This window comes from Eurytemora carolleeae, unplaced genomic scaffold (assembly GCF_000591075.1).
Source record: "Eurytemora carolleeae unplaced genomic scaffold, Eaff_2.0 scaffold363, whole genome shotgun sequence".
Taxonomy (NCBI): Eukaryota; Metazoa; Arthropoda; class Copepoda; order Calanoida; family Temoridae; genus Eurytemora; species Eurytemora carolleeae.
Window position 1 is genome coordinate 19,430 of NW_019397289.1, and position 72,089 is coordinate 91,518.

The following is a 72,089-nucleotide window of genomic DNA, read 5'->3' on the forward strand; positions in this document are numbered from 1 at the left end:
GATCAACAAATTGGATTATAAGAACACCAGATTACATAAGAATCTTAAACGCATTATTTAATATATTTCTTCACCAACTAATTTACAAAATGGCTGACAACATATTCTTTATTTGTTAGAAATTGCGGATTTCTTATGGGATAGAATTTATTTTTAAGACTGTCATTGGTCAATACAATTATGAACTATATTCCTGCACTCCATTGGGGAAAATAATGTGCGAATATCCAAAGAGAGAGAAAAAGATTGGATTAAGGACTAAAATTTAAAGTTTCCACAGTGGATATTTGGATTAAGTAGTTGGGATTAAAGGTTATCCATTCCAAAGTTCCCAGCTCTGGGGGTTTATAATTCCACTGGAGGGATTCTGATATCCTTCATTTGGGTTTTTAATTCCACTGGAAGGATTCAGATATCCTTCCTAGGAGTTTATAATTCCACTGCACTGGAGGGATTCAGATATCCTTCCTAGGGGTTTATAATTCCACTAGAGGGTTCAGATATCTATCCAGGGGGTTATTAATTCCACTGGAAAGTCAGATATTATTCCTAGGGGTTTATAATTCCACTGGAGGGATTTGGACATCTTTCCAGGGGGTTTATAATTCCACTGGAGGGTTACAGAAATCCTTCCTAGGGTTAATAATTCCACTAAAGGAATTCTGATATTCTTTCTATGGGTTTATAATTCCACTTGAGGGATTTAGATATCCTTTCCTTACATCTGAATCCTTCCAGTGGAATTACCGAGTGGACCATCCGGGACTAAAAAGGAGACTAGGACAGTCCTTGCGACTAACGTAGGCACTCTTTTGTTTAATGCAACAAATTTCAGAGAGCGGATATGATCCCCAGCGGGGGGTCATTCAGAAAACAAGCTAGAATGAGACTAAAAATATGCCTATTTGAGATATTTTTTTCCCCCACAGTTTTAAGTTTGGGTTTATGGGGGGAGTGTCCTAAGAAAGAGAGGTAAAAAATGTGTTACTATCTTCCTGTCTATTTTCTTATCTTTCTATCTATGTTGTGAATCTATAATCTTAACCAGATGTGAAAATTATCAGAGAACTTCCCTTTCTGTCTTCTCCCCCTCTCCTCCCTCCATGTCATATAAGCTGTTAGAGGCGGATCTTGTTTAGGCAGGTTTTTAGTAAAAATTAGCCTGATGTAGTTTAAGCTGTTTTGATTGCGACTTATTTTGACTAAATGCAGCTTAAAATTATTTTTTGTTGTTAAACAAAATTTTATAAAAATTCATCAAAAAATTTAATGTAACAAAAATACTTTTTAATTTTTTAAAATCACATTATATTTTTTCAAGTCTTATAAAATACGAAAAAATAAAAAGTTTAAAATTTTTGTCAAAAACATTGTATAATCCCGTTTTTTTTGGTTGGGGAGGGGGGGGGTGGTAGAAGTTTAAGTATATGGCGGGATATCACATAATAGTTAGAACTGGTTTTGGAATACATGGGTTGACCCAGCACCAAGAGGCGGAGTGGGGGGGGGCGTACCTGTATTGTTAATATTGGATTCTTACTTGCTGCTGAGAACCCTTATTATCTAATTAAAATTTATACAAGTCAAAGATGACCAAATCTAATAATTATAAAATATACGGGGCATGTCGAGACCGCGTTAATTTGAATATCCCGGTCCGGTTTCCAAGATGCCATATACCGGTTTTCTAGTATTCTACCTTCCACAGCCAGGCTGCCAGACCCTGACCTGAGAGAGCTTATAAACAATATTTTAGGCACATATTTAGTCCTATTTTTAGTTGCCTAATTAGGCGGGCAATCCTATTTTTAGTTGCCTAATTAGGCGGGTAATCCTATTTTTTGTTGCCTAATTAGGCGGGTAATCCTATTTTTAGTTGCCTAATTAGGCAGGAAATCCTATTTTTAGTTGCCTAATTAGGCGGGCCTAGTTGCTTAGATTAGGCAGGGTTGGATGTATTGCCAGCTGCGCCAGCTGCCTTCCATGGTAGCTGTAAATGCCACAGCTGGGCACACAGACACACACATACGGACAAATTAAGCGAGACCCCCTGTTGGGATATTGAACTTGTAACCCCACACCTTTTCCGTTCTGAGCACTGACTAAAAATGGGCTTTTCAGTTGTATTTAGTCATGATCCTCTTGATGAATGATAAGTGTCTCAAGGCGCTTAAATAATACTGACTAATAGTCACAAATAGTCTCTAAAATTTGCGGCCTTGGTCTACCCGGGATATATAAACCCATAGGAAGGATATCTGAATTCCTCCATTGGAATTATAAACCCCCTGGATATACATCAGAATCACTCCATTGGATTTATAAACCCCATGGAAGGATATCTGTATCTTTCCAGTGGAATTATAAACCCCTTGGAAAGATATCTGAATGTAAATCACCCTGCAAAAAGTTAAAAAATTGCATTTAAAAATCATTTTTTCAAACCTCTCCAGTGAAAATTAATTCCCTCCAGTGGTCTCCAGTGGATTCAAAATCTTACTACAAACTTCCGTGACTCAAATATTTGTAAATTAAGTTAGACATTGCTAATATATTACTTCAAAGCAAAATGTGGTCTAGATTTAGTAGGTCTATGTTTTAAAAGAAAGAACATCTGTTCATTGTTGCATGTATCTATAAAGCTAGAAGTTACTGGTCTGACTACTTCTTGTTATCTCCAAATCCAGATCAAGTCAAGCTGATGGAAACTGCTGTCTTTATCAATGATACGGTAATATTTAAACAAATTCGATCTTAATTAACTCACATTCATTGAATACAAACAGACAGACAAGCAAAGTATAAGTAAAATTTAATTAAAATAAATTAATAAAGTTAAAAAGATTGGAGATATTTATAAAGGCTCTTTAACAAAATCTTTCAGAGTCTTATCAGTGTATATAAAGCATAATAAATTATTTTCCAGATTGAGGCACTAAAACAGACTTATTATGATAAAGATGCTGTTCTCATGAATGCTAAGGTATAAACTAATAAAAGATAAATTGTTAAATATTTTTTTTTTGAGAAAAATTAAGAATTTATATCTTTATTTTACCATGGACCAAAGAAGTTGGCAGATTGAATTTGTACCCCTTTGTTTTAAAAAATTACTGTTGGCGCATGAAAATTGAAACATACTTTTTATCTTTTTTTTTGTGCGAAGTGAATATGTACACATTGAAATAGTCCAGTAAACTTTTTCAACAGCAACCTGGATAAAAAAAACATACAGAGTGAGTAAAAAAACGGGTTTATCTATGTTTTGGACTAAATTTTCAAATTTTGTTTGAATTTTAGGCATAAAAAATACATTTGTCAAAATAAATTCAAAAATCTTTTTTGAAGGCTGAAAAAATCCGAATAAATATAATCTAACCAGCTCTAAGGTTGTAATTTGAAAACATTTACTGCAGATTTCCACTCTAATGTTTTGCGGATTTTTTGTTATATCTCATTCAATTTTTAATGAATGAAAATTTTTTAAAAACGCTTAAATTGAAATTTTCCTAAAATTTCAAAATGAGTTTTGAAAAAAAGTCCCCTTCGAACTAGTCGTGAAGTTGAAAATGAATTAAACATTTGCACATTTTTTTACATCTTTTTTAATGCCCAAATTTTAAAGTCTTTAAAGCAGTCTTTTTGGTTTTCACAAAATGACCATCTTTGAGCAAATTTATTTTGTAAACTTACATGCATCTTTTGCCGAAAATACACAATAAATGAATCATGCATTGACATTTTGCATGAAGGGTCACTTGAAATTATGCTTGTCCCTTTAATCATTGATTATAAGAAGCAACACTTTATGTTTTCAAAGGTAATTAAAATTTTTCAATTGTTTATCATTTACAATAATTGACATTTCAATTTTTCAATTAATCAGTTTGGAAAAAAAAATTAGGAAAATTTTTAACGTTTTTTTCCCCCTTCCCTTCTTTTTGCGTTTACTTTAAAAATTCTTTACTATGACCTTTTTTACTAATCAAAAAAAATCGAAATTGCAAAAAAACACAGTTGAAAAAATAGGAATAGTGCAATTTTGATCGCAATTACATTTGATAATGATAAAACAAAAGAAATATTTTGAGTTTTGTTTGGCAAAAAATGCAAATGGAAACCCTAATTTTAGGGCAGAGTAGAAGCAGCTTTGAGGGAGGACCCAGAGTTTTTCGAGTTTCTGTTGAAAACTCAAGAACCGCCTTTTTATTATGGAGAGGTAGGTTGTTTATTAAACATTAACTTGCCAGTAAGTGGTTAGAATGACATGATCTTTGGGGAATCTAGACGGTTTAAGGTATAATAATTATTTACAATTACTTTACAGAGAAGTATGAGAATTTTACTTTACCAAAGGTTCCCAAGACCAATTTTGCCTACCAAACTTCCAAAGCACAGCAAGGGATGTTTTGTAGGCGAAATTGGTGGTATAACTTTTAAAACTGCACACTGCACACTGCCAACTATAAACTTTACACTACACACTGCACACTATACACTACACTGCACACTGCACACTGACAACTATAAACAACACACTGCACACTGCACACTGCAAACTGCTAACTTTAAAGTGTACACAGTACAATATACAACATACAATCTACACACTTCACTCTGTATACACTACAAACTACATACTCCAAACTACAAACTGCACACCATACATTGCACACTGTACACTGAACACTGAGCACTGTAAACTACATAGTGTATGCTGAACACTGCAGACTGTATGCTACATACTACACAGAGTACACACTGTACACTGTATGCTACACATTTGACACTGCAAACTTCACACTGTACACTGTACAATTTTCACTACAAACTGCATATTTGCAACTGCACACTGACCAATGTACACTGTTCACTGCACACTTTCACAACTGTACATACGATAGTGTATTGTACACTGTGCAATGTACACTGCAATGTGTCAAAAATAGACACCTTAAATATAATTTTTTATAATCAAATAATTTCTGATTTTTAGAGTGATTTAAGTCTGAATTTTTAAGCTAAAATCTCAAACAATAAAAGTATTGTATCCTTACAATATAGACTCAAAAAAAGATTTTTGCATTTTAGCAAAAAAAGTTTGGAAACATAAATTTATTAAAGACCTCTAAGGAAGCTGTCCTTGAAATTTCATGAAATTCTGTTCACAGGGGAGCTGGTTGGTATTAATGGGTCAGGCATGCAAGTGAACACAGGATGCCTCTAGCCCCCCCCCCCCATCCAATAATCATGCACAAATATGCATCCTCAGAGTCCCCATAATTAAGTGATCTGTCTTACTGGGTTTCAGGTAATTGTCCAAATTGATCGTACCAGTCAGTCAAGCTACAAGTGAAAATGTATCAGTCTCTAGGCTGTCCTCTCTAGTTAGTGCAGTGAGAGCATCTTCAGGAGACTCAGAACAGCCAGCATATCCGGTCCAACCTCTAACTCCTGGAGAAGAAAAGATTGTGAGGATCTATGAGGATGGAACTGATCTTCCTCTGGACATGAGCATGAAACCTGGAGGTTATTAAGTAGGGAGATTAGAATGGAGATACCAAATATCTTATATATGGGCTCAACATAACATATATTCAGATCAAGAGATTGAAGCATCATTATGAAGCAGAGGATGATCTTCCGTTCAATCTTCCAATTCCAGAAGGCTGTTGACACCCAGAGCAGCTAAGATTACAGATGAGCCAACATTGAACATCAAAGATGCTGCTGAGAATCTCCTGCATGAACTACAGTTAATCTAAACTACTGAAACCATTATGATCTCAATAGCTCGGAAGAGGGATAGTTGATGTAACCTCTTCAGTTCTCATATGGACATGGAGCTAAGCTCAGATTAGATAGTTTGATTGATGTAACACCTTCAGTTCTCATACAAACTGAGAGCTAAGCTTAGATTGGATAGTTCCATTGATATAACCCCTTCAGTTTATTCATTCATATTTGAGTTTAACTACAAAGCATGGATATTACAAATATGCAATCACAATCAACCATGCAGTTTGGACCTGCTAACCAGGGTAGGTCATTTTGAGTGGTTGGCCAGAAGTTAATTAACGATACTGAATATAATTGGTTACACATATCAAGTTATGTTTTGGATAGGTAAGGAGTTGTTTGGAAGGAATGAGATTTTCAGGTGATCTGTGGCAGGGTAAGATCAAAGGGTTTAATGAAGAGATAAATTAAAATACAGGGGTTAAGGATGGTGGATACAGAAACACAAATAAGCTAATAATGTTTCATTTTTTTTAGTTTTTTTATATAAAATTTATTCACACAATATACAACTAGGTTTTTCGCATTTAAACCTCCCATAATTCTCAAGATAAATATTGATTACTCTTTGTTTAAATATTTTTGCAGATTTAGTTTCTTTAAGGTCAATTTCAATTGTATTCCACAAATTAGGAAACATTGCAGACAGAAAGCTTTCTAGATTATTCTAATTTTATATAATTTTGTTCTCTTCAGTTCAGCTAGAGACTTAAACATGTTTTGGAAGGAAGAGGGAAGGTTATCATTTAAGTATCCATGCATAAATGTCAGAACACTAAATTTGTATATATCATCAAGATTAAGAACTTTCAGATTATAAAATAATGGATTTGAATGTGCCTTGAAAGTACTATTATGAATGGCTCTGATTGCTTTTTTTTTTTTGCAAGTTTAGAGTTTTAAACCCCTCCCCAAGTAACAATTCCATATTCAATATGAGGCCTTACAAGTTATACACAAGTAGTCAAATGTTTAATGGTAAGATATTCTTGATTTGAGACAAAGCAAAGAATGAGCTAGTTTTTATTAGATTTTGAAAATCCCAGTTTAAAAATTTGTCAGGTTTTAGTCCAACAAATTTGAAATATTTGTTCACACAGTCATTGCCAATTCTTTCAAGTACCTCATTTCCTATTGATATATTACAACTGTTGTGGTCAAAGTGCATATTTTTATTTCCTTATACTATATACTTAGGGATGTTAAAGTTTTCATTTTTCAGAAAAACGATCGTTTCGTTATGAAAACGACGATGAAAAATCTAAAACGAAACGATCGTTTTTAAAAACGATCGTTTTTTTAAAAAGTTCGTTTTTTAAAAATGGTCGTTTTTAAAACGATCGTTTTTCAAATGCTTGTTTCTAAAAAGGATCGTTTTTTCAAAAGGATCGTTTTTATAAAATTCGTCGTTTCGTTAACGATCGTTAACGATGACCCTTTGTTAACGATCGTTAAAGACGGACATTCGTTAACGATCGTTAACGACGACCCTTCGTTAACGATCGTTAACGACAACCCTTTTTTAACGATCGTTAACGACGACCCCTACGTTAACGATTGTTAACGAAGAGAGGAAATCGACCTGAAGGGCATCTGTACATATCATTGAGTAGTTTTTAAGAAAATATCAAGGAGTTTTAACTCCCACAACTGTTAAACTTCATGTAAGACGACATTCAATAAAGTTATAGGTGTGTTACACTTATTAACTTTAATCTGCTAATTAATAATATAAATATTACACAAGGGACATTGAGTAACTTAATTTCACTCTGTTTCGGAAATTTTATGTTGGTAATAATGGTCAAAAGGTGGTAAGATATCTATACAAAAATTCTTTTATCAATGATCTGTATTATTAATATTGTCATTAGCTACTTCATACTATCTTAGGAAAAACTATGGCCCTTAATTATTATTATTATTATTATATTATCAGTTTTCTTCCTCTTTCTTTCTTTTAAATATCATTTTTAATTAAGGTGCTATCAAGAGAAGAAAAAGAGCTGTCTGAACTACACTCAAGGAGCTTCAATACTACGCCTGATTGATTTAATGTAAGAATAATTTGTGCATGACAGAAGCAAGACAACTTTTAAAATTTGGTGATGGTGATGGAACCAAACCTCTATAGAGTAAAAAATAACCAATCCCTTTTAACCATTTTATATTAGTATCATTATTATTATTATCATTATTATCATTTTTATTATTATTATTATTATTATTATTATTATTATTATTATTATTATTATTANATCATTATTATCATTATTATCATTATTATCATTATTATCATTATTATCATTATTATGATTATTATGATTATTATGATTATTATCATTATTATCATTATTATCATTATTATCATTATTATCATTATTATCATTATCAATACAATTTTTCTTTTTTTTAGAACGTCCAGTGGAAGATAGACCCATCACTCAAACTGCACAAGACATCTATGGCCTGTCTGGAACAATCTCCGTATATGTCCATGCAATATAACATATATTCAAATATATAAAAAGATGTATATTTTGATCCATAAAGAATTTAATTTTAAATTTTCATAAATAAATTTTTTTAAATTTAAAAATGTTATAATGAGAATTTAATCTGAGCATAGACAGGATTTTTTATGGGGGGGGGCGTTACACTGACCCTGTGTACGCCCCTGACCTGAGAGAGCTTATAAACAATATTTTAGGCACATATTTAGTCCTATTTTTAGTTGCCTAATTAGGCGGGCAATCCTATTTTTAGTTGCCTAATTAGGCGGGCAATCCTATTTTTAGTTGCCTAATTAGGCGGGTAATCCTATTTTTAGTTGCCTAATTAGGCGAGTAATCCTATTTTTAGTTGCCTAATTAGGCGGGCAATCCTATTTTCTGTTGCTTTATTAGGCGGGTAATCCTATTTAAATATTTTAATATTTAAATATTTAAATATTTAAATATTGCCAGCTGCCTTCCATGGTAGCTGTAAATGCCACAGCTGGGCACACAGACACACACATACGGACAAATATAGCGAGACCCCCTGTCAGGATATTGAACTTGTAACCCCACACCTTTTCCGTTCTGAGCACTGACTAAAAATGAGCTTTTCAGTTGTATTTAGTCGTGATCCTCTTGATGAATGATAAGTGTCTCAAGGCGCTGAAATAATACTGACTAACAGTCATAAATAGTCTCTAAAATTTGCGGCCTTGGTCTACCCAGGAGTTTTCTTATTTCTTGCTTATCTTGTTTTATGCCCCCATCTCTACTGTCAAGAGATTTCCCTTCCACTATTTTTCTGTTCAATTTCTTTTTTCTTGCTTCTTGTTTCTTGTTTTTTCACTTTAAAGCCTTTCCAAATAGTTCTTTTGACATCGAGTTGAGGAGCAGGTATGAGAGAGATACGGATGTTTGTAGGAAGAAGGGTATAGGGGAATGCTCCCTGTGTTACTTCATTTTATACTATTTCCTAGTTTAAAGAAAACCCATAACTGCACCCCTCATACAAAATGAGGAGTTGTGATCCTTGAAAGCTCTCTCGAGAGGAATCTTCCATAGCAGTCCAGTCCTTACATCTGTTTGAGTAAAAAACTGGTATTGTTGTGCATGGCTTGTATTCCCAGGAGGGGATAAACTCCTCTTTCAGTGCACCAAGCTGAAGTTGAAGTTTTCTTTTATTCCATGTACAATTCTTGCTTTCCCTGTAGGATACAAGATGCATAACAAAACTCAGAGCTTCTCCAGCTTTAATTCTGGGAACCATAGGATAGGTCCGCTCTGCTTGGGAGCAGGCAGGCAACTGGCAATGTAATGTATAGTATATGCACTATGTAAGTTTGTGCTTGGGCATATTAGTGAATTCCCGGTCATATCATTCCACTTAAAGAGAACCATTAAAAATCTAGTATACTATTTTAGGAACTAATTGCTTAAAGGTGCTACCCCATAGAGGGAAAGTGCTTCAAGTCTACTCTACTCCAAACGAAAAGAAGGCAAGGCTTAATTTCAGATTGTAATTTCTAATATTCATTTAAAGCTTTTCCAAAATAACAGTAGTAAAAATGAATCCTAATCAAAATAAAATCTTTGTATTGCTTTGAACAGTTTAAAATTTTCATTTGTAGCTAGTCTATCTGTTTATAGATTTAGATTTAATATCAAATAATATTTAAATATTTTTACCTTCCTGAAATTAAGAGTGTTTGAATAATAGATTACATTTCTGACTGGGGAACCAAGCTGGAGATGTCATAGATCACCAACATACAACCTTAAATGCAATATTGTTGGCTTTAATTGGTAATTTACATTATTTATAACTCTTTTTCCCCATGGAAATGGAAATTTAAGAAGTACAGTTATAAGTTTTCCAAAAGTTTGAAAATCAACTTATACAATAAAATGTGTCTGTTTGTAAACACTGTACAGTTTGAGTGATTAATGTTCTTTGCATACAATCATCTTCCTGTTCCACAATCCACAGTTTTATGTTTCTCACTATAAATATTCTAAATTTTAGGCATACAACAAAAATGATAGAAACAACACTCCCAACAACCTCAGTGTGTCCAAATGAGAATGGAAATATTCAAATTGCAGCGCAATGTGTTAGAGTAGATTCCATTAAGAGATCCTATGCAGAAGCAGTCAAAACTTGCGGAGAACTGCTAGGGCTGGTAGCAGGGCCTATTGATGAAATTCAAACCACAATCTTAGGGTAATTTAACAATAAAGTGAATTGAAACTTTGCCACAATTATTTTGAACTACATGATAAATGCTTAAGCAGATGCTGTATCCTGGCACATTATTATAATTGGACAGAAAGAATACACTAAAAACTTTGTAATCTTTCTTCAGGGTTTATGCTCACAACTCTAGTATTGGTTCTTTTTGGATTGGAGTGAAGCAAACCAATGGAGTCTGGCTGAAGGCTAATGGTGAAATCCTTTCAAATTATGAGGTTCAAATTTTGAATGAAGGGGAATCTGGCGACTGTATGATAGCTGATGAATCTGCTGATTTTAAACACAGAATTGTAGATTGCAACCTGAAGTTCTCAGTAAGTTCTACTCATTTTTGTAAGAGATAAGAAGTAAAAGTTTGGACGTTTGTCAAAAAGTTAAAAAGAAACATATACTTTTAAAGATAATATAATCATCTTAACATTTGAAAGGTAATATATTTTTCAGCATTTTTGTTCTGTCAGTCCTAATTGTCCATTTAACTACACCTGGGTACCAGAACTAGGCCGAACATGTTTGAGAATAGGAGAATCTCCAGGAACTGTCAACTCTCGTGTTGATTATTTTTCAGGTAATTCTAAAATCAATAAGTCGATATTAAAATAGCTTTTTTAAATGAAACAAACAAGAAAGCCTCAGAATTTTAATTCTTAAGATTTTATATGATTCTCTACTTTAATATATTTCGTTTGGAAAAGTTAGTTTTAAACAAAACAAAAACAAATTTGTTTTAAAAGGTGAAAAATATTGTGCCCGAAGTGGAGCAAGACTGTTTACTCCTCATACAGCTCATGAACTGGATGCACTTAAGAAATGGCTTCCTTCCAGGAGAGCAGAGTATGATACAGATTTTGATGTACTACTAGGTAACTTATTCTCAAATGATGGAAAATTTTAGTGTTTTTTTCAGTATTGAATAAGGGAAGATGAAGGAGGTTATAATTATGAGCAAAAACTTTACAGGGAGAGCTAAAAAGTAATTGTTCACCCATTAATTGTCTTTTAATATCAAAATGCATAAATTTTTTCAAAAATACAATGCAAAGAGGAATGTAATTTAATGAAAGAATATCTTAGGTTGGAGAGGAAGAAGAATAGGAAATTACTCAACATTTCGCTCACCATTCTCGATGAAAAAATATTCTCAGAACACTCTTGAACTCATTTTTACAGATATTGAAGACATTACAGATGAATGCTTCAGAATTGGTCCAGCCTCTGATAGCACTCCAATAGCCAAAAGCAATACATGCATAGACTTTACTATTGTGAGATATAAAGCAACTAAGGATCTACCTGAGCGCTGGGATCCTGATATAAGAGCATTGTGCCAATTCACTGAATGCTTGACAAATAATAACAAAGTGTGCAGATTTCCTTTCCGTTACAAAGGTAGACTTCATGACACTTGTATAACTATTGATTCTGATGTCCCATGGTGTAGTCTTGCTACAGATTATAAAGGAAATCATATAGATAATGAGGAGAACAGGGGAACTTGTCAACCTTCTTGTTTTGTTCAAAACTGTCCAGTTGGATACTTTTTTCATGATAATACTTGCATTCATATATCAGCAAGAACTTACCCAGATATAACAAGAAATCTTAATCAAGCAGAAACACAATGTAAACAAAAAGGTGCAAGACTGTACCAACCAAGAGATTACTCTAATTTAGACAGTTTGATAAACTTTGAAGATGACTTTTTGAAGCCAGACTTTCCTTTGTTTTACTATTATTCAACCACCTCATACAACATCATTGGGGCCTATGCAAAAAGTGTATTTCCCAGTTTAGAGATTCAATACATGGATGGAAGTAGAGCATATATGATTGAGAAAAAAATACTGCTTCAAGGTTCTCTTAGATCAACTACAATCCCAAATATCAACAAATACACTGGAAAGGCATGTGTTATGCTAGACACAAGGGGATTACTCACATTAGAACTCTGCAGTACCCATTCTCCAACCTCATATCTAGCTTATATTTGTGAATCCAAGACTATTTACACAATAGACACAGAGAAAAACTCATCATGTCACTTTCCCTTTAAAATACCTGGTGATGATAATCTGATAACTTCTTGTGTCATTAATAAAACATCTGACACTCCATGGTGTCCTACAGAAGTTGATGAGAATGGAGTTATGAAGCTAGATAAAATAGGGACATGTACCGATGAGCGAGAAATAACTTACAAAGGGGATGGTGATGGAAGTGACTGTATTTTCCCATTTTCATTTGACAGAATCTGGTATGATATTTGTACCTTTGGTGACAAAGATGAAATATGGTGTCCAACAAAACTTAACCCAACCAAAGCATTTGATGAAAAAATTGATGAGTATGCTTATTGTACAGAGTTCATGGGGTCTCCCAATTCAGAATGTTCTCCAAACTATGAAAAGATTAATGGCACATGTATACGAGTTTCAGCCTTTGCTGAAAACTTTTATGATGCATCAGCAAAGTGTGCTAAAGAAGGAGCTTTCCTTTTGACTATATTAGATGATACTCTTATACCTTACATTCAAAAGTACATAGAAATACTGTCAAAAACAAAAATGTACTTTTTACCAAAATATTCCCCAGACTTGTCATCTTACTGGGTTGGGGGAAGTGTCATTGATTTAACATGGCGTTGGATGTCCAATGGTAAAAATTTTACTCTTTACTCAGACTGGAAGGATGGAGAGGAAAATTCAGGATGCTTAGATACTTCCCTGTGTACTGATAATTACGGCTTAACTGTGGAGAGCAGCAAATTTCAGTGGGTAGCCGAGGATAAATCAAAAATGAAGCCATACATCTGCCAATCTAAATGTAGACTTGGTTACAAATGGTATCCTAACTTGAAGAAATGCTTAAAAATGAAAAGTCTGGGAGACGCAGTCTCATTTAACACTGCTACTTACAATTGTGCAAAAGATCATGCAAGGCTCACGTACTTTGAAAGTTGTGATGATTTGCCAGCTCTCTCTAAGGACATCTGGAGAGTAAACCATTCTCCTATGGATCAATTTTGGGTTGGCATGTTAGGAGGTGGACTTGATAGCTACACCGCAAGAAGAATTTCCAGAAATCAGCGAACCGAGCTGAAAACTGTCTCTTCTAATGGGTTTGCACCAGTTTTAGGCTGCCCCTGGATCACTAACGTTGATTTTTCTACCAAACCATCCAAAGCTTTTCTTAGGTCCATTTCCTCGGATCCGTTAACTGCAATAATTGATTTTATTCCAGTAGAAGAAACTGAAGAAGTCAGTACAAAAGGCTTTATTTGTGAATTTGAGGATTCTTGGACATGTCCTGATAAATTTACAATGTTCCAAGAAGAATGCTTTCTGTTTGTTAATGAGCCAAAACAATTCACAGAGGCTCTAATGATTTGCAATGCACAGAAAGGTCACCTGTTTGAACCACTGACTTTGATACACTCTCAATTCGTCAATGAACTCATTCAGCAAGAATCAAACAATAGTGTTTCTGCTTGGACTGGATACCGTAGACAATTGTATTCAATCATACCTGATCTTGACAAATATTTTCACACCTCAAACTATGTTGAATCTACAAGAACTTTTACAGGAATAACAGGTTTTCTATTTGTCTATTTTTTTTTCTTTAATTCAAATTGAATTTATTTAATTTCTTAAAGCTGAGTGATGTCTTTGTATATTTATTAATAGATGTATACATAAAGGTGTAGGTGACTGTGTTGGGATGGTTTCTCCTGGAGATGATTTTAAGCTTTATGATTGTGTTCAAGAACTTCCATTCATCTGTCAGACATCTCAAACTACACATCCAGATGCTATTGAAAAAATGGGCATTCCTGATTATGTTCATCCATTGGATAATGTAACAGATACATCTGTAGAACATAATGTTGGATTCTCCAACCTTTCAGTCTGGCAAACAGAACTAGCACAACCAGCTCTATTCAGAAAATCTGTAAATTCTTATTTTGAAGAATTTAACACCAAAAATATCTCTACTACATACGGGTTCACCATAACAATGTGGATCAGATTAAGAACAAGTTCACCCTTAACAATACCAATTTGGGTCACAGGAATCAATAACTCATTTTACATGTATTTCAGAAATAATCAGTTACATATTTGGATGTGTGAGAATATAGCCTGCACTAAAACAGAGTATAGAAATTCTCATGAACTAATACAGCTTAATGTTTGGACATTTATTGCAATGACATATGACAATGAGAAGGAAATTGGGCATCTTTTTATTAATGAGACATATGGAACTGGAGATGCTGAAGGCTCACATTTTACATTTAAAACCAATGGATGGTTTAAAAATTATGCTGTTGGGAACACAATGATCATTGGAGCTTCGCCCAAAGATAATTCTGGGTTTCTGGGAGAAATGTCCTGTCTTCAAATATCCAACAAATTCTTGTCTCCTGCTCAAGTATATCAACTTTCTAAAATCTGCCATGTTGACATTAACTATAAAAGATCCAAACCATGTCCACCTGGTTACAAACTGATTCATGAACATTGTTATAAGCTATCACCTAATCCACTAACTTACACGGAGGCTGAACTGAGTTGTCTGTCAGATCCAAATGATCCCTATGTGACACAGCTAAACATTCCTGTAAATTTTGAGATATTGGAAATGCTCAGTCTTGAAGCTAAAAAAGCTGTTAATACAAGCCAAATTTGGACAGGACTAGATTCAATGTCAGGTATAAAAATTAGAAGCCATTATTTTACATCATGTTGACTTGAAATATTCAGAACATCCTCCTGGAACTAAATGGATTGATAGTAATGGGGAAGAGTGGTCTAATGTGCCTTGGGCAGAGGGTCAGCCTGATTCATCAGTTCACTGTGTAGTAATTGACTCCACTTTAAACTAGTAAGATTTCATTCTAGTGCGCACCTTACACGTTAGAGTTATCATTAATTGTAAAAGGTGTATCAAGTACAAGTAAAATGTTAATTTGTTTTATTGTCTTTTTTCTTCCAGTAAAAACAATTCTGAAATCGTATCCACCCCCAAAGTAGGAGTTTTGAACGTCGAATTTGCGCTCAAACTCAAGATTTACAGATCTTTAAAAAGTTGAATATGTCTCAAATGAATCCAAAAGATGTTTTTCACAAGACTGCATACTCAGTTCAACTACCTTACATAGCCGGTCACTCCCTTTAAATTGAGCTTGAAACATGATTCTTGATACCTAATGCTTAACTGATTTTGTTTCAGTAAAATGAAAAGTGTATCCTGTGAAGAAAAGCACTACTTCTTTTGTTCTACTCCAAAGAATCCAAACTTTGTTTGCCCTGAAGATCATTTTAGTTACAAGGGCAAATGCCTCTTTAAGAGTAATGCGTCAAACTCTCTCTCTGAAGCTAAACACTCTTGTGCACAAAGAGGAGGAATAGTTCTTCCCTTGAAAACCAAAGGAATGTATCTCTTGATAAAGAAGTATCTGATCCAGGAGAACAGTGGAAGTATATTTATTGGACTGAATATGACAGCTGGGGAAAATATGTTTACTGATAAGTCCCTCTATACACCTCAATCCTATGACTATGATGGTGAGAGTTCTAAACTTGTTGGACATCCCTGCGCTTATCTGAAAAAGGGTATTTGGTTTCTACCAAGAGGAACTCCCTGTGAGATACAGTTTGAGTTTATCTGCTTATGGACCCGTAAGTTTATAAATCTATTAGTTATACATAATTTTGTAATAAATTACTTAATTCATATTTCTGTTTTAGCACCAAACTGCCCATCAGGATTCAAGCTGTATCCACATGAAAAAGATGGGCGTACTTGCTACTCAAAATCAGATGGTATATAATAAGTTAATCTAAAATAATGATTTTATCTGACAAATATTTCAAAAGGAATTGAGCCTTTGCCACAATCTTAAATTTCTAATCTCTATATCTTTACAACCTAATAGTGCAAACCTTTGAAATTTCAAACTTGGATTTTTTGATCTAACACTATTCATAGTTTGAAATATTTAATGTCTATGACATTGGGATGCAAAGATATAGTGATCAGAAAATCACAGTTTGTAGCAAAAGCTTAAATCGTTTAACAGGAAAAGCAAGCTTTGCCAATGAGCAGTGTGTAAGTAACTCTGATGACCTTCAAAGAAAAGGCCTTCCTAAAGATTTGAGCAATATACAAGATGTGTTACAATGGGACAGGTACTGTTTATTTAATGTTAAATGTTAAATAGAAATATTTTGAATTTCCATTATTTAGTCAAGCATGGATAGATGGTGTTAGTAAAGATGGTTTTGAATGGATAACTGAGGTTAGTAAAGACTGAATATCTAGATATATAAAGTTGTGCTCTCTGTTTGTCTGTTTGTTTGTCGGATCAGAACTCAAGAATCACTGGACTGATTTAACTCAAATTTTAATTGGGAAACTTGTTAGTGCCGCGGAAATGTTCTTGGTTTTTAGATTTGAATGTATCGACTGCGAGTATACTGCTTGAGTAACTATGAGTGCTCTGCACAACGCTGTGTTCCCAAGCTAGTTAGGAATATTATCAGAAAAATGTTTTATTTTACAGAATGAAAGAGTCAATAATTTTGCAGCTCCATTGGATGTTATTGATTATTCAAAAGAACGCTCATGGAAATATGCAGAAACAAAAGCAGGTTAGATCTTAACTAATTTTTCATTTTGTAACATTTACATAAAAAAAAATCAATGTTAAGGATATTTTGTGGAAAATTCTGTGAGTCCAACAACCAGGCTCAAGTTTAAGCCAAGTATTTGCAAAACATCAATTTCTGAAGTGTTCACTGTCAAGGGAGTCTTTACGTTAAAAAGGATTGATAGTAATAAACCATCATTGAAAATTACAGGCCCTTCAGGAACTATTCCCCTTAAATGGGTATTTTATAAGGGTGGACTGGATTCTAATGATGCTGATGAAACAAATTCATTTATTTTGAGTGGTTTAAATGGAACAACAGTGATCTCTAATCCTGAAGTAATGCTCTCAGGTTTTAACCTTGGCACCAGCTTAAACTTCTCAATTACAATTTCTTGTGATATGACCGCATTCACTGTGGCCTTCAATGACAAGTGGACTGAAACAATTGGATATAATGCTACAAATTTAAATGAGTTTACTGAAATTTCAATTGCTGGAGCAGTCTCAGTCCAGAAAGCTGGGTATGGGGGCAAGGTAAATGGTTTATTATTTACTTAAAGGTTTTCAGGGGTTTTATATTATTATTTTTTATTATTAAGTATATTTATATATTTTTTAGGGTTGTCTATCCCTATCACAAAATGGAAGAATTGTTCCTGAGTATGGAGATGGTTGCAAAATGTCACTTCCAAGTATTTGTGAGCATCAGGCTTGTTACACAGTCGACGGGTTTCCTTGCATTATTCCTTTTACCTACAAAAATGTTGAATATAAACATTGCTCTTCTCAAGATTTATTCAAACCCTGGTGCCCTACAGGTGCAATTGTGAAAAAAGGCTGGTTTTGTCAATTGTTTTGGGGGATTACTGTCGTAAATTTTTTCTATTATAGTATAAGTAGAGTGTATAGTACAGATCGGTGTATGCTGAGAAATCATTACAAAATTTTAGGTTTTGATTCAAGTGGAAACATAAGTATGTGGGGATTCTGTCTTGAGGACTGTCCATTTGAACCTCCTGCTCCATCTTGCTTGAGTCCTCCTCCTGTGCCATCCTTTGCAGCTTTTAATAGTAAAGAAGTAAATTTTGAGTCCAGTTGGTTTAACATAGAAGCACATGAAGGCCAAGTTTACAGAATTTCAAAAACCCGAACTAGACTACATAGACCAGAATGGTTTTATGACCCAGCAAATGTCACTGAAGAAGTAGAAATCTTTCTAACTAATAACACTGGAGAATTTACTGATATCTATGAAATAGTTCCAGATGGTGTTGTGGTTAACTACACATGTCCATTAGGATTTGTGTTTAATGATTCCTTCAGCATCTATTTTGAGGCAGAATGTAGAAATTGGACATGGATTTATGATTTTGATTCCGCGTCAAGATGCATTCGTAAGTATTATTTTTAATGTGGTTAGTGATTTATCAATAGGTTTGAATTAAAAAAATTAAGTTTAACACTTTTAGCTGTTGTATGCGATAAGGAAGTGCCTGAAAGTCCAAATAATACAGCACAAGCTGTACATGATGTTTCAATTAGAAACAAATCTGATCCTGACTGGAATATATATTTGAGAAAGATTAAGTATTCCTGTCCAAATGGACATGTTCTTGAACACCCAAACAAAGACAATGAACAGATGATTGAGACAAGCGAATTTGAAGTTTTGTGTGATGCTGACAGACATTGGAGACCCCTCTTAGATTATAATCCATTTCCAAACACACCAGTCATGCCAAAATGCATTCGTAAGTTTATCTTTCTTTTCTCAATTTTATTTATATTTCATGAGTTCACCGGAACTTAAGAAACAAGAATCTTCTGATGCCTGATTTACTTTTCAAACCTATGTATGAACTTTTATAACATGTAGCCACACAAATTTTTCTCTTTGTTCAGACACATTAAACTACAAAGAAGGAATTGAGTCTTTGCCACAAACTAATTATAATTTTCTAATTCCTATCTTTGCAACCGAATGGTCTTAGACCATAGATATTTCCAACAATGAATTATGTTGGATCATATAATCTAAGTTTGAAATATAAAATGTTTACACCATCGAGATGCAAATTAGAAAATTTGATTTTGTGACAAAGACTCCATTCAAATAGTAAAAGAAAAAGAGTGAAAATAACATTACTAACCTTCTGGAGATTGATTAATTTTTTTTAAAGTTTAGCCACAAAATTGTTTTATTTTTTATCCAACAAAATAACCTACAACCTAGAAATTGAGTCTTTGCCAAAAAAATCCCTCTATCATTTGAACCGAATGTTGTATATATATATATCTACACCATAAGCTTGTATAGATAAAGGGATTAGAAAATTAGAGTTGATGGCAAAGACTTAATTCCTTTACGCTCTGTCAAAAACTTGATTTTTGAACTGTTTTAGCAATCAACTGCACTGCTCCTTTCATTATTCAAAATAGTGTTCAATCAACCATGAATTGGACTGAAATTGTTGGCAAACCTCGACCTTATAGTACTATAATTGTATACGAGTGCACTATGTCTGGTTGGGGATACATGCGTGATGGACTTAATAGAACAGTATCAAGATGTCTCAGCAATGGAGAGTGGAATGTTACAGATGTTCCATCCTGCATTAGTAAGTATCAGGGGTCCATATAATTCCCAAAAAAGCTGATTTTCTCGATCCCAAAAAAATTTTTTGCCCCCAACTTAAAAAAAATTCCCCAAATTGTAAAAAAATGCTCCCAATTAAAAAAGCATTTTCAAATTCCACTAACACATTTGCCCCCATTGCCCCCAATTTGAAAAAAACCAAATTAAAAAAAAACAGTTTAAAATTCCACTTACACATTTGCCCCCAATTTAAAAAAATCCCCCCAATTAAAATAAAATTTCAAATTCCACTAACATATTTGCACCCATTTGCCCCTAATTATAAGTATTTCAAGAGACTGTAAGTGTAATTTCATGTGCAAGGATGGCAATGTTATATTTACAATGGTACCATTGAACCCTTAGTCTGATCAATATTGGAGAAGATATTGTCGTTTATCTAGACTGAATGGTGTTTATGTCTGATAATTCTCAGGCATGTTCTTGCTGTAACAGTTTTCAAAACAGTAAACATGGATATCTAATTCAAACTTGATCAGACAAATAAGGGTACCATTGTGAATCGGACATTGTCATCGTCACTCTAAATTACGCTTGTAGTACAATAGTTTTAGTTAGTTTTTTTTTAACTTAAAAAAACGGCCCACGCGTTTTTTTATACATTTTCTCTCAGGGTCAATATTTAGCATAGAGTAAGATAAGCTGGTTTATAATAATAGTAATAGTAATAAACATACACAATCATTCTTTAATTATTTAATTATTAAGTTGGTCGGTAAAATTTGAATTTTTACCTAGCTTAGATTATGTTGACCTCTTTACACTTACCTCAAACTAGCTCTAATTTACTAATCTCTATATATGGTTCAAACCTTCAATGTGACAAACTTAGAATATTTTTCTAGTATTTTTTGCTTACAAATTATAACTTTTTAAAATAATTCATTCTTTTTAAATTTTCTTAACCGAAAATCGTAATTTAAAGCTAAAAACGATCTTATATGAAGCGAGACACCGTGCATTTATGACATGCGCAGGCGACTCAATATCAAATGGCCTCCACTTGAAATTGCGTCAACAGTTAAATTATGATTAATTTCTTTAAGAACTGCCATGTCCTGATCAGCCACCTCCAATTTCTGAAGGCCCTGGTGCATTGAGGCTTTATCATCCTGATGTTACAAGGTCAGATTATTGATCAAATAATTTAAAACATTTTTTAAACATTTAATAATTACTTTCTGATCTATACCAACGATTTAGATACAAGTGCAAAAATGGATATATGTTCGAAAATGGAAATTTTCCATTTTGGTATAATGAATGTCTCCCTAATAAGAAGTGGTCTAGTAGCACTCTGATTCCTTGTATGAGTAAGTACTATTTTATTTGATAAAAAACATCCTTGTCCTTTAAAGGGACTGTAAACGTAACTTCAACCGACCCTGTACAACGGTATCTTTAACCTTTGATTGATCATTAAAGACAGAGAAATCTTTGTGTTTATCTCTAAAATCACTGTAAAACTAGAGTGTAAGCTAGCATACAATGTGAAATAATCAATGCAATGTGGTTTTAAAAATATTTATTTTCTTAAAATTAAATTAATATTTATCTTCTTAAAATTAAATTTAAATGATTTTTTAATATAAACAGTCTGAACACAAAGTTATCGACAAAACCTATATGTAGTACATAAACCCATTAGTAGTACATAAACCTATATGTAGTACATAAACCCATTATTCTTGATCACCTCAAAGTTTAAAGGGTTCTGTTGTGAACTGAGGAGAAGGAAAAATAAATGATATTTAATGATTAACCATTGGTAACAATCTAATCATTAACAACCAGTAAAGATCGGATACAATACTTTATCAAGTAACGGAACGAAAGGTTTTGAAAAGAACAAACAGAGACAAACAATCCAGCTCATTAACAAAACAAGGACCGTACAATTTCAAAAATCAAGAATATGACCAGCCCTAATTCTTACTAATTAAATGCTTAGTTGTGGGAAATTAAAAAAAATAATTTTTCATAGAAAGACGATGCACCCAACCACCTCCATCTGCACCTTACAAATATGAACGGATTTGGACGAACCGAGTTAATGAATTAGGGGATGTGATAGTTTATAGGTGTCCACACGGTCAATATATGGACATACCACTACCTAGGTAATTATAAAAATTATTGATTTTTCAATTGGGTAAAAAATAATACCGCGGGATCCATAATACCGTGAAATAGAAAGAAATTTACGCAATGTATATTCAATATTGTTATAATGGGTTTTATATTTATGTTGCATTGTAGCAACATAGAATCATAACTTGAGTATAAAATAGTAAAATAATTATTTTAAAAAAGGTGTCAACAAGGCAAATAAAGTGTGTTGAAAAAAAACTCTTCAAACTTCATTCTCTGAAATGTTTCATCTTTACCCGAATATAATGAAATTAATATCACAATGTTTTAACATCCTTTATTTAAAGATTTGCCAAACTAAGCACATTACAAGAACTCAAATTTTATTATTCGTATATCTTAGCAAACTTTATGGTGTTGATATCTCAAACTGAAACTTTTTGATCAAACAAAATTAATTGAAAATATTAAAGAAAAAATAATTAGTAAGCTACTGCACTAGTTGAAAAAAAATCGATTATATTTTCAATCTCTTTTTAACAACTTGTTTTTTTCTAGCGGTTATCCAGCACTGGATGGAAAGAGTTGGGGCAAATACGGTGCTTTGCCTCATCCACAAAGAGGTAAAAACTTATAAACTTGTAGATTCAAATAATAGAATCATGATATAAACTTAATCAAAGATGGATTAAATTAAACGATATTGTTTTTATTGGGTTTATAATGTTCTTTTAACACAGAACTATGATTTTCAATTACAATGTGACTTAATAAACATAATTTTTTAACTTTTTTGTCGGCACACATTATTAATTTATGTTTAGATGAAGGGGTGGCATGTGTCTAGAGGCACACATAATTAATGTTATGTTTAGATCAAGAGGTGACATGTGTCTAGAAACACAAATAATGGATTTAATGTTTAGATCAAGAGGTGACATGTATCTAGAGGCACAAATAATGGATTTAATGTTTAGATCAAGAGGTGACATGTATCTAGAGGCACAAATAATGGATTTAATGTTTAGATCAAGAGATGACATGTATCTAGAGGCACACATAATGGATTTAATGTTTAGATCAAGAGATGACATGTGTCTAAAGGCACACATAATGGATTTAATGTTTAGATGAAGAGATGACATATATCTAGAGGCACACATAATGGATTTAATGTTTAGATGAAGAGATGACATGTATCTAGCGGCATACATAATGGATTTAATGTTTAGATGAAGAGGTGACATGTGTCTAGAGGCACATATAATGGATTTAATATTTAGATGAAGAGGTGACATGTGTCTAGAGGCACACAAAATGGATTTAATGTTTAGATCAAGAGATGACATGTGTCTAGAGGCACAAATAATGGATTTAATGTTTAGATCAAGAGGTGACATGTGTCAGGAAACATGATCCAATAATGGATTTAATGTTTAGATCAAGAGGTGACATGTATTTGGAAACATGATCCAAATAATGGATTTAATGATTCCATGGTCTGGTGGCCTCAACAGTTTCATCCTTGTAACAGTAAGTACATTTATTTTTGTTTTATCAAAATCTGAAATTTTTTTGTTTCATTGTAATCTTCAGCAGCCTCCATTTCAAGAAAGACAAACCCTATTCATATTCACCAATTGTCTCTGTAGCAGATATCCGCACTTAATTGAGAAACTAAGTTGTGATATAAATTATTTTCTAAGATAAAAAATGGATAAAACCTTCATTTTTTATCAGACAAACCTTTCTCGGACACCATGGTGAATCGAAATTGCAACTCTTTTTTTTAAATTGAGGGTTACAATTTACAATCTAGATTTAAAATTACTTTTTCTTACCAATTAAAATGCGCCGCAAATATTTTTCGTAAAGCAATGGACAAACACAATTCTAACATTTTTTATTGTTTTAAATAATTATCGTACTTTCTAGTTTTCGATAATCACTTATATTTCATGCATCATGGAACCTACTGGAATAAAAGAATTAAAAGTTTCCTAAAAATCATTGAGAACTTTTATTTCTTTTATACAATTCTCGCCAGATTTGTAAAACCAGGTAAATGTGTAAATACTGTATAGTTTATAGTTTATAGTTTATAGTTTATAGTTTATAGTTTATACACGACTAACTGTTTAAAAATGATTAAACAATAAAAGAGCCTATCGGAATATCTTTGCCTTAGTGTATCTGTACATCAAGGACAAGCTAATCTGAAAAAAAATTTTGTTTGTAAACAATAATTTTCTCCTTAGCATATTCCCAAAACATGGAACAGGTATCATATGCTTTTTTCTAACCTTTTTTTAGCCATTTTTCAAGGAATTGACACAGATTTCAGATTTCATCATGAAGGTAATATTTCAAAATAGTTAAATTTTTATATTTGATTAAAAACGATTATTGATTTATTTTTGTTTAGGTTATTCGTGTTCATCAGTTCTAAACTTGTTAATCAGTTCTAAATTTGTTAATCAGTTCTAAATTTGTTCATCAGTTCTAATTTTGTTCATCTGTTCTATATTTGTTTATCAGTTCTAATTTTGTTCATCTGTTCTATATTTGTTCATCAGTTCTAAATTTGTTCATCTGTTCTATTTGTTTATCAGTTTTAAAATATGTTCATTAGTTTGATGAAGAATGTCTATATTTCTCAATAAAAAAATGTTTCCACAAAATTTAATGCTACTCGTCATTGATATTTGTGTACAGTACACAACACAAGCACTATTAATGACACTGTCAATGTAAATCCAAGTGGCCCAATTCACAACGGTTCCCTTGAAACCTTTGTCTTTGCAAAAATGAAAAAGATGCCCTTTCAAATTTATAATTTTCAATGGTTGTTTCCCTCTTCTGTTAAATGAATTGCGGAATCTGCAACAGACATAGAAAGGGAAATGATGTAAAGCTCTGTACCACCGTGAATAAGGCTTGAAATTCATTTCTTGATGGAGTGACTTGAATTCACGTAAACAGTCTCTTCAAGGGTCTTATATCTTTTACATTTTGCGGAATCAGATTCTGTGTCACGGGCAGCCGTAGTACATTTGAATTTCCGAGCCGGGTCAACCTTTCCAGTCCGAGTTTGAACTGTACCTAGCTCTATGGACAAGACTAGCCAGTGCAACAAGGACCAAGGATGACGCGGTCAGATTTTATCCTTCATATAGGTTGAATTTACTTTTACTACAGAATCAGATTCTGTCGTGTGTAGTTATTTTAATTATACTAAATATTTACCAATAATTGTGTAAACTGTATTTTTGTAATTTATAGCTTAATGTAGTTTAAAAAAAAAGATTGTTGTCATTTTCAATTTACTTAAATTTTCTTGATAATGATGTAATTTTAAATTTATTATATCGGGAAACACGTTTAAAATAGTCTATACAATATACAGGGTTACCCACAAATGATGAAACTGTAAAGACGATCTAAAACTCTAAAACTATGACAATTTGAAGCTTGAATTTTAGTTTCTTCATTCAATAAGTATTTTGATGGTTTACTAAATGATTAAGCACAGAAACAAGTCAGTTTTGGCCTGCAAGAACCCCGAATACAAGAAAACTGACTATACAAATTCCGTACAATCGTCTCTGAAGTCTCATCCTTTACACTTACAGTCCCTTTAAAATTATCTAGGTTCTATATTTAAGTGATTTATTCTCTTTATTCGCGAAAACTCAGACATTTTCTTTAAAGAATTTATTCTTTCATTTGTTTCAATATAGAAGACAAGCCTTTTAAATTTACACGAAACTAGAGATAAAAATATAGAAGAGAAGCCTTTTATATTTACACGAACATAGAGATAAAAACATAGAAGACAAGCCTTTTATATTTACACGAACATAGAGATAAAAATATAGAAGACACAAGCCTTTTATATTTACACGAACATAGAAATAAAAATATAGAAGACAAGTCTTTTAAATTTACACGAACACAGACATAAAAATATAGATGACAAGCATTTTATATTTACACAAACATTGAGATAAAAATATAGAAGACAAGTCTTTTATATTTACACGAACATAGAGATAAAAACTTAGAAGACAGACCTTTTATATTTACACGAACATAGAGATAAAAAGAATTATTTATAGGAATCGGTCAATTATCAGAGCAAATATCTGATGTTTTGTGAAAATTAACGGTTTTCTGTTACACCTTTGATGCCCCAAAAAATATTTGCAATATATCAAAACAATGTTCTATATATTCTACTTTAAAAAGATTATAGAACTTCAGATTATTATTAATGTTTTTTGACAAAATTAAAAAAATTTTACATTGGTAATGCAATATAATTATTCAGACTTTAGACTGAAGACGACCTCCAGTTTATTTGAGGAATACAACACCCATCATATAATGCCCTTAAGGAAAATGCTTTATTTTTCGTGAATTTACGATTAACATAAATACAAATTCATTCAGATATTACAACCAATAATCATCGTTAATTTTTCGACGCATTTGTATACATGGTTAATATTTCAAAATTTATTTTTTTTTATTTTTCATGATTTGAGAGTTACTTTTGAAAACATTTATTCCTGTTTCGAGGATTTTTGATAATAAAGACGACATTTTCATATTTTCCAGGAATGTTCGAAAATCCAGCGGCAGCAAAATATTATTTAAAAATCAATATCAAAAATATTATGAAATATAAACTATATACGAATCCGTCGATAAATAATCGATGCCTATTGTTTGTAATATCTGAATGATTTGTTGGGAATTAATTTGATTATTTTACAATCCGAGTTGAATGTTAAATCTTTCCGTTAAGCGTTATTCGGTGTGAGTGGTTTTTAACAATTTTCTCTTTATAAATGCAACAAATAAAAGTAAGATTAGTAGCGATCAAAAGCGCTTATTTTTTTACCGTAAGCCTATACCCCCTGCAATTTTCGCGAACACTCCCTTTAAATGGAAAAGTTGTCTTCAATGTTTTGATAAAAATATATAATTTCATAACTATATTAGTAGCTCTTTTCTCTGTTTTCCACCAAACCATAACTGGATTAAAACAATTTTCAAATTGACTGAAAACTTTAAGAAAAATTATCCTCAGTCTTGAATGTCTCCGGAATACAGAGTAGCTATTATTATAAAAGATATTCTACAAATGAAAATGGTCTGAAAGGGAGTGTGTTGCTAGACATGTTAGTTGAGCTGAGAGTGCAGTATATTGTAGAGAAATATTTTAGAAATCATTCGAGACCTGTAGGACAATAGTACTGTGTATAATTACTTAGAAAGAGTAAAAATTCAATTATTAAAATCCTCCTGGATTGTCCTGTCCAACCTACTAGGCAGGGGCGTAGGCCCTCAGGCCACAAACCCGTCAGGTAGGCCTGCCACTCTTGCATGCCGAGTCTATTAGCGCCTGATCCAATCAGGATTCAGTCATGTGTTTTATGTCTATTCTGAACCAATAGAAATTGCATAGCGGTAACATCTATCTTTCTATCTATCTCATTATCCAATTAGAGATATGAATCCTTCAATCGGTGCTATCAGTAAATGGAAATATTTACTTCCACTGAAACTATAGTGCTGCCGCACAAGAGCTAGGTGGGCACGCCTGTATTGTAGGTTGTACAATCCAGGAGGATTTTAATGATTAATTTTCACACCGTACAAACGTATCTTTGTCTAAATGTTTAGCAAGACACTCTCTTTAAATGAAAAATGGTCTTAAATGGCAATGGCAATTCTAAATTTAATAATGTTAAGTTAAATTTAAGAAATACGATCACTCTAAGTGCGCAGTGTTAGATACGTTAAATACGATAATAATCAATTTGATGTTTTTATTTAGTAAAAACCATATTTTTTTTTAATTTGGGGTAATCAAACAGTAAAACCAATATTTTTGAAATACTCAAGATACCAAAATATTAAAAGTGAGGATGAGGAAGGTAATTGGTTATTAATTTTAATTTGAGAACTTTTATGCATTGGGACTCATAAAACTGTGAAAAGGAAGGAAAACATTTAACCACTCTAATTTATGTTTGCTAAGTTTTAAGCCTTGCTAAAAAGTAAAACGGCTCTGAGTCAGCTAAGGGGCAGACGGAAAGAGCGGAAACAACCCTAGAAAATTGTGGGAAACTTCTATATGTAGAATGTATAGATACTTAAATTCTATGGATTTAAATTATTTTCCCTGTGAAACACTTAATAAATAAAAAAATTGTTTAGTTAAAGGGAGTGTTCGCGAAAAATTAAAGGGGGTATAGGCTTAATGCGATAAAAAAGCGCTTTTGATCGCTACTAATCTTACTTCTAGCTGTTGCGTCTGTAAGGAGAAAATTGTTAAAAACGACAAATACCAAGAATGTAGTGTCCATACAAATTCAGAAAAATGCAACATATGACTTAGAGCGTAAAAAAATCTATTTAATTTCAAACAAATCATTCAGATATTACAACCTATAGTCATCGATTATCTTTCGCCACATTTGTATATTCTACGCAAATCATCAAAATTTTGAGAACAATATTTATTGTCAAAATTGAAACCCTTATTACTTTTTGTTTGTTTTTGTTTTGCAATAATAAACTAAGAGAAAATGTTCAAAATTAAAATAGAAAATGGGCGCGAAGCTCTATTTGAAATAGGAAATTTATTTTAAGACAAGATATTAATTTCAGTAAACAAAAGGGTCTGAAGCAAAAAAAGATTAACAATTCTGTAGGTACGCACTTTACAAACGACGATTTTTACATTTTAATGTTTAATAAAATAATGATTTTAATTCACTTATAGCGAATACACATGTTCAAAGTTATTTAACAACTTTATAAAACTAAGAAATTAGAATCGCTATGTTCAGGGATCATACTGTATTATTGTGATGTACTGCGTATAATTTGTGAACATTTACATGAATTTTACACTTTGAACTCCCTTTCAGGCTAAAAGGGACTGAAAAAATTCAAACTGAGGGATTGTTAAGATTTCACTCTATATATAATTTTGTCTCTTTGATTAAAAGTATCCAATTTCTAAAGTTTCCAGCAAAATTTGTATAATACGCAAGTAACACACCTGTATATCTGCTCCGGTCTGAGTGGTCCTCCTAGTTCCGTCCAGGCGAGGGTCGCCTGGCTACGTCTAGGAAAGGAACAGAGAAGGAGGAAAGGAGTAGATGAACCGCCTGGTCTGTCTTGGACTGCAGGAGAACGAGAACGCTCAGGATCGGTATCCAGGAGATCGAGAGAGAGATGGATCCACAATCCGGAATCCAGGAATCAATACGATAATAACACAGGAAGGCCTTTAGGATCTTCTTGGCATTTATCTGGAATATAAACACCACTATAGATATGACACAAGAAAGGACAAGAGACATGGACAATGCAAAGATCACAATTTAAAGACATATAGTGGTGCCATCCTGGAGGGTTGGAGGAGATGAGACAGCAGCCGTGAGTAGAACCTAGATAAGGTTCTATGAGTGGGGTGGCGATATGTTCAACTTATTCTAGCTTCCTTAAAGTCAGTCTGGTTCAGGGTTACACAAAGGATGAGACTTCAGAGACGACTTAACAGCATAGAGAATAGAATATATATTAGAGGGGAATTTAAAGAATATCTCGGTATGAATTTTTTCAGTCCCTTTCAGCCTGAAAGGGAGTTCAAAGTGTACAAATCATGTAAATGTTCACAAATTATATGCAGTAGAGTACATTAATACAGTATGTTCCCAGATTATCCATTTCAAATTCGAATTTTTTAAAGCTGTTAAATAAACTTTATAATGAATTAGGTGAATAAAAAACATCATTTGATTTATAGTTATAACAGAAAATCATCATTTGTAATGTGGAAGGCATAGAGTCTATGTGAAATAATCATTGGTCAATTATGAAACCAGCCTATTTCATAATTTGGTTTTTTTAACAATAATTTTAGATTTTCTATAAAATGATATTCCAGGGCTCAAAAGGTTATATAGCATAAATATGTGAAATACAGCTGCAGTATGGAAACAGTACAACAAAATGGCCGTTTTACACTTTTTTTTATTTAATTCCCCTCTAATATATATACTATTCTCTTTGCTTAACAGACTTTATACTGTCTTTCTTTAAATTTATGTTCTCTGCAACTTTACACTGGTGTCTTTCATTGCCATGTCAAAAAATAGGCCATTTAAAGACAATATGAAAGGCAGAAGACTTAATTTAACCTTGTAATCGTCATATTTTATGAGTTTCAGATCGTCTTTAAGGCTCATCCTTTGCGGGTAACCCTGTCCTTGAAATGAAACGGTGTTTGCGTGGAAGAGAGATAGAAGAGTTGAGTATAAATAGACCAGACCAGATCTCAGATTCGGAGATATTTGATTTCTCCTTCAAACCTCTTCTAAACCTCCGGGACTCCGGTACACCTCAGTTTACATCCGTCAGCATATCAGCATTCAGTGTGATAGATCGTACATACTGTACTGTACATACTGTACATAATTAGGATGCGGAACAAAAATACATATATTATGCAAAATGAGAAAAAGTAAACCCAAATTTTCTGGGTCTGGGTGTCTGTTTGCTTGTTTGTATCATATAAATGTCAAAACGGCTGAACCGATCGGGCCCAAATTTTGTACATCCGAAACATTGTGAATGATTTGAGCTCTTTTTTCAAGTCGGTTCATATATCATAACTATAACATTTTTTGTGTGATAGAATTCCCTGTAAAATACAATTGTGCTTTAACATATTATAACTTTTACTCATATATCATTATGTTATACTAGCTTAGGAACCCTGTGCTGTCCAGGTTACTCCCGCCGTTTACCTGCACTTGAAAGATTTTACCGGGAAACTAATTTTTCGCTATTAAATTCGGCCAACAAAACTAAAGAATCTAAAAACCAAGCTAAGAACATTCCCGTGGGTCTCCCGAGTTCCCCAATCAAATATGAGGCAAATCAGTCCAGGAGTTTTAGAGTTGTATCGGACAAACAAACAGACACCATGACAGACAGACAATCATCAGATATTACAACTTTATATATATATATAGATGACTTTGAAGTAAATTACCCAATATTATATTTAAGCATGGGTACACCTTAGCAAAGTAATCATGAAGAAGATAATTTATGAGCAACCTTTAAATCATTATCTTATCATTGAAAACGAAAACTCCAGTCCCAGCTCCAATGAGTACCCATTTTTATATCTAAAATTGTAATCTCTGATTGTTTGTTTGGATGTCCGATCATAACTCAGGAACCCCTTGACCGATTTGTCTTAAATTTTGATGGGGAACTCGGGAGAACCACGGGAATGTTCTTAATATGGTTTTGAGATTCTAAGTTGAGTGTGTCCACTCAACTTTTATAGGGAAAATATCTAAAATCGTAATTTACGACCAAGCGCGGGTAAACGGTGGGAGTAACTATGAGTACCCTGGGCAACGATGAGTACTCATGCTGGTATAGTATATATTAGATTTATATTCTCTACTACAGGGTGTCCCACGAATCATGACAGTAGGTGAATAGTTTAAAATGTCTTCTTCCATAATTAGTTAAGTTGTTTGATATTAAAGAGAATGATTAAGTATATTGGATACCAACTATATTATTGTAAAATTGATTTCAAAGTAAAATATATTTGAGAAAAGATGTTTTGAACGAAATGACATGCAAAAAGTCTTTAATATTCAATATATGGAAGAAGACATTCAAAACTATTCAACAACTGTCATGTTTCGTGGGAAACTCTGTTTGTATGTTTACTTGCGACCTATAAGATGCATGGTAATAATGCGAATATACATATTAATGTGTAAATCGAACATATATTATGCTCTCAATAAGTTTTTTTTGGAGCCTCTTCTTCCCCCCCCCCTCCCGAAAAATAATTAGCAATTTCCTCTCCCCGTAATATCTTCAATTATCTTTGATTTGAGCTTGCCTCATTATTCCATTCATATACAGGCCAAGCTGCTGCCCAAAATATGCCATCTATTCTGATTATAATACAATTATAATGTCATATCTATTATATTTTTAATCATCTGCAAGTTTGCAAAAATCCAATTTTTTGTCAATTTTAAGATGCAAAGAAGTTAGACCACATTTTCAAAAGTCTTTTTCATTTATCAAACCGGAAATCGATGACGATTTTCAAGTCGTCTCTTAATTAAGGCATTCTGGAATTTGATTACATATGCCTGACGACTCAGGCAGCTGGTATAAAATGCCAAAGCAATTTGCATATCGCCTCAGATAAATGATTTTCGAGTTGTGTGCAAAAACATGTGGTGGGGGATGGGGGTCCTATTTATCCAAATACCCCCACCCCCCACCCCCAAAAAAAGCAACAGGGATAGGTCCAAAAATGATTTTGTTTTACTTTTAATTGATTGGACTAAAAATAGAAAAGTTCCAAACCTGATTATTTCAGAGTTAAATCTGTAATCAAGAAAAACTCTGTTTACACATGAAAATGGAGACCAAGGTATTTAGTTTTAAATTTATTGAAAAACAGTAATTTTAAAAATAAATTTTGTAACATAAATATTCTAACTAATTAAAACTTAAAATTAGAATCAGTACAGCTCAAGTTTAAGCGTGTTTAAAAATCAATTATTTTAGAAATTACAATGTTTCCTGCTTTTGTTGAAATAAAAAATTAATTTTGTAAAATTCGAAAATTGTTTCTTTCTATGAAAAATTATTAAATATGAAATTAACAGACTTGAATTAAAAAGTCTAAATTTGAAAGCGTTATATTTCAAGACTTTAATCCCAGTCCCATTCTTTGTGGGTAACCCTGTATATGCTCCTATACTCTCAATGATATTTTCTATATTTAAGGAGCTAAGTGGTGCTTTAGTCCTATGTGACATGCTCCTAACAGTTTTATCAATACTTCTAAATCTTTCCGTCATCATTTGCTTGAGAGACAACAAGGCAAGTTTAGCTTATGATAATAGTATTATTTTTCATGTATTTTGCCGGCAAGCTGTATATTTATTTTATTCTCTAATGATGTAACTTTTATATAAGTTAGTGCTTATCTCGATATCCACAATATGAACTTTTAAATTGATAAGTTTAACTTCGGTATCGAACGCAAAATCCACCAAATTATAATTCAAAGAGGTGGATGTATCGAACGACTTTTATCAAATCACTAGTTGGAAGGGAACCCATTAAGTTCGTTATCAACAGATTTAGAATTCAAAAGTTTTGACTTGTATTTATTTTATTTTCAGGTTTTGTTCTCCCACCTTCCAACGTTTACAATTCTAACTACGAGTTTAAACAATCTGGTTCAGTCTGTTCTAGTTCGAAGCATAGGAAACAAACAAATTCATTGTTTTCTACTTTTGCAAATTAGAATCCCTTTTAATCAATTAAAAAATTATCAACAAAATGTCAAAAAAAAACATTGATCAAAAGATACAAATGATCCAAAGATACAATTAATCAAAATATACATTTATCATAAAATACAATTGATCATTCGATAGAAAAGATCAAAAGATACAATTGATCAAAAGATACAATTGATCCAAAGATACAATTAATCAAAATATACATTTATCATAAAATACAATTGATCATAAGATAAAAAAGATCAAAAGATACAATTGATCAAAAGATACAATTGATCAAAAGATACAATCGATCCAAAGATACAATTGATCCAAAGATACAATTGATCAAAATATACAACTTATCAAAAGATACAATTGATCAAAAAGTACAATTGATCAATTAATCATAATAAACAGTTGATAATACAATACGATCAAAAGGTACTATTGATCATAAGATATTATTGATCATAATATAAGATTAATCATAAGACACAACTAATCATAACATACAATTGATAATTCGATATAAAGGATTAAAAAACTCAATTAATCATAATATAAACAACTGATCAAAAGATTTAGTTGAATATAACTTAATATATGTAATCTCACTTTTTTAAATTGTATTTGTAATTGTTTGTTTTTGTTAAGCAGAAGTTGTATATATTGGGATGGGGGTAGCTAAAAATACTACCAGGTAAGTAAATATAATTCTAATATTGGAAACACAGATTAAACCGGGTTATAAGTTACAACTGAGCCTCCTCATAGTCACAACTTACAGTTTTCCTAAAAGTGTTTCTTAAATACCGGTTTTATAAAAAGGAATTGAGTCTTTGACATAAACTCTATTTTTCTAATCTCTAGTTCCCTGCTCTACGAATTCAAATATCGACCAGAAATATCTTTTTATAAAAATGAAAAACTAGTATTTGTCCAAAATGGATAAACAAATATTTACTAGCTATTTTTAAATAACACCTAAATTGTAAAAGTTTTGAAAATTGGACAATGAACATATTAGGCATTTGATATCTTGACTAAGAGGCCTTTTCTATAGAGCTCATAAATCACACCTTCATGCCGCAAGGGTGACAAAATAAATTATATATTTCTAACTAAACAGCAAAGAATATTTTAAATATATTTTAGTTTAAAACTTGAGTTCTGCACTAGTCTGGTGGTTGGGGGTCGGACCTGCATATCTGTATCCGCCTGGAGCATCTGCTTTCTTGTATGGTTAACTTTAAGGTCAGTTTGTCGGCCACCTTTTCTAGAGGCTTCTCTTAAAATCCGATTAGATAAACAATTTTAAAATTGTATGTTTAAAATTATAAATATAATTAAATACAAACTTTATAATACAAAGTAAATGCAAACAAAAATAAAATATTTAGAAAGGAAAAAGGTTTTAATCTTGTCTTTATTTCTATGCAGTTTCCATAAGAATGTATAAAACGCTTTTAAGTCCTACACAAACAAAATGAACTACAAAAATTGAAAACGTAAAAAAAAACCTTTAAATATGCATAAAATTTAATGCAAACGTGAAGCAAGGTTTTAGTTAGGGTTTCCAAATAAAAATTTTTGAACGAAAATCGAGCAATAACTGCGCAACGATTTTTATATGTTTCGAGTAAATTTCACATTGATGCGCACTAGCTATTTGTGTAAATTCTGAAGAAAATCTTGGTTTTTGCATATTTCGTTATTTCGAGCTATTTCGTTATTTCGAGCTATTTCGGTAAATTTCAGGAAATAAATGAATTAATCACTCAGGGTGTCTTGCATACAAAGGAATTGAGTTTTTGCCACAAACTCAGTTTTTCCAATCCCTATTTCTTTTCAACCCAATGCCGTAAACCTCATGACATTTCAAACTAAGAATTCTGTTAGGTCAAATAATCTAAGGCTTAAACCATCCGGATGCAGAGATATAGGAATTAGAATATTTAAGTTTGTGGCAAAAACTCAGTTTCTTTACGACAGTTTGGCCCAGCCGAAGGAGATAGGTTACAAACAAGCAGACACCCAAACAAGAGAAATGTAATACATATTTATAGATTAATACAAAGATGTCATTAGTAAAACTGAGACGCGCCTCCAGTGGCAACTTTTTAGTGTTTAATAAAAACATATTTATCATGACAAATTTAATTAATGAAAGCTACACAAATTTTAACAGTGTCTAAACTATGAATATGATAATAATTTGATTAATGTTCATAAACAAAATACTGCAGCTATAAAAAATTGTTTTTTTTAAGTTCAAAACTAATTCACATCTGTTTCGCTACTTAGCGATTTCCCTAAAGACCTAATATATATACCGTGTGGTATTTCTCAGGACCGGATCGTAAGACTCCCTTCTCTCAACGCTCTTCATAATAAAAAGGATGATAGTAAGGTTCCGAACGTTTATTTCTCTGAGCCTTCAATCTAAATAAGTTTAATAAACCCACAGAAAAAGCTTTGAGTGACAAATCATACAACTACAATAAATAATTCACTCAGGCATTCAAAAACTGTGGCTAGGAACCAATAAACACATATACAAATATCAATCATATTATAATCAAACCGACAAGCATAAATATATATAAAAATAGTTACCACAGTGATCCCAGAATTCTGAACACGGCTAATACTTGCAAAACGAATAAACATATACTGACATAAATTAGTTACTATTCCGCAAGAAATCTTGCGTCTGCGCAGTCGGACTGTAAACAGCTCCTAAACTAGTTCTTTCACCATACATTCCGTACAGATCTTCAGGGAGAACTCAGAAATACCCAGGGGTGACAAGCAGACTTTCTACACGCAGCATGGCTCGCGTAACAACATCTTTTCCCTGTTTTCGTATTCATCCACCACATGTACAAAAAGTCCAATTTTTTGTTATCATTGTGTGCAAAAACTATGACCTTGTATTAATGCGCAAGATTTTGTAAAAAGATTCTTCATTCAAGCATATTTTTGTGCAGAACGATGATTTTTTCGAATAAATGCGCAATTTTGTGCACAACTGGTTTCTTATTGACACGAAATTCATTTCGTACATTAACACGAAACTGTTGCGGCAAGAGAATCTACTGTTTTGAGGAAACCCATAATTTTAGTATCATTTTTATTGAAAATTTTATAAATTGCAGTGTCCAAAACAACGAAAATCGATTCAGAATTAAGACTTTGCATTGTATCAATCGCTATGTTTTTATAGAGACTTCCCAACCCTTCAGGATTTTGCCGTTCAAGTTGAGATACACATGGATTTTGATGCATAAAAATTCCGACCAATTGTAGAAATATTAGAACTATAATTTTAATAGTAAGTTTTTTAGAGGGTTTAAAATAGCTGCAAATTATACGCCGCAATCGCAATAAAGTAAAACAAAATGAACAAAGTGTTGAATTCTGTTGTTACGTTCTTTGTCGTTGATATATAAAAATTTGCTAGTCTGATTTGTGAAGAAAATTGTCGAATTAAAAAACAAGGTTATCTTTATATAACTTCTGCTCCGACAAAGGATTGAATGGAATGCCAGCTGAAATTACGGGAACAGTTCCTTTAAATGCTTGCTATTATTTTCCAGTGAACGACCAGTTTCTGTAAAAGAAGAAGATACGAGCGGAAGTGGATCTGGAGGTTCAATCTCAATTATATTCTCTCCAAACACAACCCCTATCCCCCCTACTCCTACTCCTACCCTGTTTGCCCCCACCCCTGCCACGCACACCCTTCCACCTGCCACGCCTATTCTTCATACCCTGTGTCAACGGACCCCCGTCCCTACAGTTAATACACCCTCTTTAGACGCAGGAAAATAATCAGCTTTGATCAAGACATATATAAAGGCTAATAATTAAGTACTCAAGAAAGGATAAGACTGTAAAGACGACCTGAAACTCTTGAAATATGACGATTACATGTAATTGAATACAGGGGTTACTGACAAACTGAAAACCAAGACGTAAACGCTCTCACAAAAAATTTTAGCAGTATTTTGCCAATTACTCATTTTAAGCTTACAAGCAGTTTTAGAATAAGTATGCTTAGGTCCACACAAAGTATAAGTGACTTATTGAGGTAAAACCAAAGTCCAAGCCATTGCAACGCTTTAAAGTCGAGGCTGTCACAAAATTTCAAATTTGAAAAATAACTTTCATAGTTAACTAGAAAGATTGTAAAGACGTACTGTAAAATGACGACCACATTTTCTGTCTTAAAAATAGACTTTTATTTGTCATTGGTCAAATAATGATCTAACAAAGAAAGAAACAAGTTAAATGTTGCATAGAATTGTGAACACAGACAGTATAAATTCCGTACAGTCGTCTCTAAAGTAGTATCCTTTGTGAGGAACCCTGTATTATATTTGTAACTAACTTGGTCCATAATGTAAAAAAAATCTATCAATTTACGTTATTTAAAGTTCTTACAATAAAATATGATTGAAATAATAAAAATAAGGTTACGTGCTAATTGAGAAAATGATAAAAAGGTGGATTATTTAAGAGATTGAAAGTTCTGATTCCTGCGACAGTATGAAAACAAGACATAAGGTGGGTAAATAGGTAAATAGGTAAATAGGTTAATAGGTAAATAGGTAAATGGGTAAATGGGTAAATGGGTAAATGAATAAATAGGTAAATGGGTAAAGGGGTAAATAGATAAATAGGTAAATGGGTAATTGAGTAAATAGGTAAATAAGTAAACAGGTAAATGGGTAAATGGGTAAATGAGTAAATAGGTAAATAGGTAAATGGGTAAATAGGTTAATATGTAAATGGGTAAATAGGTAAATAGGTAAATATGTCCATAGGTAAATGGCTAAATGGCTAAATGGCTTAATAGGTAAATCGATACAAAATGTTAAGTTACAATTATGAATGGTTAATTGTAATATGTCTTAAAGGGACTGAAAACATAATTTAAAGAGACCCTTCATTAATATAGTGGCATGTCTGAACCGGAACCTTAACAGCTTTGTCTGTTTATGTATGAATTAGTTATACATGTTTTTAAACTAATTGTAATTGTGGTTTCACTACAAAAGTGAAACTCAGTAGAGAGATAAATAAATCAAATATTTGTAAAACAAGAAGAACGACATTCTCTTCAACATTATTGATCATATTACGGTTTAAAGAGTACGGACCAACGTTACTCGGGTATAGACTCTCTTGAAATGAAGGGTCACTTAAAGTTAGAAAAACTGGCAGGCTGCAGAAACCGTTTTAGGTTTAGCTGAATATTTCGCTGACGGTCAAATGTGATTCAACTCAGTATTATTTGTTTATCTCAGTATTTGAATTGGAGATACCAGGGGCCTGTTTTATAAAAACTTTATCAAAAGTTGAAATGAGAAAATTTAAGTTTCACAGATTTAGAATCAAATTGACTAGAATAACATGCATTCAGCTCGAGCTATAGTTATGCAAAAATATGCTAAGTAATGAAAATGAAAGTTATTTCGCATGAGAAGTTTAAAAACATTTCTACAGAATAATACTGGGGGAACAAAAGTATATAGATACTCTTAGATTTTACACAAAATGAAAAGAAAAAATGTTTAAAAATTCAAAATAAAATTGAAAGTAATTAAAAAAACAATAGCATTATTGTGTGTGGACTAAACGGTGAACGGTGATACTGTGTAACTTCTAGGACCAACAGGGTGTCCCACGAAAAATAACAGTTGGTGAAAAGTTGTGAACGTCATCTTCTATAATTTGTTAAATTTTTCGATATTATAGTAAAATTAATTTCAAAGTAAAAGATTTTATTAACGAAATAAACTGCAAAAAGTGTGTAATATCTAAAATAATACATGGAAGAAGACATTTAAAACTATTCACTAAGTGTCATGTTTCGTGGGACACCCAGTACACTGCAAAGAGCATGTTTTATTTTTTTTTAAATTAAAACGACGGCATTTCTTGAAATAATTGTAATAGGGTTTTATCGTATCGATAATTCATTGTCGCGTCAAGTTTTCTTTGAAGAAAAAAATTTATGAATTTATAATACAAGTACAAAGAGTGCTATTCCAATCTTGAAAAAAAAGTTTAATTTATTTTTACATTTTCTTAAGGTGATTCTGACCTGTATTTGGTCTTTATCTTTTCTTTCGGGTCTCTCTTCAGAACAAGTTCTAGACGATAAAAGGTAAACAAAGAAAATTTTTTTTATGCCATCTGGGTCAGACCCTTTGTCCAGCCTAGGGTTTGTAGCGAAAAGGAAAAATCGCTTCAAGAAAAGTTTGCATTTTTCACATTTTGTTTGCTCGCGAAAAATGCAAACAGAAATTTTCGCATTTTTTCGCGAAATGTTTCGTTCGCTGTAAACCATAGTCTCCTATTTGGTACCAACTTAGATTTTTTAAAAACTGAATACATAATAGCCTGTAAATATCACTGTAAATTCCGGCTCATTTCAAGTACCAGGTCGTCTTTTACCCAGCCATAGAAAGTAGTACGATATGATAAGGTAAACTGGGCCGGACAGTAAATGAATTAATATATGGAGAGTTGAAGTTTAAATTGCACATTTCATTATTTTGGTCAAATCTCAATATCCTAACTGTGCACTTTTTCCATTTACTTTCTTGGTTGATTCAGCACATTTTCTATTCTATAAACAAAATAAATAGAAAACTAAAATTATTTTATTTTTATTTTTATTATTCACACAATTTTGCACTAAAGAGAATAATATTAAGGATTTTTCTGTTACGAAGGAGAAATGATTCTAAAGGAAATGAATACTCGTCACAAACTATAATTTTCTCATTGAATTCTATTGTTTGTTTTTTTTCTAAAAACTATCAGTTTTTAGAAAAAACGATCTTTTTTGAAAACGAATTACTTTTTAAAAACTTTTAAAAACAAAAAACAATAGTTCTTGAAAATGATGAATTTAAAAAAGATTGTTTTTTAAAAAGAAAATTTTCTTAGAATTTAAAAAAGATAGTTTTTTAAAAAGAAAATTTTCTTAATGAATCTGAGTTAGTTTTAATCAATTAATTTAAACATTTTTCAGGATGATAAGTTTATGAATGTTGTCTTCAATTCAATTCAATTTTTTTCTGACCTCGGACCTACTTTTGTTAACGAAGTGTTATTTTTATTGACAAAAGTAAAGGATCAGTTCCAAATTTATTGCATGAATAATCCTTCAACAACGATATACCAAATTGGGGATTAGCGACTAGCGTTTTTTTTTCTCAAATCTCAAACATAAGAAGTAAAAAAAAATGTCTGTTCGATCTAAAATTTAATTCAGGTTATGCCTTTGATTTTACCCTTTTTATTTTTTTTGCGAACACTCCTTTTTATGAGTTAAATTCCGATCTTAAGCATTACTTTACAAAAGTAACTGAAATGAAATCTAATTCTAATTATTATCAAATTCAATGTCATAGGGAAGAATTTGATCTTCCTAAAGATTTGACAGTTGCTGCTAGAACAGAATCATGTGATCTCTCAAGAAACCTTGAATCAAAGGTCAAGTATTTTTTATCATTTTTATTCATAGACATAATCATAATATAAAAAAACAGCAGTAGCGGCTGAACACGCAGTTGAGATCTAGCCAAAATTCTACAATTCTACAATTTAGAATAAGAAAAACTACTTTTCTATTTTTCTAATTTAAAATTGGTTCAACCGCTAAATTCATACCTTAGATGAATATGTTTTCTTTTAACCGTAGAGTAAGTCTTTGAGTGAGTTTGAGTAAAAGTAAGTCTTCTGCTGAAAATGTGTGTTGATAGTGTGCTGGGTTAAAGAACAAAAAAAATTATTTTATTATTTGCTTTATAATAACATAAAATGGACATTAGACTGTATCTTATTTTATTGGTGTCTCACTTAATAATTTCAGGTTGAGTGGTTTTCTATAATCCTGGCGCTTCCCTTGCCTCTTTTTCTTTCTTTCACAGGAACAAAATTTTATTACATTAAAATATTGTTAAAAAATGTCCACTATAAAAAAACCATGCCATGGGGTTTCTGAATTTTTTTTTTATTTTATTTTCAAGATTCGAAAAATGGGGCCGCATAATTTTTTACTTTAGATAGATTGGGGATTTCATTATTCATGTAATGCAATGTTTAATTTTCTTGGAGGAAGCTTATTTGTAAAAATCAAATTTTGATGTGTAGGGATATGTTTGCTGGTATACAGGTATAATATATCTAAAAAAAATGTATATTATGTTTTAGATAATAATATTCTCTTTCTTGATGTAACTAGCTTCCAATTGATGCCAACCCTATAAATAAAAAAGAAACTATATTAGCGATAATGATATTTTTGGTTATTAAGATCATTAACAATGATAAAGCAGTTCTTATGAGATTTCGAGATAATTAACAGCTATCCATTATTTCTTTTATTCATATCAAGAACTAGTAGAAGCACCCGGGATTACTTGTGCGAATATTCTTCTGTTTGTGTAGTTACCCATGCCCATCAGTCTTTTGTTTGTGCAGTTGCCCGTGCCAAATATTTCGTTTGTTTGTGTAGTTACCCATGCCCATCAGTCTTTTGTTTGTGCAGTTGCCCGTGCCAAATGTTTTTCTGTTGTTTGTGTAGTTGACAGTGCCCATGCCCGTGCTCATCAGTCTTCTGTTTGTGCAATGGCCCGTGCCAAATATTCTTCTATTTGTGTAGTTTCCCCTGCCCATCAGTCTTTTGTGTGTGCAATTGCCCGTGCCAAATGTTTTTCTGTTGTTTGTGCAGTTTCCTGTGCCGAATATTCTTCTGTTTGGCAGTTGCCCGTGCCTATCAGTCTTCAGTTTGTGCAGTTGCCTGTGTTCTTCATTCTTCTGTTTGTGCAGTTGTCTGTGTTCATCAGTCTACTGTTTGTGCAATTGCCTGTGTTCTTCAGTCTTTTGTTTGTACAGTTGTCTGTGTTCTTCAGTCTTCTGTTTGTACAGTTGTCTGTGTTCTTCAGTCTTCTGTTTGTACAGTTGTCTGTGTTCTTCAGTTTCTGTTTGTACATTTGTCTGTGTTCTTCAGTCTTCTGTTTGTACAGTTGTCTGTGTTCTTCAGTCTTCTGTTTGTACAGTTGTCTGTGTTCTTCAGTCTTCTGTTTGTACAGTTGTCTGTGTTCTTCAGTCTTCTGTTTGTACATTTGTCTGTGTTCTTCAGTCTTCTGTTTGTACAGTTGCCTGTGTTCTTCAGTCTTCTGTTTGTTCAGTTGTCTGTGTTCTTCAGTCTTCTGTTTGTACAGTTGTCTGTGTTCTTCAGTCTTCTGTTTGTGCAGTTGTCTGTGTTCTTCAGTCTTCTGTTTGTGCAGTTGTCTGTGTTCTTCAGTCATAATTGTTTGTGCAGTGCCTGTGTTCTTCAATCTTTAACTTGTGCCGTTGCATATGCCCATTAGTCTTCAATTTGTGCAGTTGCCCGTGCCCTACAGTATTTTTAATGTTCAGTTGCCATATTTTTGTGCCCATCAGTCTTTTTCTCCTCGGCCATTTTTTGTTCTCACTTGAGAGAAAAAGACCTTCTGGGTTTTAACAGTTTTTCTAAAATACAAGCCATTTAACCTATAGTGCAGTACAGTACGTTTAAGGGCTTTTAAAGAAAAACCTGGACATGGTACTCCAAATGAATTAGTCCCTTCTAGGGAGATTTATATAGTTTCTTTGATCTCCTATTTACACAAGATTTTATAGGAGCTCCCTTTTTAAAGAAGATGAGGGGGAGAGGGAAGAAGATGAACATAGAGACCAGGCTATAGAGGGGAGTAAATACAAAACAAAGGAAGAGTGTGAGGAGCTGGAGGGGAGTAAATACAAAATAAGGGAAGAGGAGGAGGGCAGTAAATACAAAATAAGGGAAGAGGGAGATGGGAGTAAATACAGAATAAGGGAAGAGGGGGAGGGCAGTAAATACAAAATAAGGGAAGAGAGGGAGGGGAGTAAATTCAAAATTAGGGAAGAGGGAAAGAAGTGGATGGATAGAAAAAACATCAAAGGAGAGAATCTACGGCAGAAAATGGCTTGGATGTTCACAAGGAAAATTGATACAAAAAACTTTTCTATATCACACTTATATATAAACCCCTTCCCCCCTTTAAAAGTAGGTGATGGTGATGGACCAAACCTCTGTAGAGTAAAAAAGGAGAAGTTAGTTCCACATTTTTCATATTATTTTTCATATTTTTTTCAATTTAAAAATTGTTTTTCAAATTCAAAAATTCTGTGCATAGGAAATCTATCTTTAAAAAGAAAAATGTAGAATTAGATTTTAAAAATGTAGAATTAGATTTTAAAAATGTAGAATTAGATCTAAAAAATGTAGAATTAGATCTAAAAAATGTAGAATTAGATCTAATTCTAGCTCTACAATTAACCCTACTCATCACCGTTAAAAAGGGAGTGTTCGCGAAAAATGAAAGGGGGTATAGGCTTAATGCGATAAAAAAGCGCTTTTGATCGCCACTAATCTTACTTCTATCTGTTGCGTCTATAAGGAGAAAATTGTTAAAGACGTCTCATACCGAAGAGCGTAGCGCCCATACAAATTGAGGAAGTTGGAACATACGACTTAGACCGTAAAAAAATCAAATTAATATCAAACAAATCATTCAGATATTACAACCTATAGTCATCGATTATCTTTCGCCACATTTGTATATAGTTTATTTTTCATAATATGTTTTAATTGTTATGATCTGAGAGTTACTTATACAAACGTTTATTCCTGTTTCGAGGATTTTTGGTAATGAAGACGACATTTTCATATTTTCCAGGAATGTTCGAAAACAAGTTGTAAGCTAAATATTATTTTAAAAAACAAAATCAAAACTAGTATGAAATATTAAATATATACAAATGTGGCGAAAGATAATCGATGACTATAGGTTGTAATATCTGAATGATTTGTTTGATATTAATTTGATTTTTTTACGGTCTAAGTCGTATGTTCCAACTTCCTCAATTTGTATGGGCGCTACGCTCTTCGGTATGAGACGTCTTTAACAATTTTCTCCTTATAGACGCAACAGATAGAAGTAAGATTAGTAGCGATCAAAAGCGCTTTTTTATCGCATTAAGCCTATACCCCCTTTCATTTTTTGCGAACACTTCCTTTAAAGTCTGAACCTTCCACGTTTTCTTAACTGTTAAAGCAATATACTCAAATTATAAAATTTTAGATCAGATTATAAACTCTTTAGATCAAAGTATACACTTTTCAGATCAAATTCCATACTTTGAGGAAAAAATGTAATCTAAAATTTAATTCTTCAAAACAAATATTTTAGATCAGATTCTACATAATTTAGATCCAATTCTACATATAAACGTGGAGATAGATCTTAAAAAAATATATTAGATCATTTCCACTTTTTTTTATTAAATTCTCATTAGATCTGATTACTCTTAGATCAAATTTCCTTTAAATCAAAAAGTTCATAGACCAGATTTCTGAACAAGAAAAATTCAAAACAAACGAAAGGTTTTTTAAAAAGGGTTTATAGTAGTTTAATAAAAATCCAGAGAAGCACTGTAGCTCCAAAAAATAGGGTTTCCAAATTTTCGTTCAGCCAACAAAATATGAAACGAAAATGAACATTTTTTCATTCACTTTTTGCATAATTTTTTTGATAAAAAATTTTAAAAATCTATTTTAATCGAAAATTTTATCGAAAATACATCAAAATTTGCGAAAATTTGGTTGGAAACCCTAGACCTGAACAAATACCAAGAATATCCACTAATTATTCATGCTAATATCTTTTCAAGCCATTTCTGTCATTTTATTTTGTTATTACAATATCACAGTTTCTGTTCCACAAATTGGATTTCTAATTTTTTAATCCCTGTATCCTTGTGACCCAATGTTGACCATATGTAGATATTTCGAACTATAAATTCTATTGGATCAAAGTTTGAAATATCTAAGGTTTACACTGTTTACACCATAAGGTTGCAAAAAGCTGGGATTTATAAAATTTAATTTGTGACAAAAACTTAACTCCTTTTTTGAGATTAACTTAAAATTTTCATAGGAATATCATATTCTAATTTGTTTTGTAAACAGAAAAAGGTTATTGTTAAAGTTTAAATTTATTTAAAAGAAATCAAACCTAGTGATCAAGCATTGTTTTCCATCTTGTACAGACGGATCTATTGAATTCCTCTTCGATATTCTGTGATTGCTGTACCCTGGAGGTATAGAGTTCATTAAAGGATCAGGCATTTAACTCTCCAATTTAAAGTGGCATGTTACCTCCACTTCATTCAAAAATTTAGACTTTTGGCCAATATCTTCATTTTTTCTTGGCCACCCTGTAAGATTTTATCAAATTTCAAATAGTGGTGAGGAGGTAGAGGAGAACCCTGTTAGCAAGAACTGTTCAATATTTAGAAAACAAAAAAGTTTGAACAAGATGTCCCTGCAAGGTAGCCCAAGGTAAAATTAAAGTTTCTATCGAGATTTTTAAAATAATTGTCTTTGTTTACATGCATCACAAACACACAGTAAATGTTTCTGAGAATGTTCTGAAGCAGTTAAACAAGAATTCAAGTTTAGGTATTCAATCCAAATTGTAAATAAAACATTCAGCAAATGTATCAAACTTACATTACACAGTTTGAAATTTTCAGTTCATATCAGTGACATCTTTTCACCTTAAAAGTTAAATTTTTAAAACTTTGGCAGCAATTTAATTTCAAAGTCTTTAAGATAATGAACTTAATTTCAGATTACTAAGATTGGTTTCAGATTTTATGTGTCAGTTGAAACGATCTGTGCTAAAAACTTTTTTTAATCGACCTCCCTTATTTTACATTAAAACTCATAATTATTCTTCTTATCTTCTCTCTTCCATGCATCATGCTCTTGGTAATCTTGAAAATATATCTACAGGTCTAAAGTTTTTATATTATAAAAACTTTTTATTTCAGGAAAGATTCTTTCTATTTCAGCGTAGGTTTAAAATTTTTAAAACGGACGTTTGTAAATATTGATTTTTGTTCTGATGCAATCAATGATTAAAGTAAGTCGTCCATTTACTAAAAGTAGATTGTTCCAACCTACAATATTTTTGTTCTGATGCAATCAATGATTAAAGTAAGTCGTCTATTTACTAAAAGTGGAATTGTTCCAACCTACAATATGTTTGTTCTGATGCAATCAATGATTAAAGTAAATCGTCTATTTACTAAAAGTGGAATTGTTCCAACCTACAATATGTTTGTTCTGATGCAATCAATGATTAAAGTAAGTCGTCTATTTACTAAAAGTAGATTGTTCCAACCTACAATATGTTTGTTCTGATGCAATCAATGATTAAAATAAGCCGTCTATTTACTAAAAGTGGAATTGTTCCAACCTACAATATGTTTGTTTCCAAGTAAGAATAGTTGAAGGATTTAGAAGAGTTTAGAAAAGTTTAAATTGGGTAAATTTGAAACTTCGAATTCTATGGCTTAACAATAATTCTAAATCTGATAATCTATGTATAATATATTCTCTTTGGATAAGATGGACGGGAAATGTTTAAAATTTACAAAGGAATTATGTCTTTGTAACAAACTCTGATTTTCTAATACCTGTATTTTTTCCACCTGATGGTGTAAACCTTTGATATTTCAAACTTGAATTTTTTCATCTAACAGAATTCATAGTTTGAAATATCTAAGGTCTACGGCATTTGATTACAAAGATATAGAGATTAGAAAATCATAGTTTGTGACAAAGACTCAATTCTTTTGAACAATTTTCGAACACATAATACAACCTGTCGACATAATTTTGACCGAACCTTTTTTAATAAAGATAAAATGATTTGAAATAGCATCCATAAATCTTGATCTGAGAAAAAATGATGGAGAATTTCTTGTTTTTCAGACTAAAAGTTGAATTAATTTTCTAATTATACCTTACAGATCCTTTTTTACGATGAAAACTATTGTAAATTTTTTCTTTGCAGTTTTAAGAGAAATGTGCCTAATTATTACTCAGATAATGTTTATCAATTAGCGTCAATATTTTGTTTGAAGGGTCACTTCTAATTGTCCATTTCAACAAGATATTATAATTACCACTAGTGTAACACTGAATTTTATTTATTAACTAACTAAAATTAGGTAAAAGTATTGAAGAACATATTCTTTGAACACTCAATAAGTTTGTCTTCCTTGTCTGTGTCCAAAGAATTAAGTATATCTACAAACAGACAGAATAAGAATGTGTTTCTGAATATTTTCACATGATACATTAAGATATTACATTAATTCTAATACTGCAGTTTTGCAAGGGCACTACCAGGGTATTTTGTAGCAGGGGGAAGAATTTGTTCGCCGTGGTTGGCGTTTATATCAATACAATGAAGACTACTTTTCTATTTAAGTTTTGATATCTAACAAGCTTTTTAAGTTACAAGTTTACAATCCCAGGAAACATGTTAACCGACCTTATGTCCTGACGGCGAAGATGTCGGGTAAATAATTCTAGATTTTATATGTTAATTGACAGCTTATCTTTGTTTCCATATTTATGTGTATCCATGCGGTTCGAAAGCTTGATAGAAATCACAAATTTAAATCAAAAGTTGTCTTTACTGTATTGATATATACGATGACGACTGTTAAACCAGAAATATCCACAAGACAATTAAATTAATTCGTAGAGTAAAATCTTAGAATTGAAATTCTAAAATTAAAACTGAATTAATACTTTACCTCCCCCCCCCCTCCCCACCCCAAGATTCCTTTTCCCTCTGATAATGTGTGTTGTATGGAAATGACAAGAATGTATTACCTTAATGTTTGATTAGGCGGAATAAAATAGTCCCAGCAGCGTCTCACCGGAAGAAAACTGAAAGCCTTTACAGTCCAGTTGGGTTCCATTCATCACAACTAACAATCAACACTCCATCTATTTACAGTCCGGTTGGGTTCCATTCCTCTCAACTCACAATTAACACTCCATCTCAATACAACAAAAACCAACTCAGCATTCCACGCAACAGAATTACTGCTCAAAATTCCATGAACAGGTGATTTAAGGTTCTTAGTGATTAAAACAAATGTTCCAATAGAAGTTTTTATTAAGGCTGGACAAAGATCTGTCAACCAATGAAAGATTTGTTTACTAACAAAAGATCTGTTAACTTACGAATAATCTGTTATTAAACGAAAGATCTGTTAACGAACGAATAATCTGTTATTGACCGAAAAATCTGTTCACGAATGAAATACCTGTCAATGAATGAAATATCTGTTAATAAACGAAAAATCTATTCATAAATGAAATATCTGTAAACGAATGAAATATCTATTAACATATGAAAGATCTGTTAACGAATGAAAGATCTGTTAACGAACGAATAATCTTTTAATAAACAAAAAATCTGCTCATGAATGAAATATCTGCTCATGAATGAAATATCTGCTCATGAATGAAATATCTGTTAATTAATGAAATATCTGTTAATGAATGAAATATCTGTCAATGAATGAAATATCTGTTAACTAACAAAAGATCTGTTAACCAACGAATAATCTGTTAATTAACAAAAAATCTGTTCATGAATGAAATATCTGTTAATGAATGAAAGATCTGTTAACGAATGAAAGATCTGTTAATGAATAAAAGATCTGTTAATGAATGAAATATCTGTTAATAAACGAAAGATCTGTTAATGAACGAATAATCTGTTAATACACGAAAGATCTGTTAATGAATGAAGTATCTGTTATCAAATGAAAGATCTGTTAACGAACGAATAATCTGTTAATAAACGAAAGATCTGTTAATGAATGAAATATCTGTTAACGAATGAAATATCTGTTAATAAATGAAGTATCTGTTAATAAACGACAAACCTGTTAATGAATGAAATATCTGTTATTGAATGAAAGATCTGTTAAAGAATGAAAGATCTGTTAACGAACGAATAATCTGTTGATAAACGAAAGATCTGTTAATGAACGAATAATCTGTTAATAAACCACAAATCTGTTAACGAATGAAAGATCTGTTAACGAACAAATAATCTGTTAATAAACGAAAGATCTGTTAATGAATGAAATATCTGTTATCAAATGAAAGATCTGTTAACGAACGAATAATCTTTTAATAAACAAATAATCTGCTCATGAATTAAATATCTGTTAATTAATGAAATATCTGTTAATGAATGAAATATCTGTTAATGAATGAAGTATCTGTTAAAGAAGGAAATATCTGTTAATGAAGGAAAGATCTGTTAATGAACGAATAATCTGTTAATTAACGAAAGATCTGTTAATGAATGAAAGATCTGTTAACGAATGAATAATCTGTTAATAAACGAAAGATCTGTTAATGAACGAATTATCTGTTAATAAACGAAAGATCTGTTAATGAACGAATAATCTGTTAATAAACGAAAGATCTGTTAATGAATGAAGTATCTGTTCATGAATGAAATATCTGTTATCAAATGAAAGATCTGTTAACGTACGAATAATCTTTTAATAAACAAATAATCTGCTCATGAATGAAATATTTGTTAATTAATGAAATACCTGTTAATGAATGAAATATCTGTTAATGAATGAAAAATCTGTTAATGAATGAAATATCTGTTAATAAATGAAAGAAAACTGTTAAGTTATTAGAGAGATTCAAGTTTTCAGCAGCATATCAGGTCCTCTCCTCTGGCCACCAGAGGGAAATTGTTATCAGCGCGGCGGAAGGAATGCTAGTTAAAAACAAGCAAAAAACATTTATTAAAACAGACAATTTTAATAATTAATAATTAATAAATATGTATTTTTTGGAAATCAGGACCTTTCATTTGTTTTCACAATTAAAGAATATTTCTGAAAAAAACGTACTAATTTGCCCAGCACTAGTTTTTAGACAGAATATGGAAATGAAACTATTTTATTGGGAAACACACATTTTTTTAATTTTATCAGTTTCAAGAGTTAAGGGGGGAATTGCCCACCTGCCAGTTGATCATAATATAGTCTAAATCCTAAAATATAGATATTTAAAATATTTGAAAAATGTTGATCCGGAAATGTAAATATAAATATGTAGGATGATTAATTATTCTATAATAATATTATTACAGACAAGTCTATACGGGACTAATCTATTTATTTTATCATGTATATTCTCCTTATATTTAGAGCTGGGTAATGTTTCGTTAACGAACGGCAAACCCCGTTAATTTTGAAATCGTACACAAACAGAAATAGTCGTTATAAAAAAAAATTAGCTGTTAATAAATAATACAAACTTGATGTGTTATACAATAACGGCGGCTTTCGTTATTTTTTTCAAATTAAAATTGCAGAAATCATTCAGAAAATTTTTTGTCTGAATTAATTTTTTTTTTACATGTTAGGATGTTTTTTTATGTTGTCTTTAAATTGTTCCAGCTATTTTTACAGGAAATAATCGTTAACATTACCGCCAAAGACTTTGAAATATATTCTGTTCTTTTCTATATAACGAACGTCTACTTAAAAAGTTTATTTTTTAACAATTTTAACTAACCGATACCAACCGACTGGAAAAAGGTGTGGATGTGTCCAGCCTTGCTTATATTGAGGGAAGAGATCCATCCTGGGAGTTCTTTACGAGAAATTAAATTAGTTAGGAACTATAAGATAATTCAGTTTTTTAGATATATAGAGATTAGTTTTATGGAAGATACAGAGAGTCATGGCCGCCATATCTTAACAAATATTTAAATGGAATTTAATTATGTGAATTTAAGTGACACTTTGATATTTTTAATGAGCTGCAGTTGTCTGTAAAAGGGATTTGTGAATTTATGCAGCAGAGACAATGTAAGAAATTGGGCAATTTTATCCGTTTAACAACCCTTTAAAAAGATGGNTAAAAGTATATTTTTTAAATTGTGATTTCTCATGAAAGTGACTTGCACATTTCTGCTGCAGAAACAAGAAATTGGTCAAAATTGTCTAATCTTAAAAACGACGATATCTAACACAATAATGATAAGATAAAGATTTAAAGAGTACCGTTGTGATTCTAAGTTTGGTCACTCGAGATTCCAACAAGAATCTCTTTGTGCGGGACATATTTAGCATGTTTAATGCTGATGTCTATTCCTTTAAGTCTAGAATACTAATCACAAAAATGTAATGCAAGGAAAGTTGATTTCAGTTGCGTATACTCTGCGTACATATTGAAACCAGTTCTCTTCGGCCGGAATTTGTAAACAAGAAAAGATGCTTCAGCCTGTTCGTTCAGTATCAGAGGAGGTTAAAAGCATTGAATTTTGATAATTTTGATAAATCACATAATAGTTTCCTATGATTAGAATATTTAATTGATTAATTATGTGAAAGATCGATCCCATGTCAGGCTTCGACATCCGTCTTGTGTTTACATTACCGCCCAGTGACCGTACACCTCTGAAATAACTTTTCTTGCATTATAACCTTGACTAATCACAAGAAATAAGTCTGCTTTATTAACAATGTAGATGTTTATAATATATATTGCTGATAAATACAGTCAAGCAGTATTAATAAGAAAATAACAATAATAGAATTAGTTACATGTATAAGCATTATATATATTATATAAAAATATAAAAGAAAATAAATAAAAATCATTTTTTCAAGTGAAAGGAATGTACACTTATTTCAATTAAATCGCTATCTATATAGTTGCGTGTCTAATTTACAACGGTACCCTTAAATGCTTTGTCTGGGCAAACACGGGTTAATATCACCTTTTTCTATCTCAAAACATAGGCATTAACTGAAAGTGTCTAGTCCTTTACTTCAAGTTATATAAAATATAATTCATTTTTCATAGACCTTTTCGCACCAATATTGATTTGCATTTCCTGGATTTCTGGACACCTATATCCAATTAGAGGATTACTTGAAATTATGTTGATACGTTCTTTTAAATAAATTTTATATACATTTCTATATCAATAGTTGATGATTGTTAAAACAGAATATTTTCTTTTGAGAAAATTTCTCAATTCTTGTAAAAAAGTAAAAAAAATTTTTTTGTTTCAGTAGCAATCCTGAAGCTGAAAGCTCCAAAGAAGATTCTTCAAAGGAACAATTTAATTTACTTTATTTCTCTTTTATCCCAGAGAGAGAAAAATACCTGGTGTGAAAATAAATTCCATTTTATAATACACACACGTGACTATACAATACAAATACAACAATTTCATTTCATGTTTTCTATTTTTCTTACTTTTATTGTATATAAGCACGTGCAGCGTAGTACATTTGAATTTCCAAACCGGGTCAACCTTTCCGGTCCCAGTTTGTACTGTATCGCCCGGACACTGGGTAAATAAAGCAGACACTTAATAAGACTAGCGGGTGCAACAAGGTCGACGCGGTCAGACTTTAGGTTGAATTTACTTTTACTAAAGATGTGCGTGTAAGAAAAATAATATCCTTTATTTGTTTCTGAGAAATATGATTGTGTATTAAAAGTTTATATACTCTCTGTTATATCAAAATGATTAATAATTTTTAAATCAATTCACAACTTTTTCAACCTAGACCGTTTATTAATTTTTATTTTTCACTCTTCATTTTAACATTTTGATTAAATTCTATTTATAAATTTAAGATTTGGTTAAAGTTTAAGATTATAAAAAAGTGTTTCAAGATTCTATAAAAGGGTTAGAAGATGCTAACAAAGGGTCAAGAGATTCTATTCAAGGGTCAAGAGATTCTATCAAAGGGTGAAAATATTAGATCCATGGAAAGGTTTAAAAGATTCTATCAAAGGGTTAAGAGATGCTAACAAAGGGTCAAGAGATTCTATTCAAGGGTCAAGAGATTCTATCAAAGGGTAAAGAGAGTCGATCCATGGAAAGGTTTAAGAGGTTCTGTCAAAGGGTAATGAGATTCTATTAAAGATTCAGAGATTATATCAAATGTTTCTTCAATTGGCTGAGATAGGATTCGTTTGTATGAATACAATATTCTTTATAGAATGTTTAAATCCAAGGAAGTATAGGTCTTAGAATAGATTTAGTCTGGTATAGAGTTACAATAAGTCCAGGCAGTATGTCTGAAAAGACGGGTAATAGGTATAAAGGCCACTTTTGGACCTATAGTTCTTATTATTCTTCCTAAATTAACTTTTTGCATAGCATATAGTATATGGTGTATCCAGATATAAAATTTCTTGAACTGAAAGTAAAGGAATTTAGTTTCTACAAACTCTGATTAAACAAATTTTAACACTGTTTAATAAACAGCGTCGGACTAATGCATTATAAATATGGTCCAAAAACGTCATGGGGTACATCCCCAGCATAATAGGGTTAATAGTAGCCTAAAAATAGTAAACATTTATCACCCATACTGTTAATCAATTTGATTTTATCTATTATTACAAATCTTATAATAGCCCAAGTAAGTAATTTTTGAATTTAACATTTTACTTTTTATAACAATAGGAAGGGTTTATTTATTTTTGTGTAAAGCCATTTATATCAATATTGAAAATATTTATCTTGCTCAGACAATTTATTGCAGAAAAGTTTAAATTCTTTTGTAGAAAACATAAATATTTTCTTAACTTAAAGTAGTATTTTTGTCACTGAGGTATGTTGGTTTCTTGAATTCACTTTTTTATATTGTTATTATTTTTTACATGGCTGGAGCCTGGAAGTAGAGATGGGCATAGTTTTGAGGTCCATTTTTACACATTTATGATTTTTTGGTCTGAAATATGCTCTAACAGCATCTGATATATTTGACACTGCACACAAAATTCGATTTTTAAAAAGTTCGAATAAATTACTTTAAGCAACAGTAAGCAAGATATTTAAGATCTTTCAAAACGATTTTACCAATAGTTTTAAAAAATTGTTTGTGGCTGTTTCTGGCCATGAGTAATACATTTGCATAAAATAATGAAAGCAAACTTATCAAGCATAACATTTTTAAATAAGTTAAAAATCTCAGATTCTTGTGGAGCTCATTAAAGTTCCTACAACATTAAAAACGATGCCTATAATTACTTGGAATGAGGACAAACGAACATTAATTCCGTTTAATTTTAAACTTTCTAATACACTTAGTTTTAGCAACAAGCTCAATTTTTCTAATCCTGTAATCCTTGCAACCTAATGGTGTACACCTTTGACATTTCAAACTTAAAGTATTTGATCAAACAGCATTCATAGTTTGAAATATCTTAGGTGTATGACATTGGGTCGCATAAATATAGATAAAGAGAAAATCAGAGTTTGTGACAAAGACTTTATTTTTTTTTTGTATATCCTTTTCAGTCAAGAAGTATCAATATATATGAATATGCCCGCATGGCTTTATTAGCTTTCTTTATGGTCGGCAGTCTTGCGAAAATAAAAAGTTTTAAAGATTTTTAACGGAACTTGAAAAATTAAGGTTTTCAATTATTTTCAAAAATCCTTGGTCTTCAAGTAATTGCTTAAAAAAAGTAAGCAAAAAACACATGATTTTGCTGGAAAAACAAATATTTTCAAAATGTAAAATTAAATATGAATCAAAGATGGAGATATATTCTGTTATCTGGTTATCAACCTGGATTTATCTTGTTAATATATTTACTACCGGACCCAGGTAAAATATCTTATTCAACAATTATACTTTTTAAATCTTATTCAGTTTTGAATATCGTTTTTTCTACATTCTAAACATCATTGTTCACCCATAAAAAAAAACTAAATGCAGAGGTGTCATCAGGCCCCCCCCCCCCCAAGTTGGTACTAAAATGAGTTTATTCCATAAACCTCTTATTTATGTCAAATAAGGCTTGGCCGCTTAAGAATATTTTTTGAGAGAAGGCTATAAGTTGTCTAAATGTTATGTTTTAGTACGACATCTAAATATATTGCAGGCTAATAGGATGCATTCAAGGATAAATATATGAACTGGAAAAGTAATTATAAATTGAAATCAATGTCTATAGCTACAGTTGATACAATATTTGGAAATGAAAAGATTATCAGAATATATTAATTTTGTCGATTCTCACAATGAAACACAAGACAAATGCATTTGAAGAGGAGTATTTTGGCAAAAAACAGTCACCTCTCCCCCCCTGACTCCCTGAAATACCCCAATATGCCCCCCCCCCTGGATTAGTGAAATCTATGGTTTCCAGGGTTTTTTGGGTCCCAACAGGAGCTAAGCCCCAAAATATACACAAATATATGTTTTATTTTAGCCTGATCAGTGAACTGATGATTTCATCGCCAGAAGAAAATGTTGCGGCATTTCTCATTCTAAAGTTTGGTTTGGCGTCTCTGAAGACAATACTGGAACCCTGTGCAATATTCCTGCTCAGATATGATTTAAGGAAAACAATGATGCGCCTCATTAAACCTCATTCTTAAACAAATACAATCTAGTGTTAATAAAAAATTGGTTCATGTTATAATGAACTCAATAATGATACGGTGATGACCGATAAAAAATGAAAAATTGTCATCTTCGCTTGTTACTATTTTAAAATGAAAATGTGTATTGGCTTGGGTATAATTTAACTACGAGTATTTATAACACTATTATTTTGGTTTTTGGACAGAAGGTTTCTCTTAAACGGAAAGGTTTAAGGCTTAAGATTATCTTATGTTCCAAGCTTCAACAAGTAACTATGACAATGACTAATAATATAAACCTAGGAAACACCGAGCACTCCAGCTAGTTTCTAATAAATCAAAAAATAACAACTGTGTAGATATTTACTATCATAAATTTAACCAGTGATATAGTTAGTTTTAAGGAAAATGTAATTATATAAAGTTTAAAATAAATAAAATGTGTTAATATGCAATTTTTAACTAACCAGTCAATTTGAAAAATAATGTCTAGTCAAGATTGATGATAATTTTTAATCAAAGTAGGATTGGTTAACATAGAAAAAATAAACTACTAGCTTTAATATATGTTTGTATCCAACCCTTTCCAAATAAGATTTAATGACCCTAAATGCTACATATGGAATAAGTTTTTACTTCTTCATATTCTAAGCATAAAATTGGATTTCGGTAAAAATATTTGTATTTGAATCACAATATAGAGATTTTGAGCTTGAATCATTGGGAACCGACATTTTTCTCATCTCACAGAATGTTAAAAATGTTTTTCTTTTACTGTGCAATCTTTTAGTTTTGTTCGAATTCTTATAAAGTATTTCAATAAGAATTCTTGATTAAAACATTGAGAAAGATTTATCAAAGTATTATGGGAATATAAAAAGTTTCCATTTATAAAATATCGTCTAACCTAACCGTCTAATGATTAAAAAGGAAAAAGAAAAAACTGTCCTAAGAATTGTTTTCTAAACTGCGCCATTTTTTTCTGGTACCTCTTGACGTACAAAAATAATTAACATAAATATTTAATGGGGCGCCATGACAAACTCCTGAAAGACAAACTCCGGAAAGACAAACTCCTGAAAGACAAACTCCTGAAAAGACAAACTCCTGAAAGACAAACTCCTGACGAGACAAACTCCTGACGAGACAAACTCCTGACAAGACAAACTCCTGAAAATAAAAACTTCTGAAATACAAACTCCATAATATCAAATTTAAAAAAATTTAAATCTAAATTATATTCTATTCTAATTATACAATTAGGTAATTTCCTAGAGAACGATTTTTGGACCCCCCCCCAGGCCCCCCCGCCTCCTATCAATTTTGTACATGGATCTTATATGTTAGACATGGATATAATTGACCATGTGGCCGTAACGCCCGGCCCCCCAAACTGTCCTAGCCGCAGCACTCGGCTCAGAAAGTGTCTTAACTAACCTAACCCATGGCTGCAGCACTCGGCCCCCTAGCCTGTCCTAGCCGCAGCGCTCGGCCCAGAAAGTGTCTTAACCTAACCTAACCCTAAATAATAAAAAATAAATAATAATAAATTTGCTGGTTATTCTGATCATTGTAATACTTTGCTGCTAGAAGCATATTCAAATTACTAAAGATTGAGAATTTTTTCTAGGATATTTGCGGATTTTTTTCTCCTAAAGTTTATGAATTTTATCATATTTCATTCAGAGAAAAATTTCATAATTTCAGGAGTTTGTCTTTCAGGAGTTTGTATTTTCAGGAGTTTGTCTTGTCAGGAGTTTGTCTTGTCAGGAGTTTGTCTTTCCGGAGTTTGTCTTTCAGGAGTTTGTCTTTCAGGAGTTTGTCATGGCACCATTTAAAGGTCCTACTAGGAATGATATGAGAAAATCGTAATATGATAAGAACTGGGATCTAAAATGTCATTCTGTTTTTTCAAGATAATTTAACTTTTTGCTCTTTGTTCTCCTGTCAATTTTATATACTTTTTACCACCTTGTTTTATTTCTTAAACCGTAGCTATCAATTTAATTACTTTCGATAAAGTCTTCTGCAGAATTTCACCCTAACAAATTACATTTTTTAGGCGTTTGACTATATGTGTTTAGAGATGGTAAGCCTTATTTGGTGCCTTTTCTCTTTTAAATGGATTATTTATCATTTCATTCAAAAATATGATTATGGCATTTTCGGTAATTTTCTTCATAATAGGATTAGAATAATATACTTCAAACATTTTCTAGATGACAACATTATATGAACTGAAAGATTTTCTCAATTTCTCTAGAAAAGAAAAGTTGGCGGAATTAAAGGAATTTGAAAAAGAGAAAGTTTAAATTGTTTGAATTTTGAAAGTTGGAATTTCATGTCTCGGTAAAAGTTTTAAATGAAAGGAATGTTTTATAATGAATTTAGTGGAGTAGATTATAGTAGGACTGGGCACGTTTAGTGGAGTATATAAGAGCAGGACTGGGCACGTTTAGTGGAGTAGATTAGACCAGGACTGGACACGTTTAGTGGAGTAGATTAGAGTAGGACTGGGCACGTTTACTGGAGTAGATTAGAGTAGGACTGGGCACGTTTACTGGAGTAGATTAGAGTAGGACTGGGCACGTTTAGTGGAGTAGATTAGAGCAGGACTGGACACGTTTAGTGGAGTAGATTAGAGCAGGACTGGGCACGTTTAGTGAAGTAGATTAGAGCAGGACTGGGCACGTTTAGCGGAGTAGATTAGAGTAAGACTGGACACGTTTAGTGGAGTAAATTAGAGCAGGACTGGGCACGATTACTGGAGTAGATAACAGTATTGACCGGGCGCGTTTAGTGGAGTAGATTAGAGTAGGACTGGGCACGTTTAGTGATGTATATCGGAGTAAAGCTGGAACGTAACACATTATATTTAGAAAGTGAGTCCCATAATATGACATTTCAGCAATCATGTGTATTTAATGTTATTTAACAGCATTTAGCTTTAGCAATAAATTTTAAATAAACCTATTAAGTGAATTATATGTGTGTGCAACAGTAACCTAGTTATTTAAAAAAAAATATTAACATACTCATGAATTTAATTTTTGATTTTCAATTTCACAATTTTATGTTTTTCACTGTCCTTCTTTTAGGCACATTTCCCTAGACTTATCGGTCAACGATGTTCCTTAACCCTATCCCTGCTGGGGTACTTGAAAACCAGGATATGCTGGGGGGGTCAATTTGACCCCCCCCCCTCTAAATCCCATGTTTTATGTCCAAATATGACAAATGATACATCATTATAAAGCTCTTGTGCTCTACTTTTAGAATCTGCAAAAAAATTGCAAATTTGCAAAAATTGAATTTTTTATCGCAAAATCCCTTGACCTTGCCATTTCAAATATGCAAAAATTTTTGCAAAATTTTAAATAACCTGATTTTTAATCAAGAAAAACTAAAAATGTGCAAATTTCCTTTGACAGGTTGTTTGCAAAAAATTTGAAATTTTTTTTCGCAAAACTTGTGCAATCCGTTTCCTTATGTCATAGGCTTTCCAAAAAGCTAAATTTTATCAAAATCTGACAAGTGAAAGTGGGTCAAAACAAAGATTTAGTTTGTTACAGGCAAAAGTAGTCATTCAGGCAGTGTGCCTGAGGACTCAGGCAGTTAGTATTAAAGCCCGGTTTTAGGCCTGAAGGGAGAGCTTTGGATATGTAAGAAAAGTCAGAAAATTTCCACAGCCTCAGACCAATACTTTTTGAGTTATGTAAAAAAAACTACAGGGGGGGTCAAATTGACCCCCCACCCAGCAGGAATAGGGTTAAAGTACAAAATTACCCGCAAAGGATGATTTTATAATGTTGACCTTGAAGTTTTTAAATACAAAGATTTCTATACTGACTTTTGTCATTTACCATGAAAACTATGAAGTAAACTATCTTTGAAGTCTCATCCTTTAGAAAATACAAAATTTTACAAAAGAAAAACGTGCATTGCAATGTCTATCTAATATCATTATTGTAAAATGTGTGGTTTACAGTATAGTATAAAGTGGACAGTAAATGTAATTGGTTAGAGTCTTGGTTAAACAAGTCTCATGGGACTAATCTATTGGATTCTCATAGCAGCTTGAAATACATTTAGTTCTCATCTATACAATATACCAACATACTTAAACTGTTCAAAATACATTTAATACTCATCTATACAATATACCAACATACTTAAACTGTTCAAAATACATTCAATACTCATCTATACAATATACCAACATACTTAAACTGTTCAAAATACATTTGATACGCATCTATACAATATACCAACATACTTAACCTGTTTTAGGTCTAGCACATATACCACGATCACAAACTTAACTAAGTATATACATTTATTTATATATTTATTAATGGGATCGGGCCCCAGTGGGGGATCCCGCACTCATCCCCCCCTCCCGGCCCCTTTAAATCTTGATGATCTTAGTCCAAATGTTTAATGATGATTGATGTATGGATGTTGGGAAGGGATTTGGGGTGTGGGGTGTGTGATCCGTCGAGAAGGCAGGTACTCTCCCAGTGAATGGGATTGGGCCCCAATGGGGGATAACACACTCATCCCCCCTCCCCCTTTTAATACGGGGGTTAATGTTGATCTTGATCCAACTTTTTGGGATGATTATTTTATGAACATAATGAGGGGATTGGGGTTGAGAGATGCGTGATACACCGAGAAGGCAGATACTCTCCCAGTTAATGGGATTGGGCCCCAGTGGTGGATTACGCATTCATCCCCCCCTCCCCCCCTCCTTAATATCTTTGTCGGAGTTGCCGTTTACTTTGAGCCCAAGATCTTTTTTAAAATCAAATATATTAGTTACTCTCTGTCTACGTTATGAATCCCTATCTGTCTCCATGCCCAACCTTCGATTGATGCTGCACTGATTTTCTCTTTGGTTCTTTTGTGTATGTATTTTTTTTAAATGTTATAATTCAATCAAAGAATTTGGTTAACAGGGGGGCTCAGCTAAAACAGCCCCGGCTATTGAGTCCGCCTGCTGCAGAAAATAATATTTTACTTATTGTGATTTTTAAAAATTAATTCGTAAATATTGGTTTTTTTCTGCAGAAATATATGATTTGATTTGATTTTGCTTATCTCCATCAAACATTAATAACAATGCAAGATTTAAGGGTTTTTCGTTCACAATAACCATGAGGCAGAAGCCCAAAGCGCATGCCGCGTTGAATGACAAGATAAAGAAAGAGCTCCTTTGGACTTCTGCCTCAGGGTTATTGTGAAAGAAAAACCCCTCATCTTGAAAAGACGACATCTAGTGTTCTATCTGTATTGTTATCAATCTATTTTCTCCATGTTAATATTCATCATGTTTAGTTTCTCATTGTTCTTCTTGACCCTAGTAAGGTTTAAAAGCATCTAAAAAATACTCGGCTTTAAAAAGTTAGACTATAAACCATAAACATGTATCACACTCCCTATTTAAAATCTAAGGGCAGAGGCGGATTATGGGGGGGGGGAGGGGGACGTTCCCTGTAAAATTGAGGGGGGGATCCCCTCCCTGGAAAACCAGGGAGATGCCCCCCCCCCTGAAAAAATTAGGAGCACAAGAAGAAAGAGCTGGGACCTTCCAACCATTTAATTTTGTTTTCAAGAAAAGATTAAAAAAATGTGTTTGTTCCCTGGCGCGGTACCACTTTTTCACACAACTTATCCAAATCTTGCCAACACATTTAACACCTTCCTCCCCCAAGCTGCTAATGGTTTTGACATAAAAATGGCCAAATTCACTGTAAAGAATTCTAGGGGGGAGGGGGAATAAAAAAGGTCCTTTAGAAAATATCATCAGCCGCACCTTTCTAAGGGTAAAATCAATCGGGATTTGGAATCCCTCCTCCATTTAAATGAGACCAAAATAGTCAATCGGACAGGATATTCTGCTTACTAACTAATTTTTAAGCACTAAACATATTCATTTAAAAACTATAAAATTTTTGTTTTTAAGAAGATTTAAGCTGATTTTAAAAGAGTCATTGCAACTGTTTAATTACAATGGAATATGATTGGCCCATTTCTTGAAAAACAATTGGAAGTTTTAAAACTGCTATAAAGAAATAAAGACGTTTAGAGTTTTATCAATTTAAAAAAAGATGAAATATAGATCATTAAAGGGATTGTAAGCGTAATGTCAAGTGACCCAACCTGCTAAGATGACAATAGCCGATTCACAACGCACTATTGTCAAATGTAGGTTAAGATAAATTTAAAAGTTTTAAAAATCTAACCTTTCAGGGTTCTCCCAGGTACCTTAGGTAACAGATTCATGAAGAGAGCGAATAATTTGGTGTAAAGCATTAATATATAATTGAGCATTATGGTTTTGCCCCTGTCTTCTTAAACAGATTCTCGTATAATAATTCCGTAGTCCTGTTTTTGTCAAATGATTATAAAAACACCATTTAAAGGTCTAAACAGAAGAAATAAAACATAGGGTCGGAATCTGCAGTAAGGCTGGTATGTTTTGCAATCTTGCAGTATTGTCTAGCTTGTTTGTATATTTCACACAATAATTGGCAAAACGTACCAGAAAAAGCATGATTTTTAATCATTTTTCATCGTTTTATGCTCAAGATTTTATCTTCAAAGCTTATTTCCCGTGCTATCTTACCATTTTTCGAGCTTTAAAGAAGAACACTAAATGTCTGCCAATGACATGTAAAATCCGACCTTATAGTTTATTTGTTCAGTGTAGACCTTTAAATGGTGTTTTTAAGAGCAATTGTTAGAAAAATGGGAATACGGAAATATTAGATGAGAATTTACATATTAATACAAGGGCAAAACTAGCATACTCAATTATCTTTTTAGGATGTACACTAAATATTTCGTTCTCTTCGTAAATATTTTACCTAAGGTACCCGGGAGAACCCTGAAACTGAAAGGTTAGATTTTTTTAATTGAATTTATCTTAAAACCATTAAACCCTTGCCAGTTCAAGTATGAATAAGATATCAATGTTTACGATTTTTTTAATTGTAATTTTTTTACTTTCACATTTCCACTGCAGTAACTACTACAACATCTTTGACATTATTGATCAGATAACGGTTTTGATGGTACGGTGGTACCGTTGTCAATCGGACTTTGCATTTATTCCATTTTATACTCTACATGTTTTCGCTGTATAGAATCTTCTGATTAAACAGTGTAGAAAGTGTAAGAGATTGTTAAATGAAGCATCTAGATGATTTCCATATTCTGCTTCTTAGTTTCTTTACACAGCTATACAGAGAATGTTTCTCTATTGAAAACTGTTTTACAGTCTGATGCTTAATATTCTGACTAGAACATGTTTATGTTTTCTTGAAAAATTAGTAACCCCTCCCCCCTCCCCCTCCCCCTAGATGTTAGGTATGCTTGAACAGAAAATATACTTTGATTTTAGGGGAAAAAATTGTATCTAGAAATTTAGACATTTTGTCAGAATAAAAAAATGTCAAAAAATGGGGACACATCTGTCTGAACCGGATATTTAAGGGAGTATCGTTGAATAGAACTCCCGAGTTTCCTTTTTGGGGTGTATACATATGCGTAGATTTTAATTAAAGAAATCAGAAAACAAAAAGTTAATGTAAAGAAACCAACAGAAATAACATTTCTTAACAAAAATAATGGTATCTAAAAAACTGCCTGACCCCATTATTTAAACCGGGATTCCGATACTGGGTTTCATTAAGATACTCTGTCATAAGTTTTGGGCTCTGGAGTTTATAAGAATGATCAGACGAATAGTTATAAACAGAGATTACTGTTTTATAGTTTTGTGACAAATGTAGCCGTTTTATTTGGAATGCAAATATTTCCATTAAAGGGACCGCAGGTGTAATTTTAGGTGACCCTCCATTTGTATAGAGGCATGTCCGATTTTCAAACAGTACTCTTTGTAGATTATGGACTTGTTCTTTTAACTACAGAAACACTAAAGCATAAATTGAACACTTTGTTTGCAATAAATGTCTACATTGAATATTTAAAACCGCTGTTGTAAAATGTCAGCTGTTTTAAGGGTATGTTACTCATGTTACTTCGATCCTACGACATTTCCATCTTACAGTACTTCTGTCTTATGCGAAATTTCGGACCTACTTCAACATCGGAACTAAGACAGCTGCAGCAGAGACTGCAGATCTTGTCAGTATGTAATTGACATTGCTATGGATCACTGTTCCGATTGCGCACAAATTTGTAGAATGCACATACATTTGTAGGTCGGATGAAAATACTTTTGTAGGTCGGATGCACACTTTTTGTAGGTCGGATACACAACTTTCGTAAGTCGGATGCACCACTTTTGTAAGTTGTATGCGCAACTTTTGTAGGTTGGATGCAGACATTTTGTAGATCGGATTCGGATGCAGTTTGGTTGGTCGGATGAACACCTTTTGTATGTCGGATATACAATTCTTTTTAAAGGTCGGTACATTATGTAGGTTGGAATTACACATTTTGTAGGTCAGATGTTAGGTTAGGTTGAGTCTGGGCCAAGCGCTGCGGGGCCATGTGTGGGTAGATCCAACGTGTCGTAGGACGTATGTAGGGTTGGGCGGATGTAATACAATCATTTTAATTAAATTGTACGTTTAAGCGACAATACAACACTTTTTCCGCTTAATTCCATTTTATAAACTGATTTTTTTCTTTAAAAAAGTTGCGCTATAAATAAACATATCCTCTCCGTTAAATCCGTCATTCTTTCTCTACTACTGCACTGCAATCACAGAAGAAAATCCCAGCCGAATACAAATGCAAAAAAACCTTCCTCATACCAATCTAAAATTCAGAACAAAAAATATTTGCAAAATTCAAAACAAAAATATTTTTAAAATAAAAAATAAAAAGCTTTTGAATTCAGTGAGAACCAGAAAACTGTAGATAAAGACAGGCTCACTAGGGTTGTTAATCGTTTTTGAAAACGATCGTTAAACGATCGTTTTTTGTTTCGTTTTTCAATCGTTTTCAAAAACGATTATTTCGTTTTTGGGACAAAAAGATCGTTTTTAAAAAAGACCCACTCGTTTAGAACTTAATTATAAAACGAAGATATCGATCGTTTTTGAACACGATGGTTTTTTTAAAAAACGTTTTGCGACCTTTTTATACGATTGGTTTTTAAAAATGTTATTGATAATTATGTTAACGATCTTTAACGAAGGGTTGTTGTTAACGATTGTTAACGAAACGACGAACTTTTAAAAAAGGTAATGTTTGGAAAAACGATCGTTTTAAAAATAAAATTACACGCAATTTTATTAAATGTCGTCTTACATGAAGTTAAAAAGTTGTGGGGAGCTAAAACTTCTTGATGTTTTCTTAAAAACTATTTTTCGTCGTCGTTTTCATAACGAAACGATCGTTTTTCAAAAAAAATTAAAACATGCCCCCCCCCCTTAAGAAAGCTTGCCTTTAGTCCTTAACAGGAATCCATATAGTTCAAAAAATAAATAATTTTCTGGAAAATTAGAAAAAAATTTGCCCCCACAGTAATTTTTTTATTTTTTAAACCTACACTCTTTAAGAAACTCAAATTCAACTTTAACATTTTTCAATATAAGCTCAGATTCTCTTTATTTCCCCCTTTATTTAAAAAATGCCTCCAAATTTGGATTTTAAAAATTACACTCACACATTTTTATTCAAATTGCCCAACCAGACTTACATTTGCCCCCTTATTCAACATTTGTAACCCATGTTTTTTTAGAATGCCACCAGAAAATTTTAATTTGCACCTAAATTTTATTGTTTTATCCCCAAATGTTTTATAAATACAACCAACTTTAAAATGTACAGCTGTAAAAATTTAGAAGTTATGACCCCAACAAAAAAATTACCCTTAGGTAAGAAAAATGCCCCTTTATATATTTCCAAAAATTACTTTAAATTAAAAAATTTGACCCCAAAATAAAGATTTAAGATTTCCCATACACAAAATTCACAAAACTGAAAAAAGCCCCCAAATATAAAATTTGCCCCAACAACAAAGATTCGAGATTTCCACAAACTAAAAATAATTTCCCTTCAAAAAAATTTCCCCTGAAATATAGTTTTAAGATTTTTCCCACACAAATTTGCCCCAAACTAAATGAATGCCCCAAAATAAAAAAGTTACCCCCAAATATCCTGAATTGGTGAGGTAGTTTTTTCATGGTTGAGTATAAAACAATTTTTCCTTGGCTCCCATCTAAAAATTTTAGTTTAAGGGTGGCAACATTTTTTTGAAATAATGGCCAACTCTACTTTACTCTACTCTGCACTATTATACTCTACTCTACTCTACTTTACTCTACTCTACTTTACTCTACTCTCCACTATTATACTCTACTCTACTCTACTTTACTCTACTCTGCGCTATTATATTCTACGCTAGGCTACGCTAGGCTACGCTAGGCTACGCTAGGCTACGCTAGGCTACGCTTTGCTTTGCTCTGCTCTGCTTTGCTCTCTGTTGTTCTATGCTCTCTACTCTGCTCTACTCTCTGTTCTACTTTGCTCAGCATGATGTAATTTTCCCATTTTAAATTTACAAAAATATTAATTATTCTAAATATGAGAAGACTTGTTGAAAGGAGTTGTCTCTATAGTTAATGTTTATTTGAAACTTCAGAATGATATATAAAAAGCCTGAAATTCAATATCGCAGTACAGGGTGTCCCAATAAACATAGGAATTCAGTGAAGAATTCGATGTCGCCTTATCAAATGATTCTTTGATTTAGTATAGTGATACCTACTGAGAAAGCTGTGATCTTTGAAAGTTTCGTAAACTTGTCCGTCTTCACTGTTCATCTTGCGGAGACATTATAGACACATATTTACAGTCTTTTTTCCTTTTATAAAATAAACTCAAGCAGACATAATAATACTAATTCGGCACTGAATTCCCATGTTTTTGGGACACCCTGTACCTCTGCAATATGAAACAAATAATAGAAGAAATTTCAATTTTACGCCAATGAAGATAACGTCAGTTTGGTAGAAAAGATTTCAAAATCAACTTTTTAAGTTTATTTATTCTTAACGGACACGAGAATAAAAGAATATGACAAGCATGGTTTTGATTCATAAAACGGCTTCATATTGCTCATCTTGAAATGTAACAATCCTGATTATTACAGTGTCTGATATTAAAGGATCTATTGAATGACTTGGTATGAAGGATTATTATACAGTGTCTCTCAGTGAAGGGTTAATAGGAGAACGACTTATTATGAAGGATTATTACAGTGTTTATACAGTGAAGGATTTATTACAGAATGACTTATAAAGGATTATTGTATCTGATGTTTAGGATTTTTTACAGAATGACTTATGAAGGATTGCAACAGTGTATGACATTAAAGAATTTATTAAGGAATGACTTGTTATGAAGGATTTATAACAAACGACTTATGAAGGATTATGAAACAGTATCTCTCAGTGAAGGATTCATAACTGAACGACTTGTTATGAAGAATTATTAGTGTCTAATTTTAAAGGATTTATTACAGAATAACTTTAAAAGGATTATTACAGTGTCTTATGTTAAAGGATTTATTTCAGAATGACTTATGAAGGATTGCTACAGAATGACTTATAAAGGATTGCAACAGTGTATGACATTAAAGAATTTATTACAGAATGACTTGTTATGAAGGATTTATAACAGAACGACTTGTTATGAAGAATTATTACAGTGTCTAATGTTAAAGGATTTATTACAGAATGACTTTAAAAGGATTATTACAGTGTCTAATGTTAAAGGATTTATTTCAGAATGACTTTTAAAGGATTATTACAGTGTCTAATGTTAAAGGATTTATTTCAGAATGACTTATGAAGGATTGCTACAGTGTCTGACATTAACCAATTTATTACAGAATGACTTGTTATGAAGGATTTATAACAAACGACTTATGAAGGATTATGAAACAGTATCTCTCAGTGAAGGATTTATAACAGAACGACTTGTTATGAAGAATTATTACAGTGTCTAATGTTAAAGGATTTATTACAGAATGACTTTTAAAGGATTATTACAGTGTCTTATGTTAAAGGATTTATTTCAGAATGACTTATGAAAGATTGCTACAGTGTCTGACATTAACGAATTTATTACAGAATGACTTGTTATGAAGGATTATTACAGCGACTATCAGTGAAGGATTTATCACAGATTACGATTTGTGTATTTTCTATGGTTTAAACTAGAGACTGATCTTATTTGTAAATATCGAAAAGCTTTCAGTCCATTAAAATTACAAGTATTTGATATTTCTTTTATTTATGGTTAAATGTGTAAATATTTTGCTTATATTAAATAAAGTAATTACAGCCAATCTTTTTAGATTGAACCATGTATCCTATATCCAGAGAGCTGATTTACTCGAGATGATAGATCAGAGTCGAGAGTATGTGAGGCTTGTAGGAAGTTCCGATAAACTTAAGCAGAGCATGACAAGGTGTGATACCACAAAGAGTATCTAGATATTTTTAGCCAGTAGTCTGGTCGATTAACACGAAGGATTAAATACAGTGAAAATAGTTCTGAAGGATTTAACAGAGGCCAAGGTGAAAAACTATGAATGAATATCAGGATTGCTTACCTTCAACCTTATTTTTGAATAAGCCAGTTCATGTTAAAACTCAATTGCTGAAAAATTCTTTGCGTGTAATGGTTCTGAAGGCAAGTGGTGTGAATAGTAAAATTAGCACAAATACAGTGAAAATGTGCGTATAGGCAGGCTGGCTCTCTGCTGTTCCAAAAATGTGCTAGCTAGTCGGATCGCTTTACGTACGGGTGTGCTAGAGCGTCGGAACCCCGTCGGTCGCAGGGTGCAATTTAAAAAGTATTTATTAAATAATGCATGAACATTTATAGCTTCTATATTATTCATTTAACTATTCAGCACCTTTCAATACTATATCTAGTCTACTAAATACTTAAAATAAACATAAGCAGGGGCGAGGGAGTTCTTTGACACCATGAACCCTGCAAAATTACATCCGAGCCATGAGGTTTAAGGACCCATAAAAATGTGGAGTATAACATTATGCATTTACATCTATAACAAATTCTATGATGCAGATATTTAGCCCCTTATAAAAAAACTTATTTGACACCCCCCAACATGCTTTAGTATTTACATCCCAAATCAACTCAACTCGACTCAACTCGACTCAACTCGACTCAACAGTTGTAGGGATGGCCTAATGCTCCAGTTGTGGATCGGAGTTTCAAGTCCTCCCCATTCCTGGTTTTTCAGCCCTGGCCTCCTGTTTGAACGGTAAAATATGCGTCTTATCCTCATTTTTGTTTACTTTGTGTTTGCGAAGCGCCCAAATGAAAAGTTTTTTTAAAGTCACTTGCATACAGTCAAGAAACACAAGACCAAAGAGCACGTCTTTAAGGAGTTTGTTGTTACTTTTTAAAAACAACCGTTCGTCAACGTTTTGAGATTTAACTAATTTTGTTTTTTTTTCACAAACTTCCGTTGATGGAATGATGCCCACTAAACCATCACTTATTAAAATTTATATTAGGTAAATAGGTTGTAACACTTAAAATACATGAGTTAAAAGGCGACTCTCTAAAACGGATCACTGTCATATTACAATATATTATGATAATCTTATGAGGAAAAAAATGTAATAATGGAAATTCTTAAACGAGATGAAATAATCTTGATGTATTCTTTATTACATTTTTATCCTCATAAATTATTATTATATCATATTTGTGAGGTTCCATGGGCACATACCCAAGAAATTATAGTAAAATTCTGATAAAATCCAACTATTTCAAGTTGGAACAGTTCACATTATGAAAGGTTGCAAATAAGTTCTATGCTCTTGTTCTGACTAACACTGTTTTTTTAGAACTGATTTAAGATATTTGTCTTTTATTCATTAAGCAAGATTTACTGGCTTGTTTTCATTGCTATGGAGTATGGAGTTCTAAGACCCCACTAAAGGTTGTGACAATAGTATTTCAATGATACGTTTTTATAAACTAACATTTTTGGTTTTGTTTGTGGTTTCACTTCATCATCTCTGACTCAGGCTGAGGTACTTAAAAACTTTATAAAGTGAAAAAAAAAATAATTGAAATTGTGAAGACATGACAAACCTTTCCATTTTTGAAAAGCTCTAACCATTCTATTCCAAATATGCAGGGATTTGCAAAATCTCACCAAACTTTGTTTGCAATGAAGAAAAACCAAAAACAAATTGAACAAATAGGCAGTCGGGCAGTATCCTTTGAGACTCGGTAGTTTGATGAAATTGTCCAAAGGAAGGCTTTAAGTACATGGTTTATATTTTTTGGAAAGGTTAGAAAATGTTAATTAAACACAGGGGGTTCCACGCTTCTGTCAGGACTAAGGTTAAGATTTAAATAGAAATTCCTGAATAAAGATATATCAATACTTCAAAAAACAAAAAAGGTAAGTGTGCATGTTTTACTAAAGTAAAAAAGGTAAGTTTGCATGTTTTAACATTAAAGAAAAAGGTAAGTGAGCATGTTATTTTAAAGTATAAAAAGGTAAGTCTGCATGTCTTAATATAAAAGAAAAAGGTGAGTTTGTCCTGAGCATGTTGTCAGTACAAAATAATTAAGTTAAGACCAATATTGATCTATGTTGAAAAGATCAATACAAGAAGCGTGTAAGAATGAATATTCCTCAAGAAGTGTAATAATTTCCATTCTTTAATGCTCGGAGCGTGTAAGAATATACATTCTTTCACGCTCTGACCGTGTAATAATTTCCATTCTTACACGGTCTGGCGTTAAAGAATGAAATTTCTGCACCTACAGTGTAAGAATAAGCATTCTTAAACGCTAGGAAGGGAACAATATTAAAATTGTTCCTCCTGAACCGTGTAATAATGGGAATTCTTACACGATAGGTTTACTACTATGGAACCGAACAGATATGATATAATATCAATTATTTCTGTTTCGAGACGAAGAAGGATGTTGTCTACATTTAACAAAGGAAATGTATTTCTCGTTGTTACTCAGATAATAGGTGTAAATGGTACTGATGTGATTCGGGCATAAAGCTGGGAAAAGTTTTAAACTAGCATGAGTTATAAAACAAGACTTTAAAAAAGAACATTTATTGAATAATTTTCTGATTCGTTTCAAGTTTAAAATTAACTGAATATTACGGATGTACAAAATAAAATATTTATGGAAATTTTTTAAATATCAGCAAGCAAATTAATACAATAAATTTACAACGGAAGCTATGTACATGATTCTTATGCGTATAGTACGCAGCACTGGATTTACGTACAATCAAGTTTAATATATTACTCAAGTTGAAAATCCTCTTTTCAGTTTTAAATATATAAGAGGTAGGAAAAATAAATTTTAATAGATTGGGACAAGTAATTTTCGGAAATTTTTAACTAGTTTCATTTTCCTAATTTTCCTAATTTTCTACAATCATCTTAACATAATATTTTCAATTCTGTTGAAAAAAAAACTTTGGTTTAATCGAATATTTGTATTTTGTTTAGAAATGTTTTATTCCAACTAAAATTTAGAGTAATCGGATGTAAGGATGAAATTACGTTTCAATTGTTTAGAAGGAGTTACTTTGTACAGGGAACTGTCAAATTAACCAAATTCAAATTTTCAGTAAAGGTAAGCCGGGTAACCGGTTAAATCTTCAAATTTTAGTAAGTTACGGTTCAATCCGAACTGCGACATGTTTAATTAAAAAATTAATTTTATCACATTTACTACTTTAGCAACGTCCCAATTACTAATTTCTTAAATACAAATATTAAAAAAGATAACTTCATGTAAATATTAGCTTAATTATAATGGTGGGACAATTTTAGATATTCAACACAATTTTGTTAAATATATACTGGAGTAGATAGCCTCGACTATTTTGCAGATACTAAGAAATTAGCGACTACATGTAGTTTAGGATGACCCAATTTGGGTTCATAGGTTTAAATATGTTTATATATTAAATATTTACGAACTATGTATTAACACCGACACTTTTCATATACTACATCCAAGTAAACCTAAATGTAATGTGTAATTATTAAAATAAGTTTTATCATTTGTTCAGACCTAGGTAATATTCTTTCATGGTTTCATAGATATATTCCTTCCATGGTTTCATAGATATATTCCTTCCATGGTTTCATAAATATATTCCTTCCATGGTTTCATAGATATATTCCTATGCTTTCAGATATATTCCTTTAATGGTTTCATAGATATATTCCATCCAAGCATCCATGGTTTCAGGGTGACAATTGCGGATTTCGACTTCGAGGTTTCAGAATATCGGTTCGGGAAATATCTTCTCCATGGTGATTTTTTCTTATCTGGATGAATATAAGTTATTTCATGCTTCTAAGGGTTAACAACTATTCTCCATTTTTCAAGTTTCTTCTCAC

At 32.0% G+C, this 72,089-nt stretch overlaps 2 protein-coding genes and 1 long non-coding RNA gene across 4 annotated transcripts in view; 2 read left to right on the forward strand and 1 right to left on the reverse strand.

The window, feature by feature from the left end:
- The first annotated feature begins 10,018 nt into the window (after positions 1 to 10,018).
- On the forward strand, positions 10,019 to 22,902 carry LOC111713287 (uncharacterized). The gene is made up of 23 exons (XM_023488123.1): positions 10,019 to 10,100; positions 10,321 to 10,518; positions 10,661 to 10,862; positions 10,993 to 11,116; positions 11,283 to 11,411; positions 11,623 to 14,142; positions 14,249 to 15,262; positions 15,315 to 15,435; positions 15,784 to 16,232; positions 16,302 to 16,376; positions 16,634 to 16,742; positions 16,801 to 16,852; positions 17,117 to 17,204; positions 17,265 to 17,740; positions 17,826 to 18,024; positions 18,157 to 18,600; positions 18,676 to 18,957; positions 19,609 to 19,824; positions 20,909 to 20,987; positions 21,066 to 21,175; positions 21,847 to 21,982; positions 22,512 to 22,576; positions 22,880 to 22,902. Exons 2-23 carry the CDS (start codon positions 10,334 to 10,336, stop codon positions 22,900 to 22,902), a joined length of 7,098 nt encoding a protein of 2,365 aa, XP_023343891.1. The 5' UTR covers positions 10,019 to 10,100; positions 10,321 to 10,333.
- Positions 22,903 to 32,401: 9,499 nt separating this feature from the next.
- Positions 32,402 to 56,115, forward strand: LOC111713300 (uncharacterized). 2 transcript variants are annotated; one of them, XM_023488137.1, is made up of 17 exons: positions 32,402 to 32,457; positions 32,817 to 32,912; positions 33,218 to 33,302; positions 33,980 to 34,022; positions 34,478 to 34,576; positions 36,922 to 37,148; positions 37,845 to 37,891; positions 39,424 to 39,497; positions 40,753 to 40,834; positions 41,214 to 41,271; positions 41,495 to 41,516; positions 43,010 to 43,351; positions 45,657 to 45,752; positions 48,121 to 48,342; positions 52,346 to 52,388; positions 54,837 to 54,907; positions 55,515 to 56,115. In XM_023488137.1, exons 1-17 carry the CDS (start codon positions 32,440 to 32,442, stop codon positions 55,681 to 55,683), a joined length of 1,794 nt encoding a protein of 597 aa, XP_023343905.1. In that variant the 5' UTR covers positions 32,402 to 32,439; the 3' UTR covers positions 55,684 to 56,115. The 2 variants fall into 2 exon arrangements, with proteins under 2 accessions (XP_023343905.1, XP_023343906.1); XM_023488138.1 differs by having other exon boundaries at positions 52,349 to 52,388.
- A 14,722-nt stretch (positions 56,116 to 70,837) lies between these two features.
- Positions 70,838 to 72,089, reverse strand: part of LOC111713298 (uncharacterized) — a 2,152-nt gene continuing 900 nt past the window's right edge. Inside the window, exon 4 of the long non-coding RNA XR_002767659.1 lies at positions 70,838 to 72,089. This exon is cut by the window's right edge and continues 176 nt beyond it. This is a non-coding gene — a long non-coding RNA (uncharacterized LOC111713298).

Excerpts from the sequence above, each read along its gene's own strand:
- LOC111713287 (XM_023488123.1), top strand. The coding sequence starts at position 10,334 with ATGATAGAAACAACACTCCCAACAACCTCAGTGTGTCCAAATGAGAAT. Across the intron at positions 18,958-19,608 it reads AGTCATGCCAAAATGCATTC|CAATCAACTGCACTGCTCCT; the intron begins GTAAGTTTATCT and ends GAACTGTTTTAG. Across the intron at positions 19,825-20,908 it reads AGATGTTCCATCCTGCATTA|AACTGCCATGTCCTGATCAG; the intron begins GTAAGTATCAGG and ends AATTTCTTTAAG.
- LOC111713300 (XM_023488137.1), top strand. Across the intron at positions 34,023-34,477 it reads GTAGCTAAAAATACTACCAG|TTTAAAACTTGAGTTCTGCA; the intron begins GTAAGTAAATAT and ends AATATATTTTAG. Across the intron at positions 48,343-52,345 it reads GCTCAAAATTCCATGAACAG|TAGCAATCCTGAAGCTGAAA; the intron begins GTGATTTAAGGT and ends TTTTTGTTTCAG.